The 72,089-nt window shown below is 27.9% G+C and overlaps 1 protein-coding gene, 1 long non-coding RNA gene and 1 other non-coding gene across 4 annotated transcripts; 1 reads left to right on the top strand and 2 right to left on the bottom strand.

Annotated features, from left to right (window-relative positions):
• Positions 1–4,630: 4,630 nt before the first annotated feature.
• On the bottom strand, positions 4,631–5,447 carry LOC132937876 (uncharacterized). Its single transcript, XM_061004460.1, has one exon. The coding sequence runs from the start codon at positions 5,439–5,441 to the stop codon at positions 4,866–4,868; it is 576 nt and encodes a 191-aa protein (XP_060860443.1). The 5' UTR covers positions 5,442–5,447; the 3' UTR covers positions 4,631–4,865.
• Positions 5,448–25,051: 19,604 nt separating this feature from the next.
• On the bottom strand, positions 25,052–25,124 carry Trnan-guu (transfer RNA asparagine (anticodon GUU)). Its single transcript has one exon. It is a non-coding gene; the product is annotated as a tRNA-Asn (tRNA).
• Positions 25,125–33,565: 8,441 nt separating this feature from the next.
• LOC132939805 (uncharacterized) lies at positions 33,566–51,370 on the top strand. Of its 2 annotated transcripts, none has more exons than XR_009664011.1 (4): positions 33,566–33,643; positions 33,892–34,004; positions 34,232–34,344; positions 50,556–51,370. It is a non-coding gene; the product is annotated as an uncharacterized LOC132939805 (long non-coding RNA). The 2 variants fall into 2 exon arrangements; XR_009664010.1 differs by lacking the exon at positions 50,556–51,370 and adding an exon at positions 37,017–37,562.
• The last annotated feature ends 20,719 nt before the right edge of the window (positions 51,371–72,089 follow it).

Raw genomic sequence — 72,089 nt, 5'->3', positions numbered from 1 at the left:
TCCATGAATTTGACCCACCCACTTTCTATGATAAGACCCAAACCAATACCAAAAGTTAGCAAATAGTTAGCAAATAATAGCAAATTTATTATAGAAGTTAGCAAATCATTATTGAGGCAGTTATAAGCATTATTTATTTGGGTGGGCCAAGTTCAGGTAACCCACCCACTTTGTCCGATCGTCTCCAAACAAACGCTGGTAGTTAGCAAACAGTTAGCAAATAATAGCAAATCAATTTTTGAAGTTGGCAAATCAAAATTCTATTTTTGACCGATTTTGGAAAAAAAATTCCAGCCCACCCACTTTGTCCGATCGTCTCCAAACAAACGCCGGTAGTTAGCAAATAGTTAGCGAAATAATAGCAAATTATTAATTATTATTTTTGCATGACTCTTTTATATTATTTTTAGATTATGAATTACGATAATATCCATAATAAAACTCATATACTCATATACGATATTAGTTATTACTTGTTAGGTGTAATTTTTAGTGTTTTATAAAATAGATACGTGTATGAGTATGATTTTTCGTATCCTTGGTGATATGACAACTTCTAAAATATTCTCAATCTGCTTGAGTAGCGTACATAAGCCTTTTTTATGGGTGGGGGGTTACAAAAATATTTTCATATCTACATTATATGGGATTTGACCATGTTATAAATAGTATAGTTAATACCTACATCACTTTCACGAACTTCACGCCTGTGTATTATTTGGCTGTAATAATATTATATACTAATTAGTGACATAAAGCAAATAAACGTGTTGTGTTATTTTACCACCTCAATCCAAACTAACACTACGACCGGATCATGATCAACCAGTGTTCAATCATCGTGTATGCATCACACTCTGTAGTCTGTGTTTTTTTCACACGAATAATGTCTTCTGGTATCATCACATATCGTGGTTACTGCTAATAAGATGAACACGACAAATTTAAATCTATTAACGGACTAAGATATTAATATTATACAGGATTATGGAACACAAATAATATTTGTTGGGGACTTCAGCACTTCACCACTAGTTTGGATTGAGGTGGTAAAATAACACAACACGTTTACTCATACTCATACTCATACACGTATCTATTTTATAAAACACTAAAAATTAAACCTAATAAGTAATAACTAATATCGTATATGAGTATATGAGTTTTATTATGGATACTATCGTAATTCATAATCTAAAAATAATATAAACGAGTAATGCAAAAATAATAATTAATAATTTGCTATTATTTCGCTAACTGTTTGCTAACTAACGGCGTTTGTTTGGAGACGATCGGACAAAGTGGGTGGGCTGGAATTTTTTTTCCAAAATCGGTCAAAAATAGAATTTTGATTTGCCAACTTTAAAAATTGATTTGCTATTATTTGCTAACTGTTTGCTAACTACCAGCGTTTGTTTGGAGACGATCGGACAAAGTGGGTGGGTTACCTGAACTTGGCCCACCCAAATAAATAATGCTTATAACTGCCTCAATAATGATTTGCTAACTTCTATAGTAAATTTGCTATTATTTGCTAACTATTTGCTAACTTTTGGTATTAGTTTGGGTCTTATCATAGAAAGTGGGTGGGTCAAATTCATGGACATTAAATTATTTTGTTATTTACGTATGAAATATTGACGGAAGCGTTCACAATTTCGATTACCCAGCCGGTAATTACAGTAGGTCCGAATTTCCTAACCACTGTGCCGCGGTTCCCTAGAACTTTTATTGAGGATGGTCGTGAAAATATTTCAAATATGATCAACCATATATACAGGGCTGGGCAAGTTAACCTATAGTTAAATTAATTTTTAACTTTCAACTCAGTTAATTTAAAAGTTAATACACACTTTTTGTTAACTTATTTTAAGTAAAAAAAAAATTAGTTTGTTTATATAAGACTGGTGTGATTAATTTTTTTCCAACCCAAAACTAAATTATAAACTATAGTGATTACTGATTATACTTTATACAGTATTTCCATACAAGTTAGATTCGAATGATATAAATGTTTAACTTTAAACAATTCCCGGTAAATATTTTTGACATGAAAATGAAATAGACTGAAATACTGAAATATAATAAAATTAAAAACAAAATAAATTAACTTAACTTACTTCTTAAAATGAAAAATTAATTCGTTAATTTCACGTTAATCAAAAAGAAATTTAGTTAATTAACAGTTAAGTTAATGAAACGCCAAAAGTAACTAGTTAAGTTAAAAAGTTTAAATTAAATTAACTTTTTAACTTAACTTTAACTTTTTAACTCGTTAATGCCCAGCCTTGTATAATATATATTTGTATACATAGGCGAGGTGACCACGGTTTTACGCAGCAGCTGGAAACGCTACATACCTACGTTCTTTTAGATTTTTTTTTAACCCCAATTTAATAGTTATATTATCAGAGACAGCTCGTGGGGGGGAAATGTAACCTGTGCCCGTGTTTACCTTTTTTGTTGTAAACTCGGCCCGGAAATTTGAGGAAATAAAATAGGTAGATTGTAAAATCTACCAGAACATTTAAGATAATTAAAAAAGTCGGTTGTAAACTTGGCCCGATAATTTTGACCAATAAAATATAATATGCACGACATAATTTAATCTGCAAATTCGTGTTACTTATATATTTTAATACTGAAACATATTACTTAAATTTTTACACAATTTTACATTTATTTAACGAATTTCATACTGGGTATGAATAATAATATGAAAATAAAAATAATTTTTGGAGGATAATGAGAATCGCCTCCTCATGGTGTCTTTTTGGGTAATGCTAAATGGTTCTCAAAAATATTAAACATATATTTTTATTTAGGCCAAGTTTACACGTCAATCATTTTTACCAGAAAAAAACCCAGGCCAAGTTAACACCCAAATTATTTTTACCTGTAAAACCCCTTTCCGAGTTTACACCTAAATAATTTTTACCTGAAAAAACACGGGACGAGTTTACAATAGACCTTTTGGACATTTTTTTCCTCACCCCTCGTGGGGCTTAGTGGCAACTCAAGTTAAAGAAAAGAAGAAAATTTATATTTTTAAAACTTAATTTTCAAATAATAGACAATAGTATTTAAGGGGATTCCGTACCGTGATTTTCTGTTTTTGTCTAATACACGCGCGACATAGTACGTATTTTAGACGTGTTTTTTGCCAAACATTCCAATTGATCTATTGAAGCGATAAGAATTCTGAAAACAGATTTGAATTCGTCGTCAAGTCTACTTGAAGTCGACTTTCCCACATTTTTGATGTTATCCCCCAAATTCCTGAAAACGTCATATTAAAAAAGAGTATTTAAACATTTTTGTATTTCAATTTTTGGAGAAGCTAAAATCAAAAAATCAAAATTGTGGGAAAGTCGATTTCAAGTAGACTTGACGACGAATTCAAATCTGTTTTCAGAATTCTTATCGCTTCAATAGATCAATTGGAATGTTTGGAAAAAAACACGTCTAAAATACGTACTATGTCGCGCGTGTGTTAGACAAAAACAGAAAATCACGGTATGGTACCTTAATTAATTAACTATGCATATTATTTTGATAATACAAATGTATTTTAATGTTTTTTCATATTGTGCAAATTTTGCATTGCAAACATTGAATATTGTTTCTCTTGGATACCAGGAGCGTATGGGTATGGTGTTCGGACGAATAATATCGTCGTCCGAGCTTTTATTACACATAATAATATGTATACATTAATATTATTGTACATAATATTATTATGCGGGTACGTTTAAATCAGGAACTGGAACCTTGATGATTTTTACGGTTCCGGTTCCGGTTCGGTTCCTAGAAAACCTAAAATTTCGGTTTCGGTTTCTTTTCGGTTTTAAAAAAAACTAAAATTTCGGTTTCGGTTTTTTTCGGTTTTAAAAAAAAACTATAATTTCGGTTTCGGTTCCTTTTCGGTTTTTAAATTTAGGTTTCGGTTCTTTTCGGTTCTTATAAAATGAAAATTACGTTTCCTGTTTAAGGTTTTTAGTTTTATACTTAAAAAATTTTATTCAATTTCGATTCTTTAGAAAAATATTAGTATTTTCATTACTTAATAATTGATATCAATTATGGCAGGTGAATAACAATTTTCAACCAGATATTTTACCAGTTGCTTAAAACTAATGAGAAGACTAAATGATTAAAAAAAATTTTACTACTGTCATTGAACGGGGGAATAACCCTTTTTATATTTTTTTTTTTTATACCTAGTTTATACTTTGATTGCACTTACTCATTACCACTTATTGTATCAAAATTCAGTATTTTAAATTTTAAAATACATATCACTATTTTTTTTTTTTATATTTACTACATACTATATTGTCTATATTTGCTTAGGCCAGAGCTCTGCACTCTGCAGTCGAGGGTTCTAGTTTCTAGTAGATAGTAGATTGGAAAATCTGTTCTAATTTCACATGATTTTAATTTGAATCAGGACTTAACTTCATGACATAGATATATAATAATTATAATATGTTCTTTATCTTAAAATAATCTGTGATACCTAGATGAATATTAAAATATTTATGGATACATCTTAATATTTAATAATAATAGTATAATACAAACTACAAACTATTAAAACTATTTTATTAATTTATGTTGACTCCTCCATAAAATCAATGTAACAAAAATAATAATATTTAAGATAATAATTAAAATAAAACAAGACATTTGAATATTTAATAGAAAGCTTAACTTAAACAACATCATAAATAATAATAAAATAGTGTGTAAGTTTTAAAATAAAAAATAACCTTTATAATTATAAGTTGTATGTAACTTATACAAAAAAATATAATATTTAAAATAAAATAAAATTTATAAAAATGTAAGTTATAAAATAAACTTTACTCTTTTGTTATAATTTTCTTCTCAAACAATCTATTTGTTCGAACTATTAGTTGGTTTTCTAAATTTTTGGACGTTATATTACTCCTGTAAGGCGATAAAATAAACTTAAGTCCTGAAAATAGCCGCTCAACGCTAACTTGTGTGGAAGGCACAGCAAACACTATTTTAGCAAGTATATACAATTCTGGGTATGTGTCTTCCATTGATTTCCAAAACTGTAATATGTTGATTTTATAACTTAACCTTTTTTGGTTTAAATAATACGTTTTAAGTAAATTTTCAATAACTGTTGAAGTAGAATTTTGGCTTGAACATGATACTACTTCGACGCTTTCTCTTTCTTGCAAAAATTGTTCAAGAGGATCAGAATTTTGATTAAATTCGAAATTATCACTTTCAGCTATTTGGTCTTCCATACTTTCATGATTATCTTTTGAGTTTATTTTATTATCTTTTAAATAAACCCAAATAGAAATTAAATGACTAATGGCTATATCATACTGTATTTCACTTAATGTTACCTTGAAACGGGGATCTAGAAATATTGCTGCCAATAACACCTTATTATTCATGATAAATTGTTCCCTATATTCCATACATTTTACTAATTTATTAAAAAATGGATTCTCTAGTGTACGTGTTTCAATTTTACACGAAATCCATGTACTATAAAAATCTGACAATGTCAATTGTTCACTTTGAAGTTTTTTTGTACAAAGTTTAGCCGGTAATAAAGTTTTTGCAAGAATTTCAACTTGCTGCCAATCAGAATTATTCAAACTAATTTTTTTTAATTTTGGGTCATTTGCAATCATAATTTGTATAAACTCTTTTAAATATTGTATCCTCTCTACTATTATACTATTACTATTACCTGTAAAAATTGAACCATCCCCTAAATTGTGTAATTGAATATCATTCAGGATTTGTTCTGTGTGTTCATACGTTGAATCAACACATTCAATGTCTTCATTAAGTATATTTTCTATTTGTTCGTCATCAAGTATCAAACAATCTGCACCAGTTTCACTAGGTATTACAAAAAAAGTACACAATTTTAATTATAGATGAGTAATTATAATAACCATCACATATCTACATTAAAGTAGGTATATAATAGTTTAACTTATGTCTTTGTCTTAACTTTCAAAATATAAAATTAACTTCAATATTACATAGGTAATCAAACAATAGTTTATAAAAAAAAAATCATTATTTATCAATTTACCTATCACTACATTCATCATCTGAGTTGACTGAACTTGATAAATTTGAGTGGATCTCAGCCGTCTCATTTAGAATAATTGCATCATCTTGACCAGTGTGAGATTCATTAAGTGCTGTTGATATATCTTTTTCAACTAAATTGATCACTTTAAGCATGTTTGCACCGTTGTCAGATGTAATTGTATATAATTGCTTTGGTTCAATTTTAAATTTTTTTAGTATATTTAAAATTGTCTCTTTTAAATAAATACCTGTAAAGTGGATGAGAATAGGTAATGCATAAAATGTAAAATTTTAAAATTACAATTTACCAGTATGCGATTCAGTTAATTCTATTAATCCCAGTGTTCTGAGTTTAATAGAATCATCTACTATATACTGCATGTTCACGCCTAAAAATGACCTATTTAGTCGAGTAACTGCATCTAACTTGAGAGAAATGAGTTTAGAACTAGCTTCAGTAATCATTTCTTGTTTAATAAGAAGGGACTCTTTGTATACATGCTCCTTAGAAGAAAAATATATACTATCAATTATTATACGATATGCTAAATTGATCTAGGATAAAAAAAAAAAACAATATTTTTACTTAATGGAGTTTGAATTAATTTTTAGTTTCTTCTGAAACCCATTCAAAACTGGATCGAGTATTCTTAATCGTTCAACATGCTGAATGGTCGTCCATTAATGGTTACGAGATCAACACAAGCATCAATAATTGTTTTTTCACTTAAATTAACTTTAACATATTTTGATTCATTAAAATGAAAAAATTGTTGATGTGCTTTGACCTTAGAAACACCAACTGTTTTTTTATCTTTTTTAGATCCTTTTTCCAGAAATTCTTCATACAATTCATTATGATGGCTTGCAAGATGTTTTTTTAAATTTGTACCATGATTACCCTATAAAAATAAGACTTTAATTTGAGGCAGTCAAACATTTTTTTTTTACTATTATTATACATATTACCTATAATATATTATATATTATCAAGTTATAAAAATACCTGGGTAAAAAGTAAAAACAAAATAATGATAAATAAATATTTATTAATCATAAAATATAAAAATAAAAATATACTATTTCATAGTAAACAAATCTTCAAACATTGAATATAATATGCAAACAATGAAATAAAGATTAATAGGTACCTACTTAATATAATATATAGATTAGGTATTCATTTTTATTTATAATTATTAAATCACAAAAATTTAAAAAAATAATTAAAAAGTATATAGATACTCTAAGTTTAATGAAGAAAATTAATTGAAATAAATAATTCTTAAAAACATTTTAAATTAAAACAATTATAAATATACAATATTATATTATCGGTATTATGTTATTATATTACTACACAAAAATGAATCTATGATTTATGAAATGACATTTATCTTTAAATGGTTTGTTCTCATGGTGATTATTGATTTAAAATTTTAAAAGTTAAAACAATAAATATTTTGTATTAAATATATTACTTTGAAGAAGTTGAAAATCAATGTGGGATTATGAGAACATTTGAAAATTAAAATTAGGTTTAAATTCATGATTTTTCTATACACACAATTCACACCATTATTTTGATTATTACCAATTATAATTAATTATGTAGATAAGTTATAATATAATATTATTTAACTATTTAACTAAAACTAAAAATAAATTGAGGGCTTAAATCTAAAATTTCAAATACCTAGATAATAATGTTAATATTTGTTAATAATTTACTTATTACTTACTTTAATTTTGCAAGTGCAATGCTTACACGACGATTCACGTTCATTGCAATCATATTTATAATATGAATGTATTATTGACGAAAGTATACGACCCATTATGATATATAATACTAAGTTTAAAATAACGAAGTTAGACACCACCTACAGAGCTACAGGTACCTACAGCCACAAGACACTATAATGAGTATAATGAAATAAACAGTAACAAATCACAACACTAGCAATGAAAGACAGAATCTAAGAATCAAAGAAACGCGTTAGGCGTGCTATACGCATCAGATAATCTGATAACGAATAACGATACTATAATAAAACTATAAGCATAGTAAATGTAAACATCATAACATTCGTAGTTATTTATAAACATATTTTATGAATTTCTTATTAGTTATTATTGTGGTAACTGGAAGTGGCAGACCTACAGGACCTGGTGTATATTGTGCAGTAAATAACGACTTTTATTTTTGCTGGAAATTGCTATTATTACATTATCAGTTGTTACGTAGAAATATTTATGGCTTATAGTGCTTATAATCAAGTGTTTACTGTTTAGTCTTAGTGACACGTCTCGATGTCTCAGACGCTTGAACTCTGTACTCTGTAGGTAATTGAATGATTATTTTTGAATATTATTAATCGTCGTAATAATAATGAAAAATAAAAATAAAAATAATAGAATTATTACAAAACCGAAATTAATCGTAAGAAACCTTTAAAAAAAAGTACCGGTTCCGGTAAAGTTACGGTTTTTAAATTAATTCAAATAAAGGTTCCGGTGGGGTTCCGGTTTTCAAATTAATTTAAATTAGGGTTTCGGTGAGGTTCCGGTTCCCATTATTCAAAGGGTTCCGGTTCCAAAACCGGTTCTTTTCGGTACGGTTCCAGTCCCTGGTTTAAATTGCCATCTTTTAATATTATACGCTTTTTGGACAACCGTCAGCGTGACAGCGTAGTCTATACGGCAAAATATCCCTAATGGCCTAATAGACAATATTATCATCGTTGATAGTGTTTATGAGTAAAAATTAGAAGATTAGATATTTATAAAAACATACGGATCTTTTAAGGTCTTTAAAATTTTAAAACTCAGCAAAATAATATTGTTACATAGTGTAATCCTGATACTTAAATTACCATAGTTAAGTTAACTTATGTAAAATTTAACTGACACATTATATTTTGATATAATTATATGCCATATTATTATAGATTTATTTTATACTGCAGTATATTATATGCAGCCGGGGATATTTTGGCAAATATAATTAAAACTTAAAAGTAATGATATAGGTATATTCCATATATGATACCTACTTAATAACACTTGTAACATGAATCTGAATTTATTTATTATTATTAAGAAAAATCTTTTTTTATTTGTTAACTAAGATAACTCTGGGCCTTCACACATTGAGGCTCAGTAATCTTTTTGATATTAATTGAAATAAATAAATAATATTTACTAAGCCTATGACTAGGGAAATCGTATTAATGTCACACCCCTACCACTAGCAATCACCAGCTGCCACTGATAATAATGTTATTTTTGTTGTAGGTACACGGACACAAAGCGTATATTATTAAACTTGTGTTACACACCATTACCTGTTAGATATCAATAAAGTATCAATTGTGTCATTTAAGTTTAAAATATGTTTATTTATTGTTAATTATTTTTATTCCCGGTGGTTAGTAGATTAAGTTTTCTTTTTAATTTACAATTTACATTTATGACTGTTTTTTTCGTGCTTACCAAGCTTTAAATACCATTGTACATCACTGCATTGACTGTACAATGCATAAATTATAAATAAACGTGTTAAAAAATATGTAAAATAGTATTTAAAAAGTACATTCACTCTTCGAGAGAGCAATTAATAATATTTTATTTCGTATCTCTTATTTAAAACGATGACGTCATCTAAACTGTACAATACCGATTTGGTTATATTATTTGTTCAACAGCTCATATCATTTGGATATTATAGGCTTATTAAATGATTACAAATTTATATTTTATTATCTGTGTGCACATGTTTGACGTATGAGTAATGTCATGTCAATGATAATAAATTCAAAAGAAATAAAAACAAATTATTTCTCTGTAAAATATCCAATTAGGCACGTAAAGATGTTAACTTCAAATAAATAATGTAGTTAAAAAAATTTATGTTAATACATTTTTAGGATTTGTATGTTTCAGTAAGAACATCGTATAAGAACATTGTGTAACATTTTAAACTTTCAAAGCTATAACTATTGAAATCTTACACATTTTTAGCTACAAAATAATTTGCAAATAATCACCCATATAAATAAAATGCTGTGGGACGGAGTGGTCGAGCGGACTCAGGCGTCGGTTTCGACGCGCACCGTCGCCGGTTTGAACCTCGGCCTCGGGTGGCATTTCTCTTCGGACAGTCACTGTGTCTAGAGAGAGAGGCCGCCATCCCCCACCAGGGCATGGCAGATACCTACGGGCGCCCACTGAAAAATTCTGGCCCTTAGATTCTGCCCCCCCCCCCCCCATTCTACGCCTATATGGACATATTATACATTCATGATAATAAGTCTCGAAATTTAACGTAATATTAATTGTATGTGATATATATAATTATATTATCACGTTATACCATAGTGATTACAATGTAGGTATATAATAGTATATTAATATTATGGTGTATACGGACACCTGTATACGGCCACCGCTCGCCAATCGGAGCAGAATCGCGTGCGAAACTTCCATCATGGCCAATTAAGCCACTCCTGACTTCGTAATTTAGTGCATGAACGACTTGTTACAACTCTACCCTCTCCCACTGTATTAGAATAGTTATATAAGAGCATCATAAGTCTTGTTTAATAATATATATACCAGGGCTTGAAACCGTTTTCAAAACAGATTTCAAAAACCGGTAAAACCGTTTTAAAACCGAAACCGTAATCAAAACCGAAACCGGAAAAAATTGGAAACCGGTATTAAATTCAAAACTGAAATTTAAAAAAAATCGTTATTTTTTTTTTAAATACGTAAATTCCATTAATACGTGTAATTAATACCTACTCATAATAAAATTTAGATCATGATTAAAATGTTGATAACCATTTCATTATTCGTAAAAGAAAATTGGACACCGGTATACAAAACCAAAACCGAAACCGAAATTTCTTAATACAGGTATTGAAAAATTGAAACCAAAATCGAAAAAATTAAAAATCGGTATACAAAATCGAAACCGAAACCGAAATTTTTTCAATCGGTTTCAAGCCCTGATATATACTCAATCACCGTGTTGTATTTTTTTAACTGATTAAATGTATGTGATATAAATATATATGTATTATTGCATAGTGATTAGAAGTTATATAATTATATAATAGTATAATAGTTATATAATTATATAGTGTACCTATAGGTATCCAGACACGTTTTACTGCCGCCGCTCGCCAATCGGAGCATGTCAACGAATCGTGTGCGAATAATTCACAGCGAAACTTCCATCATGACTAAGCCACTCCTGTGTACGATTATTTCGCATTCGATACCGCGGCGACTACTGAGAGTGCATATTTTGATTAGCATCAAACTTATCAATATCGTCGTGCGTGTATCAATAAGTACATAATATAGGTGTTCGTGCTGTTTAAAATATAATTTCATGTTTTTTGATCTTTTAACAAAAAATACACCAATATACCTACTTATGCGCTACAATTATGTTTCCAACATAATATTATTAGGTGTGTAATGTTTTTCAACCGGCAAACAAAAATATTGGGAAGGTTTAGTTATTATATTTATTTATACTATTAACTATTATAAGAATGTTTTTTTTATAAATAGGTATCTAATATTAAAATTATTAATATTGCTTTGAAAAAGTTTGAAGTATTTTAGTAAGGTTAAGTTAAACTTCAGATACATATACATTTTAGCTATTGTGTCATCTCCATAAACTATGAAATAAATTATAAATCTCTTAAGAACATTATAAAATATTATTTTAAGATACACTTTTAAATAGGAAAATTCTTAAAAAGAAAAAAAGTATTTAGTAGGAATTCTGGAATTAAATTCAAAGAAAAATTATTTTTTAAGTATTTAAATTTTAAATACAAGTATTCGAATACTAAGTCTTAACATGACTGTAGCACCTCAAATCCAATTTTTTAATTTTACACTTTAAAAAGGTTCCACCACAGGTGATGTTTGCTCACGAAAAACGAATTGTTTTGTTTATATAGGTATGCCATTGGCAGCATAAAACAAAATAGTTATTCTAACTGTAAACTGGTAATCATTTTAGACCTTTATTTTATATTTGGCCAAAACCATCCAAATTAATGTGTTAAAAATATATGTAGCTTCCTCATTTATCGTAGTTTAAGACAAGATAAATCCACTAGAATTATTATATAACTTGTCACGATCAGCTATAATTAATAAATATGTCTATAATATAAAATAAAAGCCATAAAATGAACGAAACGTTAGCAAATCCACAGTTTACGATTGATTTTCATCATAAGTGGATTTACTAATAACTATTATTAGATTCTGAGGAAAGCTAGTGTAAGCTAGTGGTTTTACAATGGTGTTTATTATTTTTTTTTATATCCTGTATATAAAATTTCTATCAGATGGAGTGCTTCGATTTCAACATATAGTATCTTATCTTTTAACAAATTGGATCAAGATGGTACTTTAGGGAGGTCATTTTTTGATTTTCTCAATAGTTATTTAATGCAACGGGAAAAACCACCGACAAATTACAAAAAATAGCTAAAAATGGGATTATTTTAATATTTCTAACGCTTTGTATAATACTATAGAAACGAATAAAAAAATTATAATATTATTAGAATTTATAATATTAATTCTACTTAAAGGCTATAATAAATAATAAAAATTAAAAAAATCCAGACTGATAAACGGTCTCCGCTCAAAATCGTTTTTCTTATACAATGATATTATATCATTGAATTCAAGTTTAATACAATCCATTATACATTGTGACTTAACCTAACCTACTGTACAGCAGAGTGACATCCACTTACCCGCTTTTTTTTAAAATAATTTTATTATACAAAGTGATTGGTTGCGTAATATAAAATATTTGTTATAAATCAAAATAATTTTAGACCTGTATTTTATGTTTGATCAAAACAACCCAAATAAGTTAAAAATCTGTGCAGTTTAATTTTAATGGAGTCTAAAAAGGGCTAACCCAAATCCACGTGCAATAAATTTGTCACAAGCACCACGTGCAGGATCGGCTATTAGGTAATTTATAAATTACAATATTTTATTTAAACCAAATAAATCTCAATAGGTACAATTTAAAGTATCTATCAGTTAGCACAACAAAAACACTTTGTCGAAAATGGCTAAGTAAAAGAAAAAACAGATCTAATCCAAACTGTGTTTTTTACACGGTGTTTGACGAAGTGTTTTTGTTGTGATTTTTTAGAAAATTTCGTGACAACAGTTTTCGGGGAATTTATTGTATCACTATAAGTTTCTTTTTTTAATTCAATAAGTACTTTTCCTTATTTAGTATTATTTGTTTGTACACTTTAGTTGGCATATTATTTATAATTAAATAATACCAATATATTATTGTACGCGAGGTGCGAAACTGCGAACACAGTAAAAACTAATACTTAACTGACAACAGTAATAACACACTATTTTAGTGTACGCTATAATACTATAGAAATAATTAAAATTTAACGAATTACATTAAATCAAATATAACAAATTTAAAGTATAAGGTAATTTAATAAAGTCGATTTAGTAATTTAGTAGTCGAGAACAAAATGAAACAAATAATAAATACGTGAAGTCGTGAGATACCAATAACGCCGCCGTGATTCCAGATTGCATTAAAATTTCTCATTAAAAAGTTAGCGCGTTTCCTTTAAAAAATTAATTTATAACCGTACGATTTCGAGGGTTTTTGCAAAAGGATCATCTGCACAGTTTTTTTTTTGATTTTTTCAAATTTATTAGGTATTAATTGGTTCAGTATAGATATTTAGTGAGGTCCAGTTAAAAAAAACACCAACACTTACACCGTTTAAACAACTCCTGCTTTGAGATAATAATTATAATTAGAGACCGGAATTTTATGCATTTGCATGTTCATACTGAGTGTATGCACTTATACGAGGGTTTGAAATGTCAGCAAATCAGATCTAACTGATTCCATAGACCAAATTTAATTTTGCATATAATTGCATATTTGGAGGGTTGGGGCATATTTGTTCATAAATGCATATAATGTGCATATTTATTCAGTCTTAGTAAAATAATCAAACTATTTCATGTTTTCATTTTGGAAACTGGAATTTTTAAATATTGGTGAAAAAAAATGACTGTCAACACTCAACCTGATATAGAATATTATCTCGTATATAGTTCGATAAACTATTATCTGACAAATGAAATTATCTACATTAAACATACATGTCTTAAGGTTTTAAAAAATTTAGGATTCATTTATTGGCTACACTGCATATTTGAAAAGTGTGATATTAAACTGATATTAATTCGTAACATTTCACGTATCAGTGTTTTATCAGGAAGAGAAGGAAGTGTCTTACCCCCAAATTTTACACCAATGATGAGTTCTTGTATGAAATTTGCGCCTATAACTTCTGTGGACGTTGAACGATCCTTTAGTACATACAAAATGATATTAACTGAAAAAAGAACAAATATGACCCCTCAAAAAATGGAAAAGTATATTGTAATTAATTGCTATGAAAGCAAAAAATAATGGTGTTTTTTTAATTTAAATATTTTGTTACTATTTAGATGTTGAAAGGTCCAACACTTCTATATAATTTTGTTATGTTTTATTTCTTTAAATTGTTTTAAAAACATATTATAATGATGTTTTTTAATATTTTGTTTGTTAACTATTTAGATGTTGAAAGGTCCAACACTTTTATATAAATATATAATTTTGTTATGTTTTATTTCTTCAAATTATTTTAAAAAGCATATTAAGATGATGTCATTTTTATATTTAAATATTTTGTTGATTACAGGTATAAAGTAATATAAATTTATGATGCATATTTGAGCATATTTTTCAATTATTTCTGCATATTAATGCATATTTTGACCCTTTTGCTTTGCATATTTGCATCATATTTGCCACATTTTTAGTGCATATAATTCCGGTCTCTAATTATAATAATAATATATTACGCACTGTCGTGCCGCCGCTATATTGTTTTTATTACTTAGCTCGCGCCACGACCGCTGGTTAAGGACCCGATTATTGATCGCGGGTTCGAAGCGTCGCGTCCAGTGCATGGATTCCTGGTACTTTGATCGCGAATTTGTAACACTAACCGCGGTTTGGACGTGTGGGTCCACTATTAATGCGAGAACAAGGTCGTACACATTAATATTATTTTATGCTTTTTACATTGATACTTTTATATAATAATATTATATCTATACTGTATATTGTGATAGTTAATTGTTTGTTTGGTTGAACGTGCTAATCTCAGGAACTACTGGTTCGAATTGAAAAATTATTTTTGTGTTATTTATTTATTTTTTTGTGTTTTTTTATTTTTTTGTTATTTTTGTGGATAGTCCATTTATCGAGGAAGGCCTAAAGGCAATAGAACATCACACTACGACGAATAGGATTATATAATGTATACAAGATTTTGTGATTTACTTTTTTTGTATTTAAATGGCTCCTATGGGTTTTAAATTTTAATATTAATAATTATAAGCCCGTGTATTTTGGTATAGAATTCGAACCGCGATTTTGGTAGACCAATTTATTGCATTTTTTTAAACCTTATAGTTAAATTATACACTCACGGACGCACCGCGAGCGGGGCCCGCGATCTATACCAGACTATGCCACAGGTTAGCCAGGTCTACCTGGTAGATTGCCTAACTACCATAGTTAATATACTACTCGTATAATCACAAGAGAATCTCACGGAAAATGCCGATCGGGATGGCTATAAATTAAAATATAATATAATTTACACTTAAAAAGACATTGCTTCCACAGCATGTTACACCCAAAAGGAGTTGAACAATCACTAAAAACTAGCAATAGCAAAGCATTGCCGTGTCAGCTAGTATTATAATAATAAATATACAGTATAGATGCCAAAAGTACCGAATCACCATGGTAGCTCTATGGCACATCAGTTTATTTCAATGAGATTTTTTTACAGTAATAAATATGAAAATGCTGGTTGTATGATCAAGCCTTGATCATCAAGGTTCAATTTTTTGTATAAAAATCTCAGAAAGTTTTTTAAATTTTCAAGATTTTTCCTAAATGATAATATAAATTCGGGGAAAATGTTAGTATCTATGGTTATTAATTTATTATTTTTAAGTTACACCAAAAATCAAAATCGATTTGCCGATAACTAATTTTGCTTAAGAATTCCCGTTTTTCCGTTTTTCAGATAATTTTTTTATGCTTTTCACGATGCTTTTAAAATTAATTTTTGAATTCTCAAATGCACGAACTAGATTCATTTTCTCTCCTGAAAAATTACTGAAAAGTTGAAAATTGATCATTATTTCGATTATATATCGTGTACTCAGAGACACATAAACATAGTAAAATCAATTGCACCGAATAGAATCTAAAATACTAATATTAAAATCTGTGGGGTTTGTTGAATCATACCTCACGTCATATAAGATAATATTGTGTTGGACTTTTTCAATGTCTTTTCAACAATACTTAACATGTTCGAGTGTGATTAAATCTAATGGAACATAATTATATACTTACTTGATATATTATAATATATTATAACTAGTATTTTTCTTTCTTATTACTTAATATATTAACAATAAATGTTTATAATCTAGATCTATACAATCAAATCATACGTTCGTAGTTAAGCCACAAAATGAAACTTAATATTTTTTTGTTCAAAATCTAATCAATACAGTTTTGAATCTTCAATACCTAGGTACATACATTTTCGCAATCTGTATTTTTAATATATTAATTTGTAATTAGATATATATTTAAAATGTAATACGAATTTATCAGTACACAATTTCATTCTTCAGGAAATTTCCCTGGTATTTAAAATTACTACGTAAAGTATAATTTTTAATGAAAAAAAAGTTACTTTTATTTTTATTTTAGATTCTGAGCGAAGCGATAAATGTATTGATTTTATATTGATGTGTGTTTTTTTTTATTTTTTTATTTTTTATTTTTGTGTCTGTCATCACCTTTTAGGACAGTAAAAGTGCTTGGATTATCTTCAACAGTAACTTTTCTGATAGGAAAGTGAATGTAGTCGGTTGGGGGGTTCAAAGTAAAAATTTCCCAGTAGTTTTCAAAAACGAAATGAAAAACAAAAGAAAAATTTAGGAAAACGGGAATTTTTACACAAAATCTGTTTTTTAGAAAATCAATTTTGGTTTTTGATGCAACTCTAAAATAAACGACCGTAGGTACATGACATTTTGACTGAATGTTCATATTAACATTTGCTATACACCATAAAATGTTGAAAATATTTTGACACTATTTGAGCCTTTTACGGACATTGTCAGTTTTCAATTTTTTTAGTTTTTTTTTCTATAAATATCAATAAAATTTTATTTGTTGGGTAAAAAAGCGTGAAAACTGAATATAAGGCTCCTGATACATCGTTCTAATAGCAGTTGAAAAATATTAAAAATACATAGGCACAATTTTTTTTTATAAGCATTTAAAGTTCAAATTTTGACAACATTTATCAAATTTATAATTTATTAATTATTTTGTAGTTAATATATAGTTAATATGTAGTTATTATATCATTGAATTCAAATTTAACACCATACATTACAGTAACCCACTTGTAACCTACTGTACAGCAGAGCGAAATCCACTTATCCACCTTTTTTTTAAATTTTTAAATTTTTTTTTATTTTTGTGTCTGTTATCACCTTTTAGGACCCCTATGTATTTTTAATATTTTTTAACTGCTATTAGAACGATATATCAGGAGCCTTATATTTAATTTGCACGCTTTTTTATCCAACAAATAAAATTTTATTGATATTTATAGAAAAAAAAACTAAAAAAAATGAAAACTGACCATGTCCGTAAACAGCTCAAAAAGAGTCAAAATATTTTCAAAATCTTATTGTGTATAGCAAATGCTAATATAAACATTCAGTAAAATTTTCAAGTATCTACAGTCATTCGTTTTTTAATTACAATAAAATAAGAAAATTGTTGCATGAGAAATCGAGTGAATATCAAATGTTGTAAAAATATAAATTTCAGACGCTCATAAAAATTTAATTTAAGTTTCTTGTAGACATTTTTTTTTGATAAAGGTAGACAAACTTACGAGTAATCTTATATTACATTTTCAAATTTGAGATTTAAAAAGAAAAATTTTTATGAATTTACAACTCAAAAGAATTTGCTAATTTTGGTGATTTTTCCATATTTTGTCAAAATTTGAACTTTAAATGCTTATAAATATAAACTGTGACCAAGGATTTTTAATTTTTTTCATCTGCCTTTGAAAAAATAACCTAGGAGCCGGCTATTAAATTATCAAGCTCTTTTACTCAACAGGTAAAATTTTATTGATATTTATAGAAAAAAAAACTGAAGAAAATGGAAATTGACAATGTCTGTAAACAGCTCAAAATAAGTCATAATATTTGGAAAATGTTATTGTGTATAGAAAATGCAATTATAAACATTCAGTCAAAATTTCATGTCCCTACGATCATTTGTTTTAGAGTTGCACCAAAAACTAAAATTGATTTTCTCAAAAACAGATTTTGCGTGAAAATTCCCGTTTTTCCTTAATTTTTCTTTTGTTTTTCACGTCGCTTTTGAAAACTACTGGGAAATTTTTACTTTTGACACTCCCCAAAGTACCAACTAAATTCACTTTCCTATCAGAAAAGTTACTGTTGAAGAAAATCCAAGCACTTTTACTGTCCTAAAAGGTGATGACAGACACAAAAATTAAAAAAAAATTTAAAAAAATACACACATCATTATAAAATCAATACATTCATCGCTTCGCTCAGAATCTAAAAAATAAATAAATTGTTAGTAAGTGGTAGGTAAAAGTATTTAATATTTTTTGAACTTAATTTTAATACTTCATAAACTATAAGATTTTAAGAATATTAGTTATAAAATAGTAAAATATTGCAAATAATATATTTTATAATTTATGTGTAACCTATTTTAATTTCAATAGTTTTATGAGTGTTTGAAGTTGAATTTTTACGACATTGCATATTTCTCATGTAGCAATTTTATTAATTTGTTGTAATTCAAAAACAAATAAATTAAAATATTTGAAATTTACAACATTTATTTTATCAATTCACGTACTTGATAAAATTTTCAAAATATTTTGACTTGCAGTTTACGGACATTTTAATTTTCAATTTTCTAGTTTTTTTTTTCTATAAATGTCAATAACATTATATTCATTGGGCCAATAAGCTTGAAATTTCATACAAGTCTTCTAATATATTGTTATGATGGAAGTTGAAAAATATTAAAAATGCAAAGTTTCTTTTATAAGCATTTACAAAATATAAAAACACAGTCTTGTTTAATAATACATACACAATCACCCTGTTGTATTATTTTAACTGATTATAATTGTATGTGATATATTTATTATTATATAATACATATGTATTATCGAATAGTGATTAGATGTTATATTATTATAGCTGTGTAGGTGTCCGGACACCTTTCACTGCCGCCGTTCGCCAATCGGAGCTGGTCGATGAATCGCATGAGACCATGCGAATAATTTGCTGCGAAACTTCCACCATGGCTATATTATAAGCCACTCCTGCAACGCATACGATTATTTCGCATTCGATACCATAATGATTAGTGCTAATACACATTTTAATTGCATAATAATATTATTATACTTATCTCAATACCGTCGTGCATGACGTATCATATTGTATCAATGTACAGTGCGTAATGGGCATGCCGCGTGAATGCTGTTATATTTAATTGTTTTTGATTTTTTACCGAAAAACATACGAATACACTCACGCTATATGTTTCTGACATTATATTTATATTGTTTAACAATCGACAAAGAAAATTATTGGGAAGGTTTGTCGACTCACGAGTTATATACATAATATAATATAGTATAAAACCCTATACCAGCTGCGAGCTGCCTACCCAAAGAAACAACGACAATAAATCCACCCTTCAGTGCACCCTCGAGTAGGACACACTTCTCACCCTTATATTAACTGTCGTACGTCGATGACGATACACAATGTCCTCTGTTTGTATTCGCATATTATTCCATCACCCCACTTGTACATCATCTCCGTCACCGCGAACATTGATTTTTATAAAAGGGGAGTTCGCCGGGCGCGTTCGCGACTTAAAGACCGAAACGAAATTTACTGCGTTTATGGTGCCTCGATATTTTCAGTCCACCTTTCTAAATATGGGGCTTGTCGATGGGTCATGGGAAGTAATTTGAAACTAAACCATTATCCTCCGAAACAAACATACACGTCATATTATAGTATCTGAGAGTTTCTAAAGACGTATTATTAATTAATATTATATATATATCTATTATTGCTAATTAATATATAATAATATTATATATAACCGTCACATACAGTATTATAATTTGTAGTTACTTTTTCCGTTTTAAAACTTCATGGTTTTCCCAATTATTCAGCCACGCGTTTTCAAATAATACGATGTATCCATATAAATATGTAGTTTTTTATAAGTTATAGTAAGTAGGTAGGCATGTATTTCTTTTTGTATTAAAAATTATTATTATTTTATATTTAAATAATGTATTATAATATATAATATGTACATATTATGTTGTAAAAATATTTTTTCATAAAAGTATAATAATATTATTAATAAATTTAATAATAAAGTATAATAATAATATTATTAATAATATTATGTATTAATGAATCTGCAGTAATTCAGTAACCATAAACAAATTCAAATGTTTCTTTTTTTATTTCAGATTATTGGGGAAATTTTATTATAAGAACAAAGTAACACCGACCGATGTATTCCGCAATAAAGCGGAGTCTGCTGTATTATAATTTATAATACATGCGTTCTACACCTATGCAATGTTTTTTCTGAAAACATTAATAATTACTATAATTAGTTCAACCTATTAATATTACCTAAACATTTTACCTTAAGACTTAATCACTTGGTAATATAATATAATTAAAATTGATAATAAAATATTCTTAGAAATAGAGACTATGGCTGATTCCTGATACACTCTCCACTTATATAGTTATAGGTATAATAATCGTTTTTCGTATACAATGATTTATGAGCTATCGCGGAATTCAAATTTTATATACATCCATTATACAGTTACTCAATAACGAGGTACACTAACGAAATCTACTGTACCTACAGCGGAGACGCATAGTGACTTCCACTGTAATTCTTTAGATTTGGAAAATTGAAATTGAAAATGAACAAATTATTTTGTAGTTATAAATGTATAAAATTTCATATTTCACAGCTAAGGATTGAAAAATTAAAACAATTCCACATTATTTAGTAATTCATTTTGTGTAACCAATAAATCTAAAAGTATATACACGGGGTTTTTATAGTTATTTTAAGTTAAAGTTTGGACGAAATTATATACAATTAAAACCAAGAATAACGGTTTTAGTTATTTTGTTGTAATTTTAAAATAATATTCGTGTATACATAAAATTTTTAAAAAAGGTATATTATTATATTTTATACCTGTCCTATTCACAACGACATTATCAAATGCTATTATTTCGACAAAAATGAATTTAACCTACTGTAGCAAATACCAATGCCTAAAAGTAAAATAAATTACTTTAATCACAATTATATCATAAAATATTCCTAGTAATAGTAATAGTAATATTATAGACTGACAGACCGTCTTCGCTCAGAATTTATTTTCGTTTACGATGATTTTATATTATTGAATTCAAATTGAACACATATATTTCAGTGACTCTCTAGACACCTAACGTACAACAGAATGTCCCCATTTACCAGATTTTTTATTTTTAATGCTGAAAAGTGAAAATAAATAAGTTAAAACTGATTTAAATTTTTTTAGAAAGTTTAAAAATCACCAATTTGTAAATCTAATTTTTAGAAAACTTTTGATAAGATACATTTATCTTAAGTAGTCAAGTGGTTTATTTTTTATGAGTTTTTAAAGTTTGAAGTAAGAAAGTCTCATTAATTTGAAAAGTAATAACTATTGTTAACAAAACATTTACATTTTAACATGTAACTATAAAGTGTATCAAATTCTTGAATGGTAAATTTTAATGTTGAGACAGAAATATATGCATTGATATTATTTCATAATTTTATATTTAAAATGTACCTATATTTTATTTTTTAATGTATCAAAAATAATATTTGTAAATGGGTAGGTACGAGGTAGCAATGACTAAATTTAAATAAAAATTTTAGAGTTACAATGTTATTAGTTGTGTAGATATGAATAAAAGAAATGTAAGGCCATATTTTATAGTGATTTTAAGTTCAGAAATGCATGCATATTTCGGTATTTTCACTGCTTATTTCTACTTCATAGCTGGCAGTTCTTATTTTTAATTAATAATATTATATTATAATATAATATGAAAAAAGGTGGGTAAGTGCGGCTATCGCTCTGCTGTACAGTAGGTTACAAGTGGGTCACTGTAATGGATGGTGTTAAATTTGAATTCAATGATATAATATGAAGAAAAACGATTCTGAGCGAAAACTGTCAGTCAGCCTATGATATTACCAAGTATATTTATTATTTGATGATATTATTGTGAATAAAGTAATTTATAAAATAACCTATTTACGTGGACCCTTGTTTTAAATTTTCAATCCTTAGCCATAAAAGTTAATCATTTTATACATTTTTAACTACAAAATATTTAATAAATTATAAATTTGATAAATGTTGTCAAAATTTGAACTTTAAATGCTTATAAAAAAAAATTGTGCCTATGTATTTTTAATATTTTTCAACTGCAATTGCTGTTGTAACATTATATCAGGATCCTTGCATTAAATTTTCACGCTTTTTTACCCAACAAATAAAATTTTATCAATATATATAGAAAAAAAACTAAAAAAATTGAAAACTATAACAATGCCTGTAAACAGCTCAAAAAGAATCAAATTATTTTCAAAATGTTATCATGTATAGAAAATGCTAATATAAACATTCAGTGAAATTTTCAAGTATCTAGAGTCTTATGTTTTTTAATTGTAATAAAATAAGAAAATCGTTACATGAGAAATCGAGTGAATAACATATTTTGTAAAAATATGAATTTCAAACGTTCATAAAAATTTAATTTGACTTTCTTGTAGACATTTTTTTTTAGATAAAGGTATACAAACCTATGGATAATTTTGTATTACATTTTCAAATCTTAGATTTAAAAAGAAAAATATTAAGAATTCTCAACTCAAAATAATTTGCTAATTTTCGTGATTTTTCCACATGTTGTCAATTTTTGAACTTATATATGCTTATAAAAAAAAAAAACTGTGACTAAGGATTTTTAATATTTTTCAAATGTTATTGCAACAATGTAGTAGAAGCCTTGTATTAAATTTTCAAGTATTTTTACTCAATAAATAAAGTTTTATTGACATTCATAGAAAAAAAGATTAATAAAGTTGGAAACTGAAAATGTCCTAAACAGTTCAAAACAAATTAAAATATTTTTAAAATAATATCATGTATAGAAAATGCAAAAATAAACAACCAGTGACAATTTTATGTATATAAGTTCATTTGTTTTAGAGTTACACCAAAAATCAAAATCGATTTTGTGGAAAACCGATTTTGCGTAAGAATTCCCGTTTTTCCTTAAATTTTATGTTGCTTTTCCCGGCGCTTTTGAAAACTGTTGGGAATTTTCAAATTTGACCTACCGATTGCATTAACTAGATTCACTTTCCGATCGAACAAGATACTGTTGAAGAAAATCGAAGCAGTTTTACTTACACAAAAAAAAAAAATAAAAAAAAAACACACATCATTGTAAACGCAATACATTCATCGTTCCGCTCAGAATCTAAGACTGTGTTTTTATATTTTTAAGAAATATATAAACAAAATAAACTATACTTACGTGGAACCTTGTCGTATGTTTTCAATCAATAGCTATACAAGTTGAACATTTATGAACAATTGTTAACTACAAAATCATTTTAAAATTTAAAATTTGATAAAAGTTCTCAAAAATCGAAATTTAAATGCTTATAAAAATAAATTGTATCTGTATTTTTAATATTTTCAACTTTTATTCAAGCAATATATCAGGGGCCTTGTATTACATTTTGACGCTTTTTGGCCCAACAAATAAAATGTTATTGATAATTATAAAAAATAAACTAAAAAGTTTGAATTTTGAAATTGTTTGTAAACAGCTCAAAAAAGTCAAAATATTTTGAAAATTTTATGAGATATAAGAATTTATAAAATAAACATGATATAAAACTCAAGTGTCTACGGTTATTCGTTTTTGAATTACAACAAAATAACCAAATAGCTACATAAGAAATCAAATGAATATCCAATGTTGTAAAAATTTGAACTTTAAATGCTCATAAAAATTTTGATTGACTCTTATAGACATTTATTTTTTTCAATAAATGTAGATAACCTATTAAGGAATCTTGTATTACAATTTAATATATTAGATTTCAAAAGAAAATTTTTAGGAATTTCTAACTGAAAATAATTTGGAAATTTTTGTGATTTTTACGCCTTTAGTCGAAATTTGAACTTGCTCCTATGCTAATATATAAACAACCACTAAAAATTGTATGTATCTACGGTAATTTGTTTTAGAGTTACAACAAAAACCAAAATCAATTTAGTCATTTTATCATTTTAAATTTTGACCACCGACTATATTCCCTTTCCCAACGAAGAATATATCGAAGTTAAAAATCGAAGCATTATTTCGACCACTTATCGACTATTGTGTACACAGACACAAATAAAAAATAACAAATTCACATCGTTGTAAAGTCAATACATTCATTGCTCCACCCAGAATCTAAAACGGAATTTTGTACTAGGCGTTGTGTGTATATTTAAAATTTTTATGACGATTTTAAAAAATAAATTTTAATAAATATTTGGCAAAATGTTTACGCCACCGGGTGGACTCGAACCACCAACCTTTCGGTTAACAGCCGAACGCGCTAACCATTGCGCCACGGAGGCCACTTACTCTAATGTTAAAAAAAATATTATTTAGGTAGGCCCGAGAAAGTACCTAACCTAGCTATCATTAAAATATAAAATCATTTTAAATATCACTACCTTTAAGTCATAACTCAAACGTAATGGTTGGAACTTATTGCGTTAAAATTTGTTGGCATATACATGGATATAACAAATTAGTATGTACCTAAGATAACTGAAATATGATCAAAAATATGAAACAAATTTTTTTTAAATACCTATAACAAAAAAATCTTGATTTATTAAATTATAAATTTTAATATTGCATTTAAGTTTATAGTTTTATTGATAATGCTAAGCAATCAAATTTTGTTTTTTTTACCTACCTTTTTTGGTTTATTTATGTTTGTCGGTGTAGGTATAGTTGTAGGTGAAGGTAGACCGTAGACATGATTACATGAAGGGTAGGTACCTAACATACCTCTCTATAGGATAGAATATAATATTATAATATTTATGTAAAACATAACACCTATACTGCCCTACCTTCTTCTTAGATAAACGAAAATATGACATTTCTACAGGGGGTACTGAGGGCTACAACTCATTTGCGCACAAAAACATAATTCATTTGCACACAATTTACGAACAATAGAAACCTTTTTTCATAGTTTATCCACGTATAGCGTGTATATAATCTGCGTACCTCCATTTTTTTGAATTGGTCATTACTGATGGTGGAAAATTATTATACTCAAACAACATTTTCCTTCACCTTATAAGGCCTTAAGATTTCTGTCTCATCATAGTCTAATGTTGTACAAACTATAACTTAGAAACTACAAATTATCAATTTATAATATGAATTATTTTAACTAAAATTGATCCAAATTTAGTTTACTTGGCCGGAAACAAATTTATTTATTTTAATGGGGTTTGTATTATTTATTACATAAACGTTGTACTTGGCTATACATTTTTAGACTGAATCTTCCGGCAAGTAAACTAAATTTGGATCAATTTTAGTTAAAATAATTCATATTATAAATTAATATAAATAGCCAATTTTTCTTAAATTTGAATAAATTATTTATATATATACATTTTACACATTAGACCATTTAATTAGATTCAACCTTATACCACACAGTTTATAGCATTTATTTTTATTTTTTACTTAGCGTTTTTTACACGGAGTTGACGAAGTGTTTTTGTTGGGATCCATATTTAATATTTATTGGTAGGTACGCGTTTGCATTAAATATTCTAAAAGATCAATTTTTCGAGTATTCTTTTGATAACACTTTATTTTTTTTCAAACGCCTAAACCAAATAATATGTCCTTTATCAATTGACGGGTGTTCAATTGATATCAATAATATTGATCGTGCACGGGCATCTTAAGACACCCTGTACACCCAAAACTGTACCTATAAGCTGGTTTTCATTGTTCACTATTTTGTGTGCAAACGAGTTGTCGTAAATTAAAAATATATATTAATAAGTGCACAACGCCATAACATAATATTAACTTAACATATTAACATATTAAATATTAACGCCATATTAATTATGGCACATGACGTTCGCATATCATAATAATTATGGTATTGTGTTAGTGTTACTGTGTTAGTGGGAGAAAGCCTGGAAGATATGAGAACGAGTTGCGTAAAAGTAATAGGTATATTGTTGACCAAACTTCCAAAGTAAACTAAAAAATCTATACAATATAATCATAATGGTATAACTATATGTGTTTATAAGTATAAAATTTAACGGCACGGTATATAATATAATATGCTAATTTATTTTATTTACTTATCCGATTGGAAAATATTAAACCGCAATTTATTCAGTTCCCGCGTTATTGCTCACCCCGCGTGTGTGAGTGGATTGCAGAAATTCAAAACGACGTATCCAACCCTCCGCATCACGCTATATTATTGGGGTATTATTTAATAATATTTATAGAAATAAAATAATTTGTACATATAATACCGTATACATAATTATGTACAGCATAAACTTTACGATCATCACTTAATACTGTTGACAGTTATAATATATACTTACATAGCGAGTATATAGCTGTTATATAAATAGAATGTTATATACATTACTATATGTTATATATTATATAGCGCCTGTGGGCTATGACGCATTTACGTCCACCCTGCTCCGCCAGTCAAGCAAAATTCGTCAACGAATCGCGTGTAAGCATATAGTATTCTGGGCGAAACTTCCATCGTCCCACAACGACGCCTCCACCAAGAACAAACACGTGGACGTGGCCTAAGTTACTAAATATATTAATAATTTTTAGCAACAATTTTATTTTTATACAGATTGCAGATTCGCTGGGTTCGCCCCCCGTTGATATAAATATATAATTATTTCTTTTAGTTGATATTTTTTTAAATATGGTAAGTACCTAATTACCGTCTTAGCGAAAACCACGGCAAACGATTGTACTAAACTATATAAAGCTAATTTAAGTTTTGGTTAACCTATACTTCAAATAACAAAGTCTTTAATATACCGACATTACCTTAACCCACGCTGGAATGTCATATTTATAATGGTAATTTAATTAAACATATTAAAAGTTAAAACTTCCATTAACTTTTCGTATGTTATAATATGTAGCCATGTATAGGGATGTGTTCAAGGATTGGTAGGGTGAGACATCCTGCATACAAGCAGTATAATACACCCTTGAACAAATACCTTTTGCCGGAACTGCAAAGTGGATATAAGAGGGTGGTTTTTTGACAAGTGGCGATGAGGGTGCGGATCAAACAATATTCACCTTGCCATCATCACAAAGGCAAAATTGCACGTGGCGGTATACTTTGTTATTATAAATAATTGGTATACTGTAGGCAACTATCTAACGTTATACATTTTGTAAATCTGCACGTGAGTACGACGACGTGTAGGTAGACTTACGCATTATTTTATTATAATTAATTTGTAAAACGCGGCCGTGTGCGTTTTCCTTTCTAATATTATAAGGGATTCGTACGTTCATAATATAAAATTATAATATACAGTATTACTAACATTTGATATTCTATATAATACACCTACTACCTGATAAATCTACCCAGCCCATTCAACTTCCTGTAATACTATATTATTAGTATATAATTTATGTGTGATTATGGAGTTTCCATACGCAACAGATTGCCCTATAGATGTATTAAGAGGACGCCGCACGGATATTAATATTGTTGTCTCCGTCTTATAAGTGCGTAACGTAGCAAATTTATGCTCAGCAGATCACGTTTAGCTCCGTTAGTTTAAAAATTAGAGTGAATCTGACCTTTTATGAAACTTGGTGGTAAGAACATTATCTGTGTTCGTATGTTAGTTTTTTAACGATACTTCAATTGTTTAGCAAGTTATGCGTATATAATATAGGGTAAATTAAAAATGCGCATAATAACTCACCTAAAAACTGAATAATTGTAAAAAACCAACATACGAACGCAGATAATGTTTTTATCATCAAGTTTCATTATAGGTCGATTCAATCGAATTTTTAAACTAATTGAGCTAAACGTGATCTGATGAGCGTAATTTTGCAATGTAACGCACTTGTAAGACGTAGATAATAAATATCTGTGTGGCGTCCCCATTATAATAAATATTAATACATACGAAAACCACGTCTCGGTTTATACGTACATATTTCATAATATGTACTTTCTTATATTGTATACAAGTAAAATATTTAAAGGTAATAACGACTTTTATTTAAGTTGAAAAATTAATATATCACGCAAATGTTAATAGGTATATTATATTTTAAATAAAATTCTCCTTTTGGCATTCGTTTTCCTTATAGAGCATTTTTATTGTTCTTAAATATACTTATTCACATATACCGATATGCATGTATCGTGTACCTATTCGTAATTCCACATCAAAATCAATACGAAATAACATATAAGGATGCCTTCAACTAATTTTTTAGTTTATAACAATTACGAAATAATTTGTATTATTAAATATTATTAGTTAAGTACCTACGTGTATTAATCACAAACGTTTATTAATGGAATATAAAACACTACTTGGCTTAATAACTAATTATTATTTCATCATATGGGATTTTAAATAATAATATTTTGTAGGTATAGCTATTATTAATTATTATAAATATATCAAATTTATTTCATCCTAGTTGGGTCCCGAATTAAAAATTGCATATTATTAAAAATTAGGTATTTCACTGTAGTTGTGTGTCTAATAGTTTTTAGTGAGTACTATACTATATTAACATTAGTCTTCCTATTTTAACAGACTTAGTATTGTCTATGACATACTTAGAGTGTAGACCAAAGGTACGGTTAAAAATAGTTATAAACCATTAATTATTTTTTTTTTTTGGTTTCTTTGCCTTTCAAAAATAAATCATAAGAATTTTATAACTTTTACTTTACCTATATGATAAAAATATAAGTACAATACCAAGAAAAAATATTAAACATTTAAAAAATATTTCAAAAAAACTATACTAATAACTATTAGGCATTGGTAGGTAGTAGGTACATTTAATCGGTGTCACATAATATTATTTACAGTCGGTTTGAACAGCATAAAAAAATCACTGTTAATGGTTTAAATAGAAGTGTACAATATCGGGGGTTCAACAACGTCGTGCGTCATCGATAACAAATTATTATTATTTTACTTGGATTTCCATCGGCTTGTAAAACAATAACCATAGGTACTATAACAGAGCTGTAGATAAACTCAGTTGTGACTCATTTATGAGACATTGAGACACGTTTTTATTATATTGTTATCAGCCACTAATGACTTATACCTAAATTATCCATTAAAGGCGTGTTATTTGAAAATCAGGAGGTTGACGTTCGGACACATAAAATAAAATGTAGTATTTGTGTAGGTACATTATATAACCAAGTACCAATGTTTGGGTACAATAAAATTAACGATTATCCTCACGCAACTGAAAGATTTGAGCATTATATTCTATAAAGACTTTCATTGATGAAAAAGTCTTACATTTAGTACATTTATACTTGTTAGGGATATTAGAAAAACATTTATATGGTCCATAATTTGTCAGGAAAGAATAATATAAAATATATTTTAAGATTTTATTGTAGATTTAATGTAATAGGTAGTCTGGTAGGCGTATACCGTATAACGATCAAAATATTTTTATACCTATGTAATATTTAAATTTTTGTATATGTTTAATATAAAATATTAATATGTTATAATACAAATATGTTTAAAATAATCATAAAAAAAAAAATGTGCACCTAATTGTGTGTAGTAGTCGTTGTATTATTTTAAAAATATATGATGTAACCGAATGTTTTATTCATTTTTGGTGTCTGAAAAAATATGTGTACCTGTACTCAACCTTTAACCGAATTCACGGCAGCTAAAAATACCGTTTATCGTAGGTATAACACTATAGTGTAATATCACATATACATACCACATCAGATACCATTAAGTATTGTCGATGAGTGCGAACAACGATTTTTATTGTCCAATGGTTTTTAAATTTTAAGGTTATTTTTCTGAACAATGTGCTCAGAGAAAATGAAGTGGCCGCTCATGGGTTTCTGAATTCGATTTCAAACGACGGTTCGCTTAACCGTTCGTACGAAATAAAAATGACACTCACTTACTGTTATGGAACGTGCTACGTGCTACGAAATATATAAACGATATTCAATATTTGATTTGTGTCGTAAATTACCGTCGTAGCTGCTTGCATACTAACTTGGTACATGACTTACCGGACGGTAAAATATATCGTACCAGAACTTGTACAAATAGCTCATACTGCTGCGTACAATACATAAGTAGGCACATACGATATTTTTAAAAATAGTTATTAATAATTTATTAATCAATTAACTAAGAGCTTATAATGTATATTTACTGGCATATTATGTGGTACCAATTATATGGGTACTATACAACTCTGTATACGGTAGTTAATGTATATGAACCCATAATTTTATGTTTTGAACTGAACACACAAATCATTCTACAAAATAGATAAAGAAGTATACTTATAGAAATTTGTTAAGAAAAATGAATTTACAATAATATTATATTATATTCCAAAATGCAATATAATAATACGTAATTATTATCATGCATCCCCCCCATATTAAATTCTTATCCACGGCATTGCAAAAATGTTTGGTGACTGATGATATTGAACTGGGGGACGGAGTGGCTGAGCGAACTACGGCGTCAGTTGTAATGCGCACCGTCGCCGGTTCGAATCCCTGCATCGCTCTCCGGGCAGGCCACTGTCAAGACGGCGGGACCGCCATCCTTCAACCGGGCATGGCAGAAACCTACTGGTGTCCAAATAGAAATTCTGCCAAATAGACATCCGAACCATGCCTTCGGGCCTACTCCCGGACATCGAGCCATACGAAAAAAATAAATATATATTGATCTAAAAACTGTTGTATTATGCTGATCAACTAATATAGAAATACCACATTACCACCCATAGGTCATAAGTCATTACATATTCGTAGATATGCGTCAATAACTGCATTTACTGTACGTCATATTATGTAGAGTGAATATTATTATTGTACATACCTAATATATATAAATTATTTATATTTAACGTGCCCCAAAACGCATTATTGCCTTCATTTTTATATTGGTGAATTTGTTTCCAACTACCAATAATAATAAAGATAAATTATAAATTCTATTAAATAAGAAAGTGGTTTTATATTAATTTTATATTATTTTATAATAAAATGATAACAATAGTGAATAGATAAATATATCCTTATAAAAACTTGTTGAATTAGGACTTTGCCGGTATTATAACTTTTAATGCCAAATGCCAATATTATATTGTTAATTATTTTATTTATATTATAATATGTGTTATTTACCATCAAGTCAACGTTTAATCATTTGTTTGAACTAAAAAAATGTTGTCGAACTATGCGAGTTATAAGACAAGTTATAACCTTGATAAAAATATAGAGGTCTTTTATGTATAAGACATTTGATAAAACAATTACTTGATATTATTTTTACCGGAATGAAATTAAATTATTTGAATACATCTACAATCTACATACTTCATCAGTCACAACTAATTAAATATAACTGAAGTTCAAAATGCATTATATTTGTATTAATATTTAATAGTCTTTGTAATTTTATCTCCTAAACTAGGTAGGTATAATGTAAATACTCGCATAATATGATTCTGTACACAAATGATGAATAAGTAACTATGAGAGTCACCTATATATCTCACTATTTTAAGTATCTATTTATTTTTGTTATCTGACAAAAAACTACAAATTAAATTGACGGTATACTAACCGTATACCTATTGTTAGACTGGAAAAAAATCGGGACATTAATTTTCCCAAACCAAGTCTTTTTAAGTAGGTTCATAGGTACCTTTATTTAATATAATATAAAAATACAGCTAACATCTAGAGTTGTAGCAAGACAGGCTATATACAGCTATAAAAAAACTCTATATTTTGTAATATTGTAATGTTAAGTGTTTAAATATTTAAATAACTCATAAACATTATACATTAATTTTTAAATTTACTTTACAAAAATCGAATTCACTTGTTAAAAAATGTTGCTACAAAAATATTTTGTAACAAACTATTTTGATATTATTTATTTATTAATATAAGTTTGTTTTATAGATATTTTTAGTCCAAACTTGGACAAAATTCGATATTTAAGCGAACAGTACCAATTTTACTTATTTTTTGTAATTTAAAATTTTTATTTGTGGATAGGTCCTTAAAAGTATATAATAAGTTGTTATGTATTTATATTTTATACAAAAGATTAAATTTTCAAATGCAATAGTAAATATTTTCGGAAAATATTAATTCAACCCATTATATTACTATTTACTAATAGAAAAATAAATTACCTTAATAGTAATCATCATACATTATAGTTGTGCCAAAAACGAACTATTGGTAATTAATAATTTATTATTTATCGACGTTAAACTTTTAAGATGATGTTTGTGTTAAACATTTATTAACCAATATTTTATCATGGTTAAATGAATATTTCGAATTTTAAATTCATATAAAACTTATTCATATTTTTATAAGTAAGAGCCACAAGGTATTATATTTTTAAGCCTATTTGCGTCCTTGTCCCGTTTTACCTTTTCTAAATACATAAATATAAAAATGAATGTTTGGGTGTCTGTCCTTTATGCATTCTTAAACGGCTGGACCGATTTCGCCGTAAAGACGAAGGACGAAGGACGGCCCTGGCAGTAATTATTAGTGTTGGAACGCGTCGTAGTGGGACGAATAATAGCATGTCCCCCCACCAGCTGGCAGCTACACCGTGACAATCACTGCGTGCGTCTTCTCCTTCCATTCCTTTCTTAAACACGTCTTATTGCCGGCGCACAATATTATATATTGTGCCTAACGGCTAACAGGGTCCAGCAGTACCTACCTTAACACAGTCCACAACGCTACATATACAGCAGACAGTCTACAACCGCTAAAATCATCACGGTAACTATTGTAATAATCTTACGGTCTTTTGATTATCTATTTTTTATAATATTATTATTATCCAACGTGATTATACGTATATATTATAATATATATAATGTATATACATAATATTTTATAATAATATTGTTATTCGGATGAATAAAACCATCGTTTTTTTGTTTTTATCACGTCGGGAAGGTTTTCAAACAACACGAACATTTTCAAATTATTTTGTGGTTAATAATTTATAAAATTTTCTATTTTAGCAACAAATCCAACACCCTACATCGTCTGACGACCTGCACACGCTGACACGCTGTCCATTTTCGGCACATTTCATATACACCACAAACCGTTCTTCGCCGTCAACATAATCACGGTAATTATTATAATAATATGGTCTTTTGATCAGGTATCTATAATATAAGTATCTTATATAAGTTATATTATCCAGCGTGATAATACATAATGTTTTATAATATTATTGTTATTCGGATGAATAAAACCTTAGTTTTTTTGTTTTTATCACGTCGGGAAGGTTTTCAAACAACACGAACATTTTCAAATTATTTTGTGGTTAATAATTTATAAAATTTTCCATTTTAGCAACAAATCCAACACCCTAAATCGTCTGACGACCTGCACACGCTGACACGCTGTCCATTTTCGGCACATTTCATATACACCACAAACCGTTCTTCGCCGTCAACATAATCACGGTAATTATTATAATAATATGGTCTTTTGATCAGGTATCTATAATATAAGTATCTAATATAAGTTATATTATCCAGCGTGATTATACATAATGTTTTATAATATTATTGTTATTCGTATTAATACACGCATAATTTCTTTGTTTCGTCGCTTCAGGAAAAGTTTCCAAACAACACTTGTTTTATAGTTAAAAATTTACAAGTTTTTCAACTTTAGTAACTAATAGGCTTAAAAATTGAACACAATATTTTCACATTTTTACGATAACCTAAAAATCAAAGTATTATAGGTAATACCTTGGTATTAGGTATATTAATAATATTTTAAAGACATTTCAAATTAAAATGTTGACGAAACTTGGTACTGAAAAATAACAATTTTAGTTATATAGTTGTGATTTAAAAATATAATTTGTAGAGACTTGAAATATTATTATTCACTATAATACTATCCACAGTAACATTTTAAAAGTATTTAGATTAATTTTAGGATATTTATGCGCTGAACCTATATTTTTACTGTTCTGCATAGGTACCATACGTCAGTATTGACTTGTACTTACGTTATTATAATAACTATAGTCATATTAATATTATATTATATGAACTAATATCATAATAATTACTTTATAATACTTGCAATTTGTTGTTATCGACAATTAGTTCAACCTACATCATTATTACTATAGAAAAATAAATAATTATAAAATATTGACTGATGCATATGGACTGATATATATAGGCCGATTGACCGTCTCCGATCAGAATTGTTTTCCTTGGGTGTGCATAATGATTTATCACTGAATTCAAATTTTACACTTATATTATAACAGCTACTTATATTTTAATGACAAATGACGAGGTATATTCGAGATATTGTATAAAGCAAAGCAACTTCCCGGTGTTATCCTAAAATTGCATTTATAATAAGTACATATTATTACTCATATGAGTATATCATGATACAAAACGTATGACTAATATTTAATATATAACTGTGTTGGATTTGTTCATTAATCTTCTAACTAAATAAATGTGAAATGAATATCTCCCTACAGGCTGAACTCTGGAACTACTTATCAGATTTTCTTGATTTATTTTTTAAACGAAAGGTTTTTATAAAAGAAAATTTTAGGAAAATCCCCCGGAAAAGTAAGAAATCTTGATGTAAAAAATACAACAGTGGACATCTGTCCAGAAAAAAATAACTAAATAATAAAATAAAAATGTAGTTTATTGTTGCAGATTAAAATAATAATAGTGAATTATATATTGGTTGCTATTGGTTAATCGGGCATGTTCGTTGATTTTTATTATTATTTTTCGTCAATATATATTATATTATATAAATTAATGTTTGGGTGTAGATTCTCTGGGAAGGCTAATTTAAAAAGGGTTAAACTTTGTTTTTTTTATTCATCGGATTTTAGTACGGTTAAATTAGGTTAGGATTTTGTAATAATTTATCATATTAATCCACCGTAGGTGGAATTAAGTAAAAACGACAAACTTGGTATAACTTTGATACTTTAGAGTCAAACCATACAGTTACGTACAAACAGCACGGGGTCCGCAATCTACCACAGGTAGATTGCCTACCTGATAGTATACTGCTGCGAATCAGAATTTTTATTCCAGGGAACAGATAAGTTAAGATAAATTTTGAACACCATACACCAAACATTAAATAACGAATTGAGCAAAGTTTGAGTAATATAGAGTTGGTACATTTAACGGTCACCGGAGTGCTAGTATTCTATAAACTCCATACAATTAGAATAGGTGTAATTTTTATTTGTATTTTCTTGTAGATGAGTAATAAGAAAATTCCACTCAAAGAGGAGCCACTTGTGAAACCGATTTATGGGCCAGACATTAATTTCGTGGAACGGTTTAGGATAGTTATCCTCGACGGTGACGAGGATGATTCTGATGAATCTGAAAATGATGATTCTGACTAATTCATCAGATTCATTAGGTACGTTCATTTCTGAATCCACGATTACATTAAGCAAAGTTAGGTTTAAATTTGTTTTGCATTGGTTAATGATTTTTCAGAAGGTCTATCGTAGTTTTTAGTCTGATATCAAAAATAAACACCTAAATTATTTCCCTTAATAGATAAATGGGTGACTGATATAGCTATACGTTTTTTGTGTACAAAATCATATTACTTAGCGAGTATATTTTACAGTAAAATAATGTGGTTCTTTATTTATGGGAGAAAAAACATCAAATAGATTGCCTTATCGTACTTTGTACCTACCACGAGTTTAAATAAGTTATTTAAAAGAGCTCGTTTTCGATTATTTTGTTAATTATTATAACTGTGTATTTTACCCATTTTAACGGGGGGTCATTTTCACACAATCGTGTCTACCGTCCTCAGTTCATCGAAAGCCGATAAATAGCGCAGCTTTATGTGATTGAAGAGCCTAATATCATTAAAAGTCGATCAAGTATTCAAGTGTAATACCCTTTTCCGTTCTGGTAACTCTGGTTATAACCATTACATGATGAACTTCGTCGAGTGTTTGGACGTACGCCTGTTTCTCCGTTTCTCGGGATCAGCTAGTATGAATATTATGTTGAATTTTTTTAATAATATCTTTTCAACTTCATATATTATGTACTATATAATAGGTATAATTCTTCTTATTTTTTTTTTTTTGTAGATGTCTGGTCCTGATAATAATTACAATTATAAGGTCTTAGTGGAGGGCCGACACACTTTTATTGAACATGCAGTTTCATTGATGGGCGGAGATTTTATTAGATTTCTAGATTTGCTGGGAGTGTGGATTATTGTCGAAGACGACGAACATGATCCAAATGATGATAATGAATGATTCATCTGTCATCACGTTCATTATGACGGTTCTCCCTCCTTTTAAATTTGTGTATTTCTTTTCATTATTTAATTATTTATTTACGGAGAAATAGACATTCCATTTACAACAATTCGTGTACAAACAATGCATATAACAGTTGTATGTAAATATGAATTATAAATATGTCTGCGCAGTTTAAAAACAATATATGAAATATCTATAAAAAAAACTAATTGATTCGTTTAGTCCGATTTTTAATTTTACTAAGTATTAAATATAGCATAGGAACAGCATTCTCCCCGCCACACTGTAATATTCCAAGTCCACACTTTCATTAAGTTTAATTAAGTTTAAATTCGCTTTGTATTAGTAAATAATTGTTCAGAATGTCTATCGCATAGTATCGTAAGAAATAAATTATTATGTTCAATGAATTTTTTATAATATGCAATATAATATTATATTATAATAATGTTGATTTATTTGATTTATTTTATCCGGTAGTACACTACTTCAAAATAATGTTATGTCATTTGGTATATTATAAGTCATATATATATATAAGTTCAGAGTATATTCATTTGATAATAGATTTTACATGAAATATTATATATTTATAATTAGAAAGTTTAAACCAAACATGTCCACAACAGCATCTTGTGGCTGTTTTTGTTTTTCTAATTATTTCAATGAATCTCAGCTAAAATTATAGTTATGTAGAATTTCCTACATAAGCTATTCACATTCAAGCATTGAATTATACATTATTATTTTTATAAAAAAAAATATTATCCTATAACATTTATCGCAAAAAATCTATAACGCTCTGCTGTACCTACATTAGGTGTCTAGAGAGTCACTGTAGTCTGTAAGGGATGTGTTAAATTTGAATTCAATGATTTAAAACCATAGCATACAAAAAACGATTCTGTATAAAAACTAAAAACGATTTGTCAGCCTATAATATTATAACCTAAAAATATCTAGGTATATTTGATTATATTATTGTGATTAAAGTAATTTATTTTACAATTAGGCATTAGTACAACAGTTGGGTTGAATTTATTTTTTTCAAAAAAAATTACGACTGAAATGTCATTGTGTTTATAAAATATAAAAATATAGGTACTTTTAAAGTCTTATATACCTACGAATAATATTTTTAATTACAACAAAATAACTAAAACCTTTATTCTTGGTTTTAATATATTATGATTTCGTCAAAATATGAACTTAACACGTATATAAAAAATAACTGTGTTTTGCCTACATGTTCTACAGTACGAACTATTTATGAGAATCCTTATTTTAAGTTATTAATCCTTAGCTATAAAAATTGAACTCTTTATGATTTTTTAACTACAAAATAATTTGGAAATTTTTGAAATTTTTGATAAATGTCGTTAAAATCTGAACTTTGAATACTTAAAAAAAAATCTGTTTAGAGCTATGGATCTTTAATATTTCACAACTCCTTTATAAATACTTACGAGGAACCTTGTACTAAATTTTCAAGCTTTATGACACAACGAATAAAATTGTATTGACACTCACAGAATCAAAACCTAAGAAATTGAAAATTGAAAATGTCAAAATTGAAAATTCATAGAAAATTATAAAATAAACTTTTTATGAGAATATTAAGTACATACGGTTATTAGTTTTTAATTAACTACGGATTTTTAATAACAGCCATTTTTTAATTTAAGTAAGAAAACTTTTGATGAATCTTGTATACAATTCTATAGCTTTTTACTCCAAAAGTAAAAACAATAATGTTATCACTTATTACCTACATAATATTAAGTCGAGTTAAAACTAAAAAAACTAAAACACTTTAAATATCTATAAACTGCTTAAAAAGAGTCGTAATATTTTTGAAACTTTATTATGTCTAGAAAAATCCAATATAAATATTTTGTAAAAATATCAAGTCTCTACGGATATTTATTTATGGATGACATCAAAAAAACCAAAATGGTTTTTGATTATATATATTTCGTAGTATTCATAATTTTTTCTACCTAAATTATTTTGAAAATTCTATTTTTAAGACATCAATGTTGAGAATAGAAATTAAAATTATAAATGAACAAGAAATGTTGATGAATTATTATTAAAGTTACCTAGATGTGTGTATGATCTATACACATATAGAATCGTATAGTAAAATACCAATATTTATTTTAATACATTATTTCGTACCTAGTTTGTACAAATATTATTAATACTATTTAGTTGGTGTAAGGTACTCGCGTGGGCTGTAATTTTAGCTATATATTTTTTTTAGATTCTGAGCGAAGTAAGGGATGTAATGGTTTTACAACAATGTGTATTTCTTTTTCTTTTTTATTCTGTAAACACTTTTTCTCTCTCTAAACTTGCTTAAAAGTATCAAGTATAGCATATTTTTTGTAAGGTAATGTTCTTGAGCTGGTACTTTAAAAAGGTCATTTTTCGATTTTCGAAACGCTACTAGAAATAAAAGTGGTTAAAGGAGAAAAAACGTACGATTTCACGATTTTATAATATTAAATAATTACGGACAACGTTTTCTACCAGAAATATTGCTTCAAATGATAAATGTCAAGTGATATTTTTTGTTGTATTTTGGATTTTGTTCCTTACGGTTTAAAGTTCGGAAAATTTTAGCAATTTTTGAGCTATTTATAGAAATTTTAATTTTGGGAGTTTACTTATAATGGCCTTACCTAGGACATGGTAAAATTTTCAAAACATTTGAGCGACTTATGAGCTTTTTCTTTTATATATTTTTCATTTTTATGATATTTCCTAATTATAAACTATAATTGTAATTATATAAATCGTTCTTAAGCTGTTCTTTAAATGCTTTGTTTATCACCATAGAAACGAATAAAATTAAATAAAAAAGATTTCCTCATCCACTTAGAATCGTTTTTTATCGAATGCAATCATTGCATTCAAATTGAATACAGTAAATTTACACTATCCTGTCTAAGGCCCGAAGGGACGATGGACAAACATCCACCACTGACCTACTTTTTTATATTAATTTTTGAAGATAATATAATAAGAACCACTGAACAATCATATATAGTTATATTAAAGTAAAAAACAAAAATACTTAAATTGATATGTTTATAGTTCATGGAAAATAATAAATATTTCTTTATATTGTCTTAGACAGGCACCTAGTTTAAAATATTTAATCTTAGTTGGTATGTCATGATAAGTTTCATATTCTGCACAACATATCTGTGTGATCGAAGTATAGGTACGTTATATAGCGTATAATTAGCATAAGTCGATCAAGTATTCAAATGTAATACCATCTGCTGTATTTAATAACACCGCAAGAACACCGCAAGTTATACTGTCCAATAATGTAGGGTCTGATGTAGATTAAATGTATTAAATAAACGTCGTCGGTCAACCCGCCAAATCTCAGCGATAAATCGCGCGCGAGTAATTCGTAGTGATGGACGATCCGTTTGATATGCGAGGGACCTAAGTCGATTCGACGGTTTAATTTCCGTTCTGTCGACTCCAATGAGTCAATGTAGGCCCCACATATTATTATTATAGCATTATTACGTTTTCCAAACGTCACACGTGTTTAGGTATCAATCATATATGATATAAAGTTGATTACAATATGCGGTTAAATATCGAAATAATTGCTTTTCACCACTGGTTACACTGCGGTTGATTGAAGGAAAACAACATTTTCCATTATCACATTATAAATGGCATATTTTAAATATTCGTTCCACACACGTACATAAAACAATGCAAAATTATACTATACAGGTATATAGATGGTATTATATTTTGTTTACAGTAGTTTGCTTACTACAGTATATAGGAAGCGAGTTGTCCACGTAACTATATAATATTGAGGAGTTTTCGTATCTGTTTCATTGGGATTTTGAATAGTTGAAAGAAAACAGTCAAGTATGTGTATGAAGCCGGGAAACCGAAACGTTTGATCTACTATTCCATAATGTTTAAAAATATATTTATCTTTTAAATACTATAATACCAACTACCAGCTAAATCTAGGTTTGGTACGATTTACGGGTGTTTCTCCGCGTGTTGCTAAGTATATATGCTCATCATCTCAGTATTCGGACGTCTCCAAATATATAAGTTTTTTAAATTGCATAATATACAGTGTTAAATAAATCAAAAATTGTAATATTCACGACAACCCTATAATGGCGGGGCACTATTATAATATTACCACAGTCCCTTATTTGCACGCATTGCGTTGTCATATATAATATGTACACATATAGTTATATCGTAGATAATAATATTATAATAACTATCCAAAGTGTCACGCATCTCTCAGGTGATCGATGGGTTGACAATACATAATAGTATTATATTGTTCATCAACTAATGCGTTTACGTGTTCACGTTTTTCGACGGTGAATGTTTACCCACCCGTAAGTATAAAACACATATTATATTGAATGGTAAAGGCGCGTTTCTTGTATAGACCTACTCGAGAGTGCTTTGTGTGACAGGGATAAAGCAGACACGGAGCCAGGATAATAATTGTTCTTGGCGCCTTGGTGGTTTAGGGCAACCTTAATTTTCTCAAGAAATCGTATTTAATAATATGTCAATCACAAAAAATAAAAATGATCGATTATATTTACTCCTGAGTATTTTTTAATATTTATGAAGTATGGTAAAATACACAACACTGTATACTGTTTCCACTTTTTTTTGTTAAAAATAAGATTACCGACTTGTTGGTTAGTAGGTATGTACATCTTAATAATTGTAAAAACATTTTTAAGGGACAAAAAGAGTACATCACTCACCACTCCCAATTTAACCTTGGTACCGTATCTGGGCTTTTGGATTTTGTGGTCTGATAATCTCTATCTTGTAGTGACAATTCTGAGACAAGCCGCGCACAACTAATTCCGGATATTGAAATTCTGTCATCCCAACCATGCGCTTCGTCGACTCAAATAATTATCAAACCTTTGAACTTATTTAGGTTATGGATATACATATTATTACTATTATACACGTCTTACTTTAACATTGTAAACTGTTCGTCTACGTTATAGGGAAATATTATACGACGTTTACAGCTGGGCATACCACAAAATATTGTCTCATTGAACATTATAATATATTAATATCTAATAATATTAGTTATATATTAATATAATATCATACTAATTATACTAATAATTATAATATGGTTCAGTATTTAAATCGTTAGGCGTGAAATAAATCGTCAGATTGTACATATTTTTAAGGTCTTGTTTTTAAGTCGTATTATTATATTATAATAATTATGTAGTCCAGTATTTATAAATTCTTCGTATTATAGATAAGCTTCGTATTCGGTATAATTGTGTGGCATATCACTTATGCATTAAAATATTATATTATATAGGGATGTATAATCGACGTGCTTATCAAATTACATTTTTGTAGAAATCGCTTTTGGGTATGAATACTTTTTCTAATGGCTTTAAATCTTTTATGGCTTTTATATAACTACTTTGTAGATAAAAGACTTCAAGGTCCTTCATTAATTTTTAAATTTATCTGTAAACTAATTCCCCAAACGTTAATTACGACTAATCTTTTTTTTCAGACTTGTTTTTGTTAAATTTAATATGCGAGATAACAGAGGCGGGTCTGGATTTTTGATAAAACATATAACTAGGTACATGTAATTTGATATTTTAGAGCGATCAGCACATAGTTGTGTCGGTAATGTAATACCATTGATTATAAATACTATAGATCGCTCACTGGCTTGTATATTATATGAGCGACGACAGCACTCCATACGGCCACATCCATTTTTCGTCAATATTTCGCGCCGTTTAATACGAGCCAGTGAGCGATCTACAGTATTTATAATCAATAAACTTAAAAACAAACAATAATATCACATGATAATTTTTGCTTACATATTTAAAACCCATTTAAACCACTCAAATTTTTGTAAAAATTACATTTTAAAAATGTATATAACTTCACTCATATTATTCGTTTGACATATACAGCAGTATGTGCTTAGGTATACATTCTAGTTTCTGATACACAATGGTATTTTTAGTGTTAACCTGAATTATTATTATTATTATGGCTATTCAAATTTACACGTGCAGTCTTAAATGTTTTATTCATACATAGAGTAAATACATTACAGCCAACACAATATGAGAATAAAGTCTACTCCAATGGACTAAAAACTGATTATTTAGTTTGATGCTAAAGGTTTCATACAATGTTTTATTTCATATTATAGAAAAAATGTATAATATTATATTATATAAATTTATTTATTTTATAATAGTTTATTTATGATAGAAAGGAAAATATCTGCCATTCCCCGTTGTTATATATTCCTTAACAAGACACATTCCATGTTATTATGATAAACTTAAATCTCTATTTGTAATATGGCATACAATTATTGCTATAGTATAATATATCAAAAATTCACAACATAAAGTTTTGTTTCACTGGTTAGTGGTTAGTGGTTTTATCCAAAAAGAACGTTTTTGTAATAAATATTACATCATATTTATATTATTTGAACGTTTATAAAATAGGTATGTACATGTTTGTGTTACCTATTGTTTAATAGAAATTACACGTAATTCATTAGATACATTTTAGGACGTCAGTGCAATTATCGTGTGGCGACGATTATATATACGATAATATACGATAAACACACAATTAAATATTATCTATAACATAGTAATTTCGAAAAAAAGGCGTTTGGCTTGCGACAATGTTTTTGACATGTATTTTCCGGACGTCAACGCCAGCTGGTAACGTTTACTAATCATCTGTCGGTGGGTAATGGTGTTAGTGGTTGTGAAGGGATGAGATATGAAGGGGGAGGGGGGCAATCAATTAGGCAGCGCGCGCGATAAGGCTCAGAACCGCGGCATTTCATTTTCGTCTGTTGTTGCAGCAGTATTAGTGCTAACCGCTTACAGCAGCCGTAGTCTCAATTCAGCGTACGAAGATCACTGACGAAGTTGGCAAGACTTACTACGATAGTAGTGAAAGTAAATACGAAAACCATCATCGACATTCCATCGACGGCGCAGGTGGGTTTTCGCCTTCACGGCTCCCTTTATACCTATATAATATATATTATAATACATTTGTGTCTGCGTCATTCACCGACCGGCAAACGTGTTTTATTATTATTATTATTATTATTAGTATTTCGGTCGTAATTCTGGGAGGGTTCGCTCACACTAACCCTCAGTCTCCGAGGGTGCCGAGAGTGAATCATTTTTGTAATGCTTGCTCGTTATATTGTGCATCATTTAGTAAACAATACAACATATCACCCCTCGACCGACGCTAACACGATATATATATATATTTCTGGCTTATTTTCTGTTTCTGGAACTATCGGAAATTATAATCGTGTATTCGTGTTCGACATAATACGCATAGACAATATAAATTCAATAATATTAAATATATAATATCGATTCTGCCTTTTTTGTATCTTCGTAAATTCCATCATTCCTATTTTTACCTGTGAACTCCATTATTTTTGGCAAATCAAATTCTTTTTAAATTGTAATATACTAACATCCCAAAACTCCCCTCCCCACACCGATTAAAGACTAAAATTAATTACACAACATGTTCAATGTCACAGACTATCATTTTTATTAATTAAATATTTGATTTTTTGACTATTATTATAGTTAGGTATACTTTTGTAAAGTTGACGTTCTGTTCTGATTAAGTATACCTAATATAGAGCTTAATATTATAGTACTAGAGTAAATACCTAATCATAATTGAAAAATTTCGTTTTTATTTTTTATCGTATTTATATTATATTAAATATTTGTAGGTGTCGTGCTTGAAAATTTGTATTTGATTTTTTATATAATATCGGTGGAATTTATATATATTTAGTACCTACTGGTTGATTTTATACATATTTTTTTTGGTAAAAAAATGTACTAATGGAATTTATACGTTATAATCCGACCCTAAAATCGTTTTTTCCGAAAACCAGTAAAATTCACAAGCGCCCATATTCGCGTCATCCATATATTTGAATAGGGTGCATAATCTGTTGGTTGTATGTAGAATCCTCTCAGCATGGCCGTTATCCGAGTAATGTGTTTAATAGTAACTGTAGAGTCGTGTTTCGATAGTATATTACCTATTGTATACTTCATGACAAAGGTCCGACGGTGATTGTAAATTTTTGGGATTATATCTTTGAGGCGAAAGAAAAATGTTGGAAAGACTCGTTTTATTTTGTTCAAATATATTTATACGACGTTATCGAATACAATAGGTACATAAACAGCTGCAGCAGCAGACATGACTTTATCGAGTATTAGCATTCGTAATATATAGTATTATATATATATAAGTATTAGTAGTTTATTATTAGTATTGTCTACGATGGTTCTATAAAACAAAATAAATACAATATACTTACTCTGACCACCTGTTAACTGTTTTCACGTGTACTGTTTCAGAGACGTTAAAAAATATGATAGTTAAATGATACTACGAATAATATTACTATAATTTTAATATATATAATAATATTTTAATGATAGTGTTAAGTATTTAATATTCTGCTATAACTTAACAAATAACGTGGTTTTGTAACCAAAATTGTTTTATACACGAATCGGAAGTATTTTAGTGATGCTATCGCACGTGAAATTATTTTGCGCTATATTTCAATATACACTCATTGCACAAATTTTAAATAATTTACCTATGGTTAAATATTTGATGTTAACATTTTGAGGGTTATTAAAATAAATTAGTTTTTCGAATAGAAATTTAAAAGTAGGGGTTACCATTTAAAATTAATCAACATTATGATTACAAAATAATTAAATATGAAACAATTTTCAGAATTATTAGTATTATAAGTTCAACAAACGAAAAACTACAATGCTAATTACTTATGATTGTCTTGTACGATAAACATGAATTAAGTTAAATTATTATTTGAGCATAATATCGCTATGTAAGTTGTGTTTAAAAAATAATAAAACAAAATCGAATGCTTGATAAGAATTTCGTAGAGCTATTAAGTATTGATAATAACCTGCGCATTATTCGATGAACGTTTTGTTACAGTTTTATTGAGTATAGTTTCCGATTGATGAAAAATACATATTTTAATATTACGTAATATTGCGTATAGTACTGTTAAGAAATATTATAGTAATTCATATTATACGAATAGTCCATACAAATTATTATATATTGTAAAACGTCTGTTTAGACTATGCACTATAGTGGTACGGTGGTACGCGCTAAAATAATTCATTAATATATTATCTTAACAAATCACGATACCCAAACGCATAAAAATATACTTATTTCTAAATATTATAATTATTATAACTATTTAGTTTGAAGTCAAATTTTTTAAACGAAAAAATAAATTATACGATGCACATATTATGTAAATGGTTATTATGTAATATAAACAACCCGATTGTAAATATATACCTACAATATAAAATTCGGTTTATGGTGAATAAGTGGCCTAAGAATCGGTCGTACAAATATTACTAAATAGGTACTAAAATAATACAATATATATTATGTTATAAATTATAATAGGAATAGAAATAAATAGGACAATCTGTAAGTCGGACATCTGCAGTATGTTTGCCTATCTCTCTCTAATATCTTAATCTATTAACTGGCTTTGTATATATTTTTCCTCTCTTTTCGATGACGAATATAAAATGTACTGTACAATAAATTATGCATTATTGTTATAATGATATTATTCTGTCCGAATATAATATTTTATAATTTGTATTAATTTATGCGATTGTTAATAAAATCCAAACAAAAAACTCGACTTGAATTAATTTATGTATGTAAGTACTAGGAACGTACATATTAGCTAGTCCATAGGGTTGAGTACTTGCTATCACTTGTGTTCTTGGTGTTCATAAATCATGGTATAATTTTTTTCGAATAAATAATCGAAGCACAAATGATTTGTTTATACGTTATAGGTTAGGTTATACGTATACGTCTTATAATAGGTAGGTATTACGTATAATGGAGTAACTCCGGCCTTAAATTCGGACAAAACCCTTTTTAATCTATATTTGATCTTTATTTTAAGGACACATTTTAAATTTACAACATTGTCTATAAATAATATCGGTAGGTATTTCGAACAAAAACTACATTGGTCGATATTACCTACCTCCATATATCATTGATAGTATTGGAGGATACGATTTACATTCAAAAACTTTATTTTTTTAATAAACTCAAAACTAATAATAGTCAAAACATTGTGTGTTAAGTGTTAACGTTATTGAAGTGTGGTTTTTCAATGACTTCGTAAATTTTAATTGCACTTTAAATGAATATAAATATAATTTAACTATCTTTTGTGTAATTATCTGTTCACCATGGATTTAGTGCGTAATAATAAATACAAAAATTGTATTTATTTAATTTGTTGTATAATTATATTAAATAGTATTTCTTCATTTTTTTAATTTTTTATTCGAAATATTTATACTTTGAATTGGGATTTTTACAATTATGTTTAAATAATTATTGCATTTTTTTAGAATTTGATAATTTTTCTTATTAAAATGTGTTTAACGAAGTTTAACAAAACATTTTATTGTTTGACATCCATAAACTCTTTTTAAAAACGTTGAATGTGGTCCGGAGTTAAACACTCAAATGATAACATCGTTTTTCTAATTTTTTATATATATTTATATAGGTGTTGGGAGACGTATAATAAATAGGTATAAAATATGTGTACCTATGTAGTTCGCCAATCAATTATTATTAATACATGCGTGTGCGATTATGTTCTTACGCATTTAATAATATTATTTGTTACCTTTACAAAAATCATTATACCTATTATTATTTTATATTAGTTTTAATCTCACATAACACTTGAGCCTATAGGCTCACATGACTTTTTTAATTTCATACTTTTTTGGATTCTAAGAATGTCTGTAATATGTTCAAAAACGTTCCTATAGGTCATATTATATTGATACATAGACAGTTTTATCGGAATACTAACTTAATGAGTTGAAAATATTTTTTGATTTTCTCATTTGTCTTAATGAGGTTGGGTTGGCCATGGACGCCAAAAGTATTTAAAATGCGCAGACTATAGATTAAGCAAAACAAAAATAAATACTTTTGTCGTAATTTGTAGGATTAAATATTTCTTTGGCTTAATCAATCTGTACATTTTAAATAGATATTTAACTACCTATAACTTTAGAATAGTCGAAATAAAAACATTTAACTCATTAATTTAACATTAAGATAAAACTGTCTGTCGATCAATATAGTATGAGCAACAGAAATACTTTGAACGTTTTCACTGCTTATCTAAAAAAAGTATGTAAGAATAAAAACTTTATCTGCTTTATCTGAATCTAAAAAGAAAAACATTCATTAAAAACAATAATATAATGAGTTACCTATACGTTATAAATATTAATATGAGTACAAACAATTAAGCATAGGTACGCCTGTAACTTGTATTAATAAATTGAATTGATCAATTGATGTGTGGAGTACACAATTGTATTATTTCTTATGTCCTAAGTCATACATTTACAAGTTGTTTGTTTGTTTGTTTTATGACGTGATGTATAACTAGTTAGGTAGTGATAATAATTTTTACATATTTTATTACTTATTGAATTCTGCGTGTGGTCGGTAATTGGGTCAAATTTTATCTACCAGCTTCCTATAAAATGTTTATATTAGATTTGGCAACAAATGAAATCTACATTTTTAAAGTGTACCCGGAGATTGGGCCATAAATTTGTAGCATAAAAATATACAAATATATGGCGTTTATTAACTAATTATTATTTTTTTTTAATACATAAAATTACTTTAAGGTGGTGGCGGGGGGGGGGGGGAATAACTTTGTCAAAAATATAAGACATGTCAAAAATAAAATCGGAAAATGTTGTAAATGTATAAATTGTTCTGTGGCATCTATCACTTAAAAAGTCCCTTACAACGTAGTTACCTACTTCTTCTGTATTTTAAAATGGAATTCCAAATATATTTTTTAGACATGTACTTTTGTCAGAAGTATTAGCTTTATATTCTTTACTTAAGTCTACAGTCTGAATTTTTCACCAGCATGATTGAGTAACGTAAAATCTACATCCTATAATTTATATGCCAGCACATGCACTTATGCTTAATTCCTTCTTGCGATGTCCTTAAATCGACAGTAACTTTTGTTGACTTAAATTGTAAACCATGATCAGGTCAATAAAGGATAATTGATTTTAATGTTTTTATATAAGTATCTTTTTGCTCGTCTTGCAGTAGACAAAATACTAAAGGAACATAATATGAATTATCTTTATAACCATGAATAGAAAATAATTAATAAAAATGCATTGCACAGTATTCGAAAGTGCTGTCAACATAAAAAGATTTTATCGAACATAGGAAATTTATATATGACATATTAATTTAGTGGCCCAATTACCAGATATAATAGTAAAATCGGTGAAAATAGTGACTCAATCACTGGGTCTACGTGTTATGAATGTAAAACTGTAGTGGGCCAATTACCGTATACTTTTTTGAAAAAAGGTTAATTGTGGCCCAATTCCCGGCTGCCCAATTCTGTGTACCTAAAATTTCATTTAGGTACCTAGCGTAAATTTTTTTAGTTTAATTTATGTACATTTTAATATATTTCTTGAAATATATTTGTTAAAATAAATATGATTGATGGATTAAATACAATAAAGTAAAAAACATGTGAAGAAGTTAAAAAAATATATTATTAATTATTTTAGAGTGTCGCAAATTACAATAATGTCTTTTTATCTAGTTTTATGTGGCGCAAATTACAAACTTACAAAGTTGAACAATTTTCAGATGTGTAAATTACATACGACCTTGTTCTGGCCTTATTTTAACTAGTAAAATCGTTTAATACCGTATCGTCTATAGTAGTCACTTTATAGGTACCATCAAAATTGTTGTCATTGGATCGTCATCCAATTTAACTATCAAGTTGTGTATTTTTACACATTATTCGTTACGACGTTACGTTATAAATCTAGTGATAATATTTAATAGTGGCTTGGTAAATACGATAAGTATATTACCAATATATGACTCTTTAATAAATACTGTACCTAATGATGAATGCATATAGTATTATGTTCCTGTGCTTAGTCCAGGAATTGGTAACTTTTATAAATAAAATAATTGGTATTTTTCTTTATAAAAAAATGTCGATGCGTCTTTGAACAAGTGAAACCAAAATTCCTTCCCCAGTCCTCCCCTACCTTCTAAAAACCGGCACTGATAACATGTTTGTATGATATTATATCACTGCAGATGTCTGACAACATTGGAAACAACGATTCAATGGCCCAAGGCGCAGAAAATGGCAGTGGCGTGAGCGGCCACCGCCATACGAATGTTATACGACCTGACCTGTCACCCGAGTTGCTCTTGGTCATTCCCAAGTGGATGCAACCAAGAGTGAGACTTCTAAGTTCTGAAAACCTACCTACGACTCTTCCGATAATTTACGAGATAAGTCTGGATTATTATGATCGAGATGAATCTACCGAGGGCACGAGCCGTCAGGAAGGTGAGAGTGTCGAAGATAATAGGGGCAAACGATTGGAGACAATTATTGAAGAATGATCGACAACGTATAATATTATAATGTAACAATTTAAAATAACAATAATAATAATAGTAAGAGTTGAACATTAAAAAAGGTCAAAAGTTAGAGCCGCGTGCAATATAACAGCTATAATTGTAAAACATAATTGTACGTCATAAATCATATTAATACATATTATAAAATCCGATCGGTTGTATTACGATCAGACCACCCCACTTGTATTCTTTATACACATACCCTTTAATATTTTCAACAAAACGATTTAATATTATCATTACAATAAGTAATAATACATAATATTATCATTGAGTAGGTAGGTATATTATATTATAATTAGTATATTTTACAATATATACATAAATACTCAATGATATAAGATATTATGTTACCAACATTTTGTATGTACCTATACAATGTATTATATTATTATTATGTTGTTTGTATACGTTTACTTATCATGCTCAAACCTAAAAGGATGTTTTTTTTTTCTAAATGATTATCATCGTACCTGCTCATGTTATACCTATCCATCATTGTTTTTATTATTATTAGTTATAACTATTATCATTATTATTATATTTAGGTAGGTATCGTATTATGTAATTATTATTATTCTGTTGTCTGTTTATTTATACTTTTACTCATAAATTAGGTACCTATAGGGACACAACATTATTATTCGTTTATTATTAATATTTTTTGCTTGAATAGTCTATCATAGTATCATAATATATTATTCAAAATTATTAACGTTACAAATAATAAACTATATTAATTGTTTTACTTGATTTTTATTGTTTTTCTTACAAACCACACAACGCTTAAATTATACCTACGACTCCAACGTTCCTTTGTAAGATCTTGAGCATACCACCTGTACTAAAAACATGATTGGCTAACTTCACGCATATGTCACACGTCTGAAGTTACACATTTCGGTGTTTTCAGTCGGTTGTTTGTTTAATAACATGATCTACCGTATATGTTTATAATGATCGGAGCTGGAAGTTTAATGAATTTGCATGCTTTTTCGATCCTTTGTTAATCGAATTAGGTTGAATATAAACGTATTTTACATTTTGGTAGGTAGTACTAGTTCAAATACAAAATACTATTTTTAAATATTTTTTTATAAATATTTATTTTGAATATTTTAATAGATCATGCCAGCAACATAGGTAACAATTATTATTTTTATTTATAATATAATAGTTGTAATTTCTGTTATTTGTATTATTATATTTAAACGAAAATTTATTTAAAATAGGTATATCATAATAAATATTCATTAATATTTTATTGAAAATTACATGATTGATGGTATATGCATACTTAGCCAATTTGTAATGCTAACTTGTGAGTTTTTGGTTAATGTTTTAAATTCAACATCCTTGTGATAATGTTAGGTACCTACTTACCTTTGTACGTAATGGAATTCGAGTGTAATCTTGGTGGCTGCTTCCAGTACGTATACTATTATTATATTATACTACACAGTATACATAATGATATATAAAACTCTGGGTCTACTCTTGCATCAATTATAATTTATAATATCGGTCAATACATAGGTAAGTTAAAGGTAGGGTGGCCATCTAAAAAAATAAATTAGGACACTTTTTTGCAATGAGTTAAAAAAATGTATTGATTGTTAAAATATGAAAATATTTTATTTATTTATTTATTAGCACTTACCAGTTGAAAAATAACTCCGTAATATAGGTAATCTTTACTATATTATTCTTATCAACGATCAATATTGCCGTAATTTAGGGGAATATAAATACCCACAATAAAAATAAACGTCTTATAATCTTTATTATGTAGACGTTTATTATTATAAGTTTTTATCAATTAATCGCTGAGATTACTTTTTGATCAAAAAATAGTAAAAACAGGATTAAAACAGGACCAATCTGAAAAACAAGACGTAGGGCCACCCTTTTATAGGTAGGTAGATTTTAATCTACAAAACAACATGATATTATGTTTATGCACATCAATATCATATCATATTATTGTTATTAACGTATACATCAATACCGACGTACAGTGTAAATAGTTACGTAGACTCTTAGTATAAACAGTTTTAAATAAGTCTAAATATTCTTTCGAAAATTTCATTGAGAATGGAAAATAATAATTTTATCATCCTATATTAGACGTTATGTTCTATCCATTTCTTTATTATGTATGTGAATCACACAAAACTGGGTGGCCATATTCCTAGTTAGCAATCAGTGGTGACCGGTGACCATAATATTACAATAGTTTTTACAAATTACAATATTAATATGTATCTAAAAACCATGACATTATTAATTACATTCTAATTTTAAATAATTATGTTTTTATTTTTTCCATTATAGTAATTACTAATTAGTAACAGAATATTATAATATATTATTTTTTACATTTTATACCATAAAACGTCATACACTCACTTTAAAATAATATTAAAGAATATAATATTTAGAATTGTTTATACATTTACATAATTTTCAATGTTCTTACATTTGATGCATAGTCTACATCCTAATTCCCAATACATTTCTTTAAATAGTAAGTATAAAATTAAAAAAACTTATTATTTATAAACATTTTAACAGTTATTGTTATACAATACATAGCAGGTATACATAATGCATTCATTTAAATAGAAGGTGATAAATAATAATACGTTTACAATAAAAAGTATTTATTATTTAGAAATATTTATACAGTTGTTATTATAAAATAATAATAATAAATAATAACAATAATAATTCTTTTTTTTAAGAGAAAAAAATTCTAATTACAAATAATACAATATTGTAGAAGAGTGTTGAGTTTTTTTTTTAATATGTACCTACATACTATCTCAATCTAAGTAAGAAACTTATTTTTGGCCATTTACTAATTTTAATTCAATAACATTCTGTTATAATTAGCGCTATATGTATTACATGATACATATTATAACATAGGTTCTTTCACTAATGCTGCTAGTCAGTGGCGTGACGAAGGACTTTATTTGAGGCACGTGTAACCCTGTGTGGTAGTGTCGTCTCATTATTAATTACCCTAACGCATAGATATTCAAAACTAGTCGTCGTCGAGACTACCTTTTTTTAACGTTATTCGTTTTATTTTTTTTATAAACCATTTAATTGCATTCGGAGTGACTTGTGCCCATAAACATATTTAATCTTTTGACACCGACACATAATGGTATTACCGCCATGTGATGTGGGTACCGTGTATATACATTAAACAGTTATTTGTAGTTATGACACGTTATTTATTGAGTAGGCTTCGAAAAAGTGGAAAAAAATGTACAATGTGAAGTAATAGAAATAAAATATAAAAACACTTACATTTTACTTTTAAATATTTTACATAGGTACCTATAATAATTATACTCTTTAGGTACTTAGCACTTTTTTTTCTGTATTTGTTCATCGAAATTACCTCAAGGTCTTTGCCAATGCTTATCACAAGTAGGTAGTAGGGAGATCATGTGATCTGTTTATCTATGTAAATATCACTATATGCATGCTACTACCCGCCTTCTCCAAGAGGAGACATGTGCGGTCTCACTCTCAGTGGAGTGGGACCTAGTTGGAAACCGGACGATGTAATCGGACGACAGCACGGGAAATTGGTGATCGCGTAGAACCACACAAATTTTTTTGCACTTTGCTATGAATCGCGTTTCCATGGATCGTTATTAAAATAGAGGGAAGCCACCAATTATTCATTATACTTCTTAAATATTATTATATTAGATTCTGAGTGAAACGATGAATGTATTGTCTTACGAGTTAAGATTTGCCTATGCTATAATTTCTTATTTCTATTACTGTAACAAATTGTAATAACAATTAACAACCTAGTTAAAAACTTAAATAATTAGATAACAAATTAAAAATAATTATATAATAATATAATAATACATACTGAACAAAAAACAATTTTTTGTTTCACATTTTTACATAAGTAATTTATGTATGTGGTAAGAAAACATATGATATTCATAAATGCGTATTATTGATTTTGATACCTACTATTTATGTTCTAATTCATATAATAATATACTTTTAATATGATTTATGACCATTGACCTGAAACATTTAATAATGAAGACCTTATAAGTAAAGATAAAAGGCCTATAGTAGGAGGGTCAATGGTGATAACTTCTTCTTATTCCCCCCCCCCCCCCTCGACTGTTTTTAGTCTAGTAGGACATTTTACCACCGGTATATTTTTGATGCGGACATTTCCCCCTCATTTTTTTTAAAGTTTATTACTTAATATGAAATTATTTTTTTGCCGATCGTCTAATATTTTCAAATATTTTCATAAATATAATACATTTTAGATGTATATTTTTGATCAACTGAACTACTTGAATCAAATTCAACAGCAATTATTAAATTGTTAAATATCCAAACTGGTACATTTTAACAAAAAAAAAATAATTATGAACAAACAACAATGGCTAAAAAATATGTGTTAGAAATAACAAAAAAATCAGTAATCAAATGTTTTTTTACAAAATGTATCATTTTAATGTCAGAATTTTTGGCCATTTTTATTAATTATATGTTATTTTATACTTATTTTTTTAAAATTTTTATTGTTTAAAGTAGATGAGTGGATCAAACATAATATACATTATATATAATATATTATATTTATGAAAATGAAAAAAAATGTTTATATATTTTACATTTTATTTAAAAAAAAATATTTTCATATTAAATAATAAATAATATTGTATTATTAAATTCAATATTATTAGTTCATAATAAACTTTTAAAAAAAACGGGGGAAAATGTCCGCATCAAAAATATATCGGGGGGGAAATGTCCTACTAGACCAAAAACAGTCGGGGGGGGGGGGGGGGGGGAAATGACCATTTACCGCGATAAGCCGTTCATGTTTGTGAAAAACTATAATTTAAAAAAAAAAATAATTGTTGTATAAAGGTTGAGGCAGCAGTTAACCTGCATTTATTATTCAGATATGAGATATGAGATATGAGATAGGCGAGTGAGACAAGTCATGTACACGCATACTGGTGTTTGTTTTGTGCACTGACACAACAAGTATAGATAAATAGTTCTGTTGTAGGTACATACAATTTTAAAGCAGCTAAAAAACATGAATGAATTATTAAAATAGTTAGGTATATAATACTAATTTAAAAAAAAAAACTAAATCGTTAAATTGTTAAATATTAAACAATACCGTCGTAGCCAATAAAGTAAATAGTTAGGTATAACCTAGAATATAATTATATGATTAAAGTGTGTAATATAATTTTTAATAATATGTTCAAATTTAGAGCTTTTTAAATTCTATTTGGGTATTTTACTTAAAATAAAATGTCTACAGCCACTGCTATAAAATTAATTTTAACAGACTGATTGAGGAGCATCGGTTTTGGTTTGATGATGTGCAATGGATCTATGAAGGATATAATATAACTATAGCCCTGTAGGTACCTATATCAGTCTGAGAGATGTACAAATAGGTACATGGTTTTATTTTCACGTTCATTATTGCTTTTGAATATCCGAGTAAACTATTATTTACTTCTTATAAATAATATCCAATTACGAGCAACTCCTTTACGACTGCTTTGTGTACCTTCGTTTTATTTATTTAGGAACGAAAAATATAATAAATATTCATGAAAATAATTATGGGTAAGTTTGTATAATAGGCGACGTGCGTTTCGGTGGAGAATGAATAGGGTTTACTTTTTTATATTATAGGGGACAACTAATAATAGAAATGTATACTATTAATTCAATATCGAGTTATCATTTATATATTTGCGCGGGGTGTGAAGTTTTTGATTTATTTAAATTAATTTTCCGAATGAAAGCCGAAGGTTGAAATAATATATTCCTATTATATTATAGGTACCTATTAATATGCTACTTTTAAATGCAAAACTTAATATTTCATTGTTATTTAGGTACCTACGTACTATATATTTTTATTAATTTTACACAATTTAATTATTTCGTTTTATTTTTTGGGACCAATTCACTTGTATAGAAGCCATAATAGATTTTTGTTACACAATACACAAACATTTTAATTTAATTTAAAAAAAAATATATTTCCATTTATGCTTGTGACGTTTTTATTTATTCCACACAAATATAATAATAATAATAATAATAATTATAAAAATAATGGTTTACACTATACGGTTTTCATTTATGTTAACGCGGCTGTAATAAATACATAGCTTATGATATTTTTAAATAACACAATATCACGGGATACACCGTAAAATGTTTTTTTTATGTATTTTATACATTATAATAATATGTTCTTTTTCTGGTCTTAATAATAATTAATTACGATTAAGCCTTAAAAATCATTTACGTCTCGACGTCGACAATATTCTTAATTATAGGCGTCGTACTACCTATTTCGTGCACGATGTCTGAGTGTCTGACGCATACATTTATCGTGTAGGTAAATCTAAATGTCAAATGGTTTAGTGTAATAATATTATAATGCGAAGGCTCATAAGTATATAGTATAATATATACACGAATTAGTATTTTGATGATGGGTAAACTCTTGCGTCTACCAAATTGGTTTCGTTATTTAATTTATTCATTTCAAAGAAAGCCTATATCGACCGAAAGATTATAAACTGAATAGCTAACCATTAAGTAGTCAATATGCATTAAAAAAAATGTTTTTGGTACCTATTTGATTAGAATAAAAAGACGTTGTAGGGTCCCCGCCGCCAGACGCACTTTAGGTATATAATACGATTTCCAAATAATACAGAATAATAAAATATACTTATCGGCCATGAAATCTGTGAGTGTAATATTATACATGCCTACCCATGCCTACACGACGATAACGCATAAATCAAACGGGTCACTACGGGATAACATATTATATGGGTAGGTACTTATCATCGTAAAAGAAAATGTATATAGGTACAATTTAAAAAAAATATAGAGACACGATTATAGCTGGATAATAATATTATTTTAAAATAGAAAAGAAAAAAATAATACGATTTCATCGAGAGCGTTATACCTATAATATTATATATACATATTATATTATCACGAAATTAAATATTCTTGGCCATAATGTTCTCATATATACGAATACAAATAGTGAACCCTCAAATAGCGCGAGTCCTCCGTAAAATCATAATAATATTATGTATATAATATTATATTATAATAGCGTTGATTAAAATATATAATATGACTGATTATAATATTATATTGTATTTATTCAGTGATAATTAAATACCGGATTTATATTAATATGTTCATACATGTCTTTACTGAGTCGATGCATGATTCTTACATGAGAGTAAACAATGTGGACGATTAGTTCAATTCTGAGTTCGTGAGAAAAAATTGTTTTTGTATATTTGAGAATATTTCATAGGTTTAGGGAATATTTAGCATATTTTGTAATATTTTGTACATAGTGAGGAAAAATATTTATTTATTATTCAATTTAATACTACGGTATCCGGAAAAATAGTTTTGAACATTTACAAATTTTGAATAAAAATAAAACGCGCAGTATTATAGCACTTATCAGTTATCACAGTGGCTAACCTGCAATGCTGGCAATTGTTTTCATAGGCACTGATAAGATGATCAACATATATTTAGCCATGCATAATATTATTATAAACGTACAGCGCTTTCAACCATTAGGTTGGTACTATACATTTACTAAGGAAAACACGTCTTTCGGCTCTAATAGCAATTGTCGTCGTATTTATATTTGCCGACCCCACAATAGTAGTTGACAAAAGGGTCGACCTCGCCCGTGACCGTTTCGGCGCCAAGCATGAGTATATAGTATTGTTCTTGACAGTTATATGCGTATAGTGTACCCATATACCTACACATTGAATATAAAGACCCAACGTTAGTATAATATTATTTTGTAAGTCTTTCGTATCGTCCGACCGCCTGTAGAGCAGCCGCAGCCATACACCATCCCATGCGATAGCATCATATTATGTTATTGTGTTGCTATCCACAAAACACTTGTGGGGTCTTTTTTTTCTCAGAAAGGTCGTCACGATAATATTGCGTCACTACTACAACACGTCTGCGCGTATATGATAATATTGGGCGAGGGGTGTTTTTTTTTCTTCAAATGTACCTATTTATTCATCGGTCAACAGGTGGTTCGTACCGTGTATAATATCATTGATTATGGATACTATAGTATTTATAGCTAACGATAATATAATATTATATATGTTATACGATTTTACTTCAGCTCTTTTTTTCCTTTAAACTTTTCCCGACATATATTATAATTCATAATATTATATCTAATAATGGTGGGCACATCGTATGTATACATACAAACTGCTGACGTGAAAAAAAATAATTTTATATCATAGTCAAACGTATTTTACTCTTAAAAGACGAAAAAAAATAACGACGAAACCAGCTCGGAGACGTGACGTGATAGCGACAACTTTATTACCAGTCTTTTATAATAAAATCCCGTATTCGACGTCCGTACGATTATTATATTTTCGACTCGTAGATATTTCCACTTGGGGTGCTTCGGGGTGCTACCTGCGATACGGTCCCTCGTCGAAAATCATTATTTTTAGGCGTGCACTAAACATACACACAATATAATATACAATACGCAATAAAAAATTACCGGGCAACTATAGGCGGCGGTATAAGACGGGATTATTGTGATAGGTATATTATGAGTCTGTTATTAAATCTTATATTAAATTATTTTTTTTTTTTTTTTTTGAAATATTCCGTAGTTCTGTATGGTTCTCGAGGTACAGCGATAGTATAATAAATTCCTATGTCAGCGTGGCAGACGTACGATGCACATGCACGCCATATTATAGCTTTACTAATGCGTCCCCCAACATATCGTAATTAATTATATTCGTTTTATTATATGGCTTAAATAGGTATTGCAGGCAAGATAATAACACTATACTAGTAATATACATTTCTTTCAATTTAACGGTTTCAGGGCGTTGTGAATTAATATTATATACCTGCTGCTGACGAATCTAATCGAATATTATCTGCTCTCGACGCGTTATTCGGGAGAAAACTTTAATGTTATACAGTTTGAGGGATTAATCATCATATAATATAATATGTATTATTATAATTACATACATTTGTTTGAAAACGCATCCATATAGATTTAATAACTTTCGTATTTATGGGTTTCAGTTCAAAAACAAGAAGTCATCAAACGTACATCGAGCCGCAGGTTAAACATATTACCTATCTTAAAGCTTCAAGTTCAGCTGCAGACTTGGAATACTCGAGGGTAAGAAAATTGTTTGTAATATCATATTTCGTGAAACGCCGCAGGATTTTGACTATTTTTTTTATCGGTTTTTATTAAAACAGTTTATTATATTATTTATATTATAATACCTATCTTATATACATAATAAATATTTAAAGACAAATGACAAAAAAAGTAATTACCTTTCGGTGCATAGGTCTCCGGGTTCCCCTACTAGTTTCCTCCCAAAAAATACGAACTGCATGTTACCACCCTACTATCGTAAATAAACATATTAATACACAGTAGTTGTTGCAGACGACGATCAGATAGTTTATAATTATTATAACATACAAGTGGCCTAGCTTAAACATTAAAATATTTAGTTGACTCCCATGAAGAATTATTTATGTAGTGGTTTATTGTTTTATTTTTTTTTTTTTGTCAATAAAAATATTAATATACCACGTAAATAGATAAGTGTGTATAAGAAGTAGGAACAAATAATACACAACTATTAAAATGTAGATAACCGCTCTGATGTATAATCGTAGGAGTCGAGTTCACCTCACGTAATTGAGGAGTACGTCACTACAGTATATATACCTATTATGTATTTGCTACGGGCAATTTTGAATAACGGAAATGTGTACATTACACGGTAAATTTGGTCCTGCCGGGTGAATTCTATTTTGCACCACGAATACAAACAAATAATTTTTTATACAATATTTTTTTCCACCTAATTATAATATAATATTGATGGAAAAAACAATAGAATTTTATTTATATTTTATATAAACTATAATTATTATATTATTAACTATTATATTCCGAATATAATAGGTACTTACATATAGGTAATAATACAATTATAATTAATATGTAATAAATAAATATTTTTTTTTGTTTTTCCATACTTAATATTATATAGTTATAGTACCTAATAAGCAGTAACTAATGTTTGTATTCTCGGTTCAAATTGACCGGCCCATGTGTACATTTTGAATCGCGGACATTTCCCACCCAAACTGTTTTTGGTCTAGTAGGACATTTTCTCCCCATTTTTTTTTTAAAGTTTACTATTTAATAATATTATTGTATTATTTAATTATATGAAATTATTTTTTTGCCGATCGTCTAATATTTTCATAAATATAATAAATTTTAGATGTATATTTTTGATCAGCTGAACTACTTGAATCAAATTCAAAAGTAATTATTAAATTGTTAAATATCCAAACTGGTACATTTAACAAAAAAAAAATAAATATGAAAATATGTGTTTAGAAATGACAAAAGAATCAGTAATTAAATGTTTTTCACAAAATGTATCATTTTTATGTCGGAATGTTTGCCCATTTTTATTAACTACTAATTATATGTTATTTTATACTTATTTTTAAAAAATAGTAGTTGAGTGGATCAAACATAATATTATGCATTTATAATTTATTATATTTATGAAAACAAAAAATGTTTATATAATTTATATTTTATTTAAAAAAAATAATTTCATATTAAATAATAAAGAATATTGTATTATTAAATTCAATATTATTAGTCAATAATAAACTTTAAAAAAATGGGAGGGAAATGTCCGCATCAAAAATATATCGGGGGGAAATGTCCTACTAGACCGAAAACAGTCAGGGGGGGGGAATGACCATTTACCGTACATGGTACATTTCCAACATATTGTATTCATACATATTTATTAACATATACAATACAATATCACAGAACAATTACTTATTATTATGTTTTATTTTTTTAATTTTTTATTTTTGATATAAATGGTTAGTACCTATAACTAATATAGTGGTCATTTTTCTGTATATTAACCTGTTTCAAATCTTGGGGTTTGACAAAATTCTACTACAGTACTAGTGTTAAAAAATAATAAGTATACAATTATATATAGAAAAAGAAAAAAAAGATTTTGTATTAATAGATCATCTTTTTGCCTGTACTATGAAAAACCAGTCGTAGGTTGGATTAGGCAAAAATGATTAACTTGGTATAAATATATAACATTGATACTTAGGTACTAGAGTTACAATTATACACTTGTACATTGGTCTATGCTTATACGTACGCACCTGGCACCTAGCTTGGTTCGCAATCTACCGCATAATCACAAACGAATATCACTGGCAACGCAGGACGGGATGGCTAAAAATTAAATTTACATTTAAAAGGGTACAATGAATTACACCCAAAAGACGGTGAATAATCACAATTCATTTTCCCGGCAACGCCATACTAGTAATACGACATAAGTTTGAGTTAATTTTTTCATAAAACATTGCATTTGCAAATGTCACTGTCTAAAAAAAATAATGTTATAGGTATATATGTTAAAAGTTCTAAGTACCCACGAATAATATATTTAAATTGCAACAAAATAACTAAAATAGTTATTATTTATTGAATATACAATTTCGTCAAAATGTGAACTTATAATGTCAATTAAAAAACTATTTTATAATTTTTTATATTTTTCAGTTACAGTATAAATTACTTATGGGAAACTATTAGTATTTAATTTTTTATCCTTATCTTTAAAAGTTGAACGTTTTATACATTATTAATTAGAAAATTGTATTTTTAACGAATTTTATTAAAATTTAAACTTCAAATGCATATAAAAAATATGTAGCCTATCGTTTATATTTTTAAATAGCTATAATAAAAACTTATGTGCAACCTTGTAATATATTTTCAAACTTTTTGACCCTGTAGACATTTTTTATTGACATTTATCGAAAAAAAATTAAAACAATCTCAATAACTTCAAATATATATAAATTGTTCAAAAACCAAATTGATTTCGTCAAATACTGGTTTTGCGTAAAAATTCATATTTTTTTTTCTCAATTTATTTTTGTTTATCCCTGTTAATTTTAAAGTACCGGGAATTTTTAATTTTGGCCCACTAAAGTATCAAATAATTCCAATATTATACAATAAATCACCATTTAAGTTGAAAATCAAATAATTTTACTGCCCCACAACGCTGTAACGACGAACAAAAAAAAAAAAAACACATTATTGTATAATCGATACATTAATTGCTGCAACGCTCTTCTGAAAATATAGGTATCACTGTAAAAGGGATGATCTGTATCGTACGGCCACGCGTATTAATCGATACGTGTTTGTGAGCGCAAAACGTAAGTCGTGTGGTTATCTTATATGCCACCGGCGAAAGGGATGGTCCATACCACCAAAATCGACGCTAGTTCTTGGAAGAGCAAAAAAAAACTTAAAGCCGCCTGAATCTGGTCGGCATAAACGTGTCGTGTCGTCCTTTTCTGCGCAGTACATTCACAACAACCATTAAAGCAACAACCCGAATCTGAGCACCTACCAAATCATAGGAGGGATACTTGTACTTCTTTCAATTTCTTATTTCGATTTCCGTGAATCAAACACGTGGTTTTGAGCATTTAAGTACTTAAAGTCACCTATTACAGATACGAGCCTGGTAAGATGCATGTATATGTATTACATATTATATTTAATTAGCTGTATATACATATTATTATATATATTTTACATGCAATAAATTGTATTGTACGGTGTATTTGATAAAATTATCGAATACCTACATAACCTCGAGAGCCCTTATAATTAAAATTATAATATTTATATTATATAAATATAAAATATTATGTATCACTTTTGAATCGTTTGTAACCACTTATACATTTTTACCTGCTAATTGGTAGGAAAGAAGTACTATATTAGACCCTTTTCGTTTATAATACAATTAAGGGGACTTCCCAACGTCGGGAAGCAAATGAATGCGCCTTTGCCTTTATTGTACGTTTAAAATATCTGATAAACACAAAAAAAAACATTGTCGTTGAGTTAGTGACTAAAATGGATGTGTTGAGTTTGAATTAAATGATAAATCATTGCATACTAAAAACAATATTTTTAATTGGAGATTGTCTGTCAATCATATTTCTATATAATATTATATTATGTATATTAGATATATTACTCTACATATTTTGTACCTATATCTATTACAGTAATTAATTATACTATTATTATTATTTTTATTATTATTAATACAGTAGGTCGAATCATAGTTTAGGCCAAAAATATCGCATTTATTATATTATCAATTATTTTACTAGTATAATATAACTATACATGATATTAGTTATTATAAATAGTATTATTATTAACTTTTGATTCAATGCCTACCGACTTACCGTATATACCGTAGAATATTAGTGTGAATATTTTTTTTATGTGAATGATCGTAGTATATAATTAATTGCCAATAGCTAATAACTAAAAATTATTTCAAATATTCTAAAAATTTTACTGTGCATTTTAGGATGGGAAAAAATTCTAGGGGGTACTTATCTATCCATAATATAGTCTTAAGCGTTCCATATATCATTTTATGTATAATGTCTTACGTAAATGAAATGTATAATTGTATATAAACAGCGATTGTGTATACTCATTCCACTTTTAACCCTGAATAATGTTCGAATTTGTAATTTATTTCGTGTAAAATTTAAATCACAAATAATATTACATTTTGAAAGGGGATGTTTTTTAACTGCTATCAAAGGCAGGGGCAGAAACACACTGCATCCCCCATTTCAACCCCTAGATATTATCATTTACCAATCATACTTTAAATTTTAAAATGCTAAATAATAAAAAAAAATTAATTTTTGAAACTATTTTAAATTAAGTTACATACATGACGCATTATTCAAAATAGGGGTTAAAAGACGTGTTAATTTGGAACTTTTGTAAGGTCAAGAAGATGCTTTATTAAAATACGGGATAATCCTGTAAATATGGGACGAATGAGATTCCTATATATTTATATCTATTTTTAAACCCTTATAAATAGCTTAAGGTTATACAAAAAATATTTTTTTGTTTATTTAAATGGTTGCTATTAGTTAATAATTAGTAAAAATATGGCATAGGTACACATTTATTTACAAAAATTTTGGCTCAGCCATTGCCGCCAGGTGGAACAGTTATAATAATATAATATAATAATACAATTCAGTATTCTCAAATGCTTGTTATATATAAATTATAATTATATTTAGTTAAATATAAGTTATTTTTGATTTGTGTAAATAAATAATGTGTAATAACTAATAATACTGAAATAGGAAAAATCAATCATAAACAAAGTCGGGCCAGCAAACTTTTCTTGCCCACTGGCGACAACGTCTTAAATACGGTACTGAGTCAAATAATATTTTTGAACCACAACAAAACAACTGAAATCGTATTCTTAATTTAATTATGATATTAATTCATCATAAATGTTTAAAAAAAAATTAGGCTTAAGTATTCCTATATTTTATAGATTTCTGGGTTTCAATTAGAAGTACTTACGAGGAACCAGCCTTGCATTACATTTTTTCAAACCTTAGCTATACAAATTGTATAATTAATGTTTAACTACAAATATTTTGTTGACGAATTTTGTCAAATTTTATCTTCAATTAATGCTTATAAGATATTAAGGAAAATATTATGCATGGTGTATTCTTCATTCTTATTATTTTTACATTACTGTAAGAAAAACTTGTGTGATATTTTGTATTAGGTACCTACTTGTTTTAGCTTTTTAATTGGTCTTAAATATATTTATCGACACCTAAAAAAAAAAACATTTTAAACATTTTAAGTGCTATAAAAAGCCTATAATTGATCTAAATATTTTGAAAATATCATTAAGTATAGAAAATAACAAAGTAATTACAAGAATTGGTTAAAGATAAATCGTATTAATATATTTGTATACTTAATTTCGTTAAGTTTTAAATTTTGATCGGTCCCTAGTCCGTAACACTTAACTGTTAGTTCCCAGAAAAAAATTCACTAGGAATCTTGTATCAAATTTTCAAACCTTGAGTGATGAATTAAAAATGTCATGCATTTTTACACAAAATAATTTATAAATTCACGATTTAAAAAATAATTTGTAAGTAGGAATGACTTGGTATTTTTTATTTTCCGCAGTTTAAAATTACTAGAAATCTGGTATTAAATTGTCAATTACTCTATAACAAAAATTGTGTTTTATATACATTGTAAGACACGTGTAAGTGGGTGCAACAATCTCTTAACATGGATCTCTTATAATCGATTGAATGACAATAATCATAATGAGTGGATATAATATTTATTCTTCTATAATCTTCTATATTATGTGTGTAATACTGTAATATAAAACAAAATACATCAAGTAACTATCTAAACTATATTTCATTAAAAACATGTATCTCGTTTTGATTTATACTGTGTATAACTTCAGATATACATATTTGGATAAAAATAACAATTTTGCAATTCAAAAATACAAAAATTAATTTATAAAGTATTTTAGTAATACAATATTTAAGGATTAACTGTCAAATTTTCAAGGATAATATTCAGATCTAAAATTGCAATAATGATCAACACATGCGTATTTCTTTTTGTCAAAATATTTTGTACTATACAGTCACTTGTTTAAAATAAACAAACATATTTTAATTTTTGGATCTCATAACGAATTATAGATCAATGTCGAATACAATTTGATAAATCATAAATGGATCTCGTTTGTAAATATTATTAAAACTTAATGTATGACTTATTTTAAATACGTACGTACCTAATCACTAACCAGGTGTTACGAAATCCAATTTACACAGATTTCTTTGCACGTGGACATACTGTGCCATGTTCTCATGCATGATAACTATAAACTAAAAACATTATAAACGGACCCCACTACGTTATATTTAAGTTTCGCCAGCAGTGTCGCCTATATTCTAATTTCTAATAGGTATATATTTGTTAAGAGGACGTCACACCTGTACATAGCAAAAACTGTTTTTCGTGGGACAACTTTTATCGTTCTGTGTTTGTAGTAGTGGCTTCAAAATTTCTGAACATATAGGGTAGAAAATTGTCTATGCAACAGCGTGCCCATATTTTAGATAATATGAATACAATAAAAATTATTTGCTTCTAAACTTTTCGTTTTTTGTTTTTTTATTTGCTTATAAAAAGTGATTGGATAGTGATATTAAAAAAAAAATAGCACGCTGTTGCACAGATAAAGTTTTTCTTTATGTGTTGTGAAAATTTGGTAGTTCTACGTTAAATATGGTGCGAGAAAAGTTGTCCCGTCCAAAACAGTTTTTTCTACAGTACAGTACATTTGTAAGACAATGACAACACATGCGGGTGTGACGTCCTCTTACGACGTGTGTGTGTGTGTTGTTTATGTCCCTGAATATATAGTATAACCAATTACTTATACTTACACTTATACTTATTACACTTGGTACCTATAGGTAATTGATAAATTCATATTATTTGTGTATAGGCCATATACACCACGATGGCAGTGTGCGAAACGACCACTGAAGACGCTGTATTTGAATCAGGCGTAGTAAATTCCACTGAAGGTGACCCGATTGAAGATGAGCCCGCTGAAGGTGATCCCTCTGTAGGTGAGCCCAATGAAGGTGAGTCAGCTATGGGAGAAATGGCTGTAGACGAGGGCGAGGTGGTGGAATCCGACCAAGACGAGTCGGATAATGACGATTCTGACCTAGACGAAATAGAGGAGGCAGACTGGAAGAGCTCCGATGGTGAGGTCTCTGACTTAGACGAACCCCCCACTTTCGGAGAATTATATGAAAAATTATTTAATGGTGACCCATATAAGTACACTAAAAATGATTATACTGAAGAGAAGTTTGACGCATACGAATCCCATGAAGAGAAGTTAAAAAAAATCGTAAATTACATAGACAAGTGTAACAGTGACCAGCATTTCATAGTGAATATGCACACAAAGTCAATATATGACTTAGAGCCACTGCCGGAAGAACCGTCTGCGCTTCAATTGGGATGGTTCACGGACAAACTGGTGTTGCACGTTTGGGTGTTACAGATGCTAGACCCGAAAGACGTGGACCGATTAAGTAGTTTTTTCATTTACTTAATTTCCAACAAGCTGGACCCGACGACCAGAAATTTGTGGAACACATTTGCCCGGAATTACAAGATTTCTGAACATGGCCACAATGTCACCGTGTCTGCGATGTTGGGGTTTTTGCGATCTACTTGTCGCGAATACGAGATCCGAGGGCCATCCAAATCCTTTGGTTGTATAACTTATATTTATAATAATTTAAACCCAAATATTGATACTCCAAAGTCAACTCTATGTTGAACCATTATTCAAAAAAAAAAGTTAGTCACATTTTGAACAATAGGTATTAGGTACTCACCGATTTTTCATGAAATATTAAGTTAACATAATATTCCGGTTCTGATAATAGTATTATGTTATTTTAATGAATATAATATGATTTGTATAATAGGTACCTTAAAAGCGTTCGTCAAACAAAATAACATTTTAAAAAAATCTAACGAATCACTGAAGTTTTGTCATTATGCTTAATATAACCTAATAATAAATAACAATATAAATAGTTACATTTTATATGTTATGCACGACAATGTATTGACGTTCGTTTTTATATTCACTGAGTAGTAGTAAATTATAATCAATATTAAATTTGTTGACTACACAATATACTTTTATTTACTTTTATTTTATTGCGATAATATAAAATTATTCACGTACGATATTGTATTTTTTTAAATTTATTATTTTAATTATAACTATTTTTTTTGAAACGTATTTTACCTTTAATTATAAAAACCTATGTATGATGCATACAATAAAATAAATAAATATATAGTATACAGTGAGTGTCTCATAAATATTTATGTTTGTCTCTGTCGATGATGACATATTAGAAAATTAAAAATTATTAGTCACCTCTATTTTATTATTATTATATTATAATTACTCATAAAAATCTTCGATTCACATAAATTTAAAATGTCAAGTTAAAAATTTATTACATTTCTAAAAAAATCTGCATGTAATATAATACAACCAATGTTATGCTAAGTCTTTACAATAAGTCAAAATCTTTTAAGTTTAAACAAGTGACGTTTGGTGAGTATACATACAATAATATTATGTAGGTACATATTATTTTATTATGTGTGTACGATAACTGATAACAAACACTGTATATTTTGTATACGACGTTTCTTAGTACCTATCAATTTTGTTTTTAACGAATGAATAATGATCATTTTATGTTTATAAAGTTCTAATATTTTGATAAAGGAATTTTAATGTGTTTTTTATTTTTTAATTCGGTTATGAATATAATATTACCTATATAACAATAATATGTTACAACTTACAATACATAATAATTATCATAAAATAAATAAAACAACCTACAATACATGATAAAAATATGTTTGTATTCATTGATCACTTTCTTACTTTCTTAATTCAACACTTCGATAGTATAATAGTTCCTTTGATTATTATTGTTTTTTTAAAGCTCAGTCAGTCAGAGAAGCGGGCTGCCCCGGTGTACGGGTACGCTGACAGCGGCGGGCAGCGGTCGGTTGTATTATTTTACTGTGCCGCTTTCTGTTTGACTGAGCCTTTAGACTATCAATATAATAATATAAGTTATGAGATTATATATATGTGTGAGTGTACCGAGCGGACCAATTGAAATAAATTCAGATACTATGTAGGTATATAAAGTAATAGTGAATTTCTATTTTATGATTATTGACTTCAAGCGTCGTACGAAAAACGGATCCATTATGAATATATGTATTATTGTTAACAATATGTATAATTATCGAACAGAGCGTTCTATAAGAAAAATTATATAGTAATAAATTGAGAAAAAATATGAAATTATGTTTCATTTACATTTTTTGTTTTTACAATTATATATCGATATGTATACATAATATAGTATAAAAATGTATAACCGTTAATATTTTGTTTATTGATATAATTTATTCATTAAAATAATGCCCAATAAAGATTATTATTTAAGAAGGAGATTATTCATTTTTTTTATATATATAATTTATTGGGATTTTCGGTACATGTATAATATAACATTTTTTATTTTTATTTTTTAACACTGAAAATAAAAAAAAGTTTTAAATCTGATTTATTTCTTTTTTTAGATTCAAAATAGCCAATTTGTAAATTTGGTTTTTAGAAAAATGGTGGCTGTAAGAACATTTATTTAAGTCATGTAGTTTATTTTTTTACAATACTTTAAAATATCATTCAAAATTATATTTTATCTTCATTTATTTAAAAAAAGTTCTTACTTTTCAAATTAACGAGTTTTGCTTAAAAAAATGTTGGTATTTTAGGAAATTAGAAAAATAAATCACAATTCACATAAATATTAAAGTTTTATAAAAATCAAATTTACAAACTAGTTTTTTTGAATTTTTCAAAAGTAATTTAATCATTTCTTAAACATTTTATTTTCTGTATTAAAGAAAGTTATACAATTCCTACATGTAACACACGTGATAATAAGTCAAAAATATTGATCAGAACAAAAGTAATTAAAATATTTAGGTCTTCCTGATACAACCTGTATAGTGTTTAATATACTATAATATTATATAGGCGTATTAGAAATTCAATAATAATACAATCATATAGTTATTATTAGAGGGCGATAACCTTATTTAAAAATATAACATCGTTGCAATAAATAATAATTAATCATTCAACTAAAACAGGTAGTTGTGGTGTCCTATATCACTCGTAAGTTGTATTGAGTAACACGAGCTATAACCTGTTGCGTTTTACCACCGTACACCCTATTAAGTTAATGGTGCACATTTAAAATTCAATTTGGCCGGCACTGTCAACGCGTATAGGAACGAATGCATAACGTTTACGTCCGATGTTTTTGAGACCTTATTGAATCACATAATAGGTATGGGGAATAGACAATAGTCAATTTGTAAGTTCCTATACAAAAGTAGGTAGCAGGTAAAAAAATTAAAAATTTCATACGTTTTCCTTCAAATTTTTACATTCGCCATTGTAGGTATAAACCTAACCTGCTTAGGGCACTAACTTGTTTGCGGCCGCCATTTGGTACCCCCCCCCCCCCCTGAAATGTTAGCCATAGTACATATACCTTATACCTGCAGCGGTTCTCAATATTTTTTCGAATTTCGGCGACGTTTTGGGACTGATGTTTTTTCATGGTACGCTTTTGAAAACTGATGACTTTTCTTTTTTATTCAGACAAAATGTATTTAGTTAATTTAAATAAAACCAGAAAAATAATATGAATATATTTTTTTTTTATGATAATTTTACATAATATGTTATTTTAATTATTAAGTTTATTAGGACAGTTGTTTATCATATTTATATTATACATGTGGTGGTTGTAATTCGGTATTCTTTATAATCGCAATAAGTATTAAGTTATATATTAATTGACATAATCATCACCGTTATTTATCGTAATTTATTTTTACACCAGATAGGGTGACAGCGCAGCTCTCTTGTAAGGACACCTCGACGCACATTTCGAAAACCACTAGCCGCTAAGGTGTAGTAGTACAATTCAGTAGTTTAGAAAATAAACGTAATGTCGTTGCTTTTTCTCTCTCTCATACACACACAAAATAATTTCACTGACAGTACTTTAGTCGACAAATATTTTGACCAATCCGTATTTTAACTGTCGCTTATAATATGGTCGGCCGAAATATTTATCTGCTTAAATACTATATGCTAAATTAATACAATCAGCTGAAATATTTTAAAAAACATCGTATTGTTGTCTAAAATATGGTGATGCTATAGTATATACAATACATAATATTATGTTGCCACAGCACAATTTGCTTCTCGGACCCAACCAATGCTACAACGGCCATTACCTGTTTCCGACACAATAGAAAATTATAATATTAGGTAGGTACCTATATCTGTAATCTATATTATAATATTGTGTCTCAACCAACAAATATTATACATAATATTTTGTATCATAATG

Source organism: Metopolophium dirhodum, chromosome 2 (assembly GCF_019925205.1).
Source record: "Metopolophium dirhodum isolate CAU chromosome 2, ASM1992520v1, whole genome shotgun sequence".
Lineage (NCBI taxonomy): Eukaryota > Metazoa > Arthropoda > Insecta > Hemiptera > Aphididae > Metopolophium > Metopolophium dirhodum.
This window is presented reverse-complemented; position numbering and strand designations above follow the sequence as displayed.

Coding starts and splice junctions, on each gene's coding strand:
- LOC132937876 (XM_061004460.1), bottom strand. CDS start 5,441: ATGAATAATAAGGTGTTATTGGCAGCAATATTTCTAGATCCCCGTTTC.